This window comes from Scleropages formosus, chromosome 10, assembly GCF_900964775.1.
Source record: "Scleropages formosus chromosome 10, fSclFor1.1, whole genome shotgun sequence".
Taxonomy (NCBI): domain Eukaryota; kingdom Metazoa; phylum Chordata; class Actinopteri; order Osteoglossiformes; family Osteoglossidae; genus Scleropages; species Scleropages formosus.
In genome coordinates, this window is record NC_041815.1 from 5411799 (window position 1) to 5470728 (window position 58930).

Genomic DNA, 58930 nt, shown 5'->3' on the forward strand with positions numbered 1-58930 from the left:
GATAACTCTACATAGAGTTTGTTGGAAGTTGCTTTGGAGAAAAGTGTCTGCTAAATAAATAAATGTAAATAGTAGCTGGGTCCTGTGATTTACTGGGTTGTGTCAGTCACAATGCAATAGATGTTGGTATAGTGCAAAGTGTAATGTTAACCCTGAAATCAAGAGTTCATTGGTCAACAATAAAGATCCAGTATAAAACCAATGAAACATCAAATTATGTCCCTCTCAACTGCTAGTCAACACAGTGACAATAAAACTAATTTGATTAGAAATAATCACTAAAATGGCTATGGGACACCTGGTAGTGTAGTGGTTAGAGCTGCTGCCTTTGGATCCAAAGGTCAGTTCAAGCGGCAGTACTCTTGAGCAAGGTACACACATTTTCAGAACCGCTTGTCCCATACGGGGTCGCGGGGAACCGGAGCCTACCCGGTAACACAGGGCGTAAGGCCGGAGGGGGAGGGGACACACCCAGGACAGGACGCCAGTCCATCGCACTCTGAATTGCTCTAGTAAAAATTACTTAACTATATCTAATAATTGTAAGCTACTTTGGAGAAAAGCCTCAGCTAAATTAATAAATGTAAAATTAAATGCACACCACAGCTTTAATTGCAATATGAAAATAAGATTCCTGGCACTGATCATTGTCACCATAACAAAATGGTAATGGGACTGTGCTGGATTGGCTGAAGATACACCAACAGAGTTCAGGTTTTACAAGAAACCTTGTTCAGTAGTCAATTTTCTTCCAGTGTTTTCTATATATTTACACAGTTTAGAAAGAGGATATCCACGAAGGAGAAAAGCACACCTTATGAAGACGTTACCAGCTGACTGTGGAGCTCATGCTGATTTTGAAAATACTGGAGAGCAATCAAAGAGAGTTCTTGTCAGAGCTAAAGTTATTATTCTTCCGTTGCTTAGCCAGGTAAAGCAAATGACAACTTGATAAAAAATTAAAAAGTACCTTAATCAAGGGCACCATACAGCAACACCTCTCCCCTAGAATTTGAATTGGGAGCATTCATGGTACTAGTCTATGTTGCTACCCTCAGTGCTTTCCACAGTATTACTGACCTTTCATTGTTATAATGCAGTACATTTAATAATTAAATGGGCAGATATTTCTAATGCAGGGATTTTTGTTCAAAATATCGGGCAACAGAGAAATCACTGATTTCTGATAAGACTGTTGTGCAAGAGACAGTGAGTCATTCCTGAATAAGTATGGCTGAAAACAAACAGAAGGTAGAGTACTATGAATTAGTCTTCTTGTGTACAATGTCATTTTTTAGCACGTGCCCCACAATGTCATGAACACCTCAAGCATAAATAGAAGTGACAAAGGTACTCATTTGTTCATTGTGCTGGTGATGGACTGCCCCCACCTGGACATGTTTGGAGAGAGTGCATTGAGCTGATACTCTGATTCCAGTGGCCAAGAGCTGCTAAATGATTAACTTTGGTTATGGGTACATTATTATATAATATAATATTAGATCATAATTAACATCAATAATAAGAATAATTGATTAATGCAGTTTTGAGAAAACCTAAAACCTGGAAATCCATTTTTTTGTCATTAAGAAAAATAATTACCAGAAAACTCAGAAAAATTACTTTTGTGGTTTTTGAAAAAAATGAAACTGAAACTGTTTCAATTAACAAAGAAATGGAAACACTCACTTAATGAAAATATTCATTTTTAAAATTTTAAATATTGAAATGTATTTAAATATCATTAATATTAAATATAATTTCAGTATATATTAAAATATTATTAATGTTAAAATGTTTCGTGTGCTAGTATGGTAAAGCGGTATGCAGAAATACACGGATCTTGGAAATTAAATTTTATGCAATTCTCGCGAGACTGAACCACACAGCGTGCAGAACGAATCGGTTAGATTGAGTTCCATGTTAACATGTAGTTTCACCTGAAGGGGGCAGCCTCGACAAACTATGAAAAAGTGAAAAAAAAAGTTAATGGACATAACTTATAGTACTGTACGTGACAATAAAGACCGACGTATAATATATGTAACGCACGTTCCCGTTACATTTTGAGTACATTTTGGTAATTAGTTTGCCTCTTTCTCAGGCCAGAGACTGAAGTACTCAGTGCCGAGCAACCACATTTCCCAGAACATTCCCGTTCGTGTTCTGTTCTTCGTCTCCGCAGAATACGAAAAATACAGTTAACCTTGCAAAGTTCATATGTGGCTTATGGAAATTCATTTCAGTTGCTATTTGATAGCATCAAGCATTAAACTGATTAAAATCCCAAATAATCATTATAATGTTAGCATTTTGCCAGTACACCAATTTTCCGTGAAGCCACCGCTGTTGTGACGAGATCGAATTGTTTATTAAACAAACGTCTCCAAGAATTAAAATACTATTATAAAAGGTATTATTGTATTGGTATTTTTCAATACCAACATATTTTTGTGGTATTGGTAATAAAAAATATACACATCTTGTCTTTTGATGTTATATTTTCATGTAGCTTTACTCGGCTTATTCATGATTTAGCTGACGCTTAGTTTTCTCCAAAATGACTGACAGTGTTATTAATCTAACTGGGTAATTTTACTGAAGGAATTCAGGGTAAATACATTGCTCAATGATGCTACAAGCAGAATTGAGAGTCAAATCTGTGACCTTCAGGGCCAAAGGGAGCAGCTCTAACCACTACACTACCAGATGCCCCCATATATATTAATTATTAATAAGCACTTGTCGAATGCTGGGTCAGGGCTGGTCAGAATTTTTACTATGTTGTAAACATGGTTTGAACATCAAGATCAAGACTTCTCTGGCCCCTTTTGCTTCATGACGTCCCAGCTTGGTGTGCTTCAAGCCTTGAGCAGTGTTGTCCTCTAACGTGCAGAATAACAAGCTAAAGTTACGCTTTTGGAGCCTAGCGGTGGAGTGTCCTGCCTTCAGCACTGCATGGTGGTGGGCACAGTGGCTTCTAGTAGAGCAGGTTTTGGTGGTGTTTCATTACAGTGATACGGAAAGGAGAGGAGAGAGGAAACGTGTGCAACAATGGCAGAAGAATGGATGGCGAGGGTGGTTGGGTTGGAGCGGCAGGGAGTGTGGAGGAGGTGGGAACAAGTTCTGGAATGTTAGGTCTCATAGACAGAACTTTGGAGAGCAGAGACCCAACAGATTAAGCTCTTGATCGTGGCAGTCTAAGTAAAAGTTAACTAGTAAAAGCTTACTAGTCCATCTAGTTTGTACAGCTGAGCAACAGTTGGTTCTCCATCATGCCCATGTTTGAAGAGAGCAACGCTGGAGCTCAGCAATGTTCCAAATCTTCTCACGGTGGTTCAAGAATTTTGACTGAGGGCCACTCGCTGTTCCCACGATCTGGTGCTCAAGGCTGTGGCAGAGTCTGTCAGTGAAGTGAAAGCACCAAGCGGGAGGATCTGCTGGCCAAGAAAGGAGGGTGTAGTGTTTATCAATGAAGGTGAAGGAGAAAAATCAGCGCGCAGTGTCAGGTTTAGACTCTGGGCAACGTCATTAAACTGACATTTGATGGTTGACTTAGGAAGGCAACTTAAGTTTCCAGCTACCGTCAGTGAGATGTCCCTGAAGCCAGACACTGCGTTACTGTTGGAAACCTCTAGGGGAGTCATCTTGTTGGAGCGTACAGATCCTTGGGAAGAATGAATGGGAAGGGTTAATGAAAGATAGATAGCGAGGTATAAGAAATTTCGGGAGTTGTGGTGGTCAAAAAGGCTGGAGGGCAAGGTGTGTGCTCATCAAAGTATGTGACAGGAGCTTTGTTGGAAGTTGTATAAGTCCTGTAGTACACTGAGTATCATGGATGGATGGAGAAGTCAAGCTATGAATGTTAGTGGGGTTGCAGAGAGGACATTTACATTTATTCATTTAGCTGATGCTTCTCCCCAAAGTGACTTACAATGTTAAGATGCATGCAGTTAATTACTCATTTGTACACCTGGGTAATTTTTACTAGAACAATTTTTTTTAAAATAATTTTTATATTTATTTATACATATATTTACTATATATTTATTATTTTATAACAATCATTTTTACTGGAGTTCTAAGCTGCTAGTTGTCCCATATACAGTGCTGCAGTGTTACTGTATTTTAATTTCATTAAGTGCACGCACACCAAGTGTGTAATGACCAGTTCCATATGTTGGTTTAGTATAAATCATGTGCATAGGAGAAAAACAGAAGTAGTGCAGGTGCAAAAATAATTGAACCCCAAATTAAATAAAATGGGTACATGAATAATTATGCATTTTTCTGACACTTTTCTCCAAAGCAGCTTATAATAATTTACCCACTAAAAGAACCTGAACTTCCAAACCTTGGGTCCAAAGAGAGCAGATCTACCCACTATGCTACCAGCTGTCCCATAGTCATTTATCCATTTTACCAAAGTTTAATATTTTAGACAAGAATAATGACCATCCCTATAGGGTTCACATACTTCCAAGCAGCACTGATGGCTGTGGATTGGGAGAGGTGATCGGTGTATTCAAGGTCAGGTCAGCTCAGATGTATTCTCTCTATCCTCTGTAAGCCAGGAGATGCTATAGCACAACCAGCTTTTTCTCTGAAAATACCCTGTAATGGATGGAGAGATCGGGAAGGTTCAGCCCCACAGGGTGTAATGGGATGTAATGTAAAAGGGAAAGAGTGTTTGATTCTGAAAGATCTGAAACACTTAGTGAACCCGGTTCACATTGCTGATATATCCAGGTGCATCACAAGATGTACGATACAAATTCTTATTTTGGTTAAACTGTATGATTTTCGTTTTGAAAAGGTTTCATCTGCGGGTTTTCTGTTTTCCTCTTTTTGAATTAGAAGCACATTGGTTCCAAAAAGCTCCTTTTCTGCCACATGTGTGGAGAACAGTGTTTTATCTGTTTTAAATGCTCCATTTTATTCACCTGAAATTGAGTTTTTGGGGACGCAGTTACAGCAGCAGTATTTGTGAACAGTATTGCAAACACATATGCAAAAAGTGCACTGCGCTGCCTACGGAGTGACTCATCTCTAAAAACTGCTGCATGAAGTAACACAGCATGGACAACTGGCTTTTTTTATGAATCAGTTAATTGTTTTATCTTCACACACACACACTTTCAGAACCGCTCGTCCCATACAGGGTCGCGGGGGAACCAGAGCCTACCCGGCAACACAGGGCGTAAGGCCGGAGGGGGAGGGGACACACCCAGGACGGGACGCCAGTCCGTCACAAGGCACCCCAAGCGGGACTCGAACCCCAGACCCACCGGAGAGCAGGACTGTGGTCCAACCCACTGCACCACCGCACCCCCTTGTTTTAGCTTCATTGAACTGTTTTTCACTACTGTGCAGTATAACCTGAAAACTATGAAGACACTGCATTTCATTGGAACTGAATTGTTCCTTTTAAAACCCTGCCACTCGCCAAAACGAGAGCAAAGGTGACTTTCGTTATAGTGTCAGTTCTACCCTTTGTGGAAGGAAAATGACTGCGTAAAGGCCAAAAATGCTATTGTACTGAAAATTAAAACCCTTTGTATGAAAAGGGTTAAATATTTTCAAAAGCGATTGAAATGGTTTTTCTTTGTATAGAGCCCTATTTTATGAGGACTGAGTGAACCTGAATTATTTATACAGTTGGCCAGTTAATATTTTTAGATCAAATGCAATTTAAACTACTATTGCAAATAATGCTTTGTGAAATATATACAATTACAGGCATTTGTAAAGAAATTCAATTAACCACTCTCCTAGCATTAAATTAGTACATCAGTTAATTATAGGTCTGATTCTATAATTTACATTTATTTATTTAGCAGATGCTTTATAACTAGATTTAATGTTGTAACTAGGTATGTAATGTTTAGTAAGTCACCCACATATAGCCTTGTTGTGCTCACCCAAAACCGTAGGATTGCTTCCAGCCCATCCTTAATATCAGGTGTTCAGTTGTATGTCTATAGACATTTTGGGTTAATCAAGGTGTGCATTCATCATCATGTAACTCCAGTATACTCGGTATGGTACTGAGGAAGACCTCCAACTTTAAACCCCACTGGAGATTAACGGTATACAATTGCACACTAAGGCATGGCCAGAATATTATTGATTATATATTAACACTTACAGTACATTCAGAAAGTATTCTGACCCCTTCATATTTTTCACATTTTATGTTGCAGCCTTATGCTAAAATCATTTAAATTCATTTTTACAGCTTAGGGACAACTCTGAACATCCTTGAGTGGCCCAGCCAGAACCTGGACTCGAACCCAATCGAACAACTCTGGAGAGACCTGAAAAGAGCTGTCCACCAACAGGCCCCAGCTGGAGAGGATGTGCAGAAAATCCCCAAATCCAGGTGTACAAAGCTTGTCGCGTCATACCCAAGAACACTTGAGGCCGTAATCGCTGTCAAAAGGTGCTTCAACTAAGTATTAAGTGAAGTGTCTGAATACTTGTCAGTGATATTTCAGTTTTTTTTTTTTTTTTTTTTAATTTTTAATAAATTTGCAAAAATTTCTACAATCCTGCTTTTGCTTTGTCATTATGGGATATTGAGTATAGGTTGATAAGATAAAATTAAACAATTTTAGTATAACGTTGCAACATATAAAAAGGTCTGAATACTTTCTGAATACACAGTATATAATGGCCTACCTAAAATGACAGAAATGTGTAGAATTTAATTCAAATCAGTGAGAAGCAATAAAAGGCTGTGAATTTTTAGTACCCTAATGTTCAAGAGTTATGATTCCATAGTATTGTGAAACCATGTACTTCTGCCAACACTCCTTCAAAAATTCTTTTACACCCAACTTTTTCCTGTTCTTAACCTTCTCTTTGGAAGGGTTCACATAAGAAAAGGTTTTTTTTTTTTTTTTTTAAATCCTTTAATTTATGCAAAGGCTTTGTTAATGCCCACCATAGCTGTACTTAAACTTAATGCTCATCTAGTTTTGACAACCATCTGATGCAACCAAACTGCTGAAACTGACTTTTCAAAGAGGACCAGGAAAGATACACACTGCAATTGACCAATGAGACTGGCAAAAACCTGTCATCATGCAACCCAGGATGTCAGGTAAGTAAGAAGGGACATTCACAAATCATGTACTGCCTGATTTAGTTTTTTAATATTGTTCTAATACTTTTGTGCTGTTAATTTATTAAAGAGAGAAAAAAAAAAAAAAAAAAAAAAAAAAAAAAACAGTTGCTGATGGAATTTCGAAAGGTAACAAACTAGCCATGTTATTAGCTAAATTTATCCGTTAATGAAAAATTGACTTCTGGGCATCTTAACCAGGACCTGGCACAACCAGGGGATGAAAACATTATAAAACTTATTCCAAAAGTTTAGTTAAGATATTCAAGGAAGATCTGACACCAGTTCATTCTGTGAAATGTTGATCTAGGATAATCTGTTCTTTTGAAATTCCATCTGCACATTTGCACCTAAGTGATTCTTTCATGTTCACTTGTTCACCTGAATTAACTGACCTGAAGAAGAATATCTATGTCATTGTTCAGAAGCTTCATCTGTAACAGAAAACACATTCCAACAAAACAAGGCAGTTTTATACAATTCTAAAACTTAAGAAATACTATACAAATATTGATTTATATTGCACATACTCTATTGGGGCAGCAAATTAGCATGAGGATTCATGGAAATGAACTAGTAATCTACTGGTTACAGTTTCAAGTTAATGACTGAGAACTGCTGCTGTACCCTTCAGCAGATGTATTTATCCTGAACTGCTTCAGTATAACACCCAAGATGGAAAAAGTTTTCAGAATGCTCAACTCAAAGCAGCAGTTAGCAAAAAAGGTGAAGGGAACAATCTCACAATTTGCAGACTGTTGGTTTAATTGCTGGGGAGCACAATGTATTAACCCTGAATAAATTTACCCTAATTTGGTCTAGTGAAATATCCAGCTTTATAAATGGATAAGACCATAAACTGCTTAGGGGGAAAAAAAAGCATCAAGTAAAACAACAACAGAAAATTCTTTGTTTTATAAGCTTGCTGGGCCAATTTGTTCTCTGCTGCTTAAAGCTGCATGATTAGTACAGTACCTCAGAAAATCTACTCAATCTATTGCTGCTAAGAAATGATGATGATGATGCTGATCCTGAATGTGCAGAGGGCACAAACTACCACCTTCTGTAGAGTGCTGCTTTACTTGACAGTGGTTCTGTTGAGGAAAAGTTCTAGAGGGTACTGTTTTTTCCAGAATCTGAGAACAAGGCACATGGCTTCCGTATTTTTAAACTGAAAAAGTGTAGTAACAGTGAATGAAAAATAAAAAAGTCTTATACAAAAGATTGTTTAGTGTGACTATAACATCATTACAGTATATATACGAAAGTATACTACATAATCAATGCAATTTTATGTCTTGTAAACATATGCATGCAAAAATACTTGCACAAAACTTTACATTTTCAAATTGACTATGTATGATATAAAGATACAGTTAATCAGAACCATAAATGGTGCGCATTTGCAAATGGTACTTGTTAAAATTTTTTGCATGGCTGTCAGAATTGTGAAAATAAGTTGCTTTAAATGCATAATGCTAAAAGTAGGGGGGCAATACACAAATTATTAAAACTAAAATATGAAAAAGGAAAAAAAAAAAATCTTATACTACTGCCATTGGAAAATGACAAGCACATCAGGCTTTTAGGATTAATTAAGCCTTTTTACATCTAACAGATACAACTCCTAGCAGCTTAACTAGTTTACTTTTTTGACAATCATCTGATTCTGCTTAAGATGAGGATTGTGTTTAATTTTGTTTACAACAGGTGAGACTCTTTGGTTTATTTCTGTTTTTTTCTCCATTACTCAAATAATAAGACCAAACCAGCAAATCTTTCACCTAATCTTTGGTAATCCACACTCGTGTCCTGTGATGACAGCTTCGAATCTTGTGGGCAATGCGTAGTAGATATATATTCTTTTACTGTTCTTCTGAAATTGCTACAACGATCCTTGAATAAATCAGAGACACATGGTAAAGAAAATTTAAAAAAAAAAAAATTTGTAGAATCCCAGAGTCACTGGAAAAGTTGAGGATGAACTTTTTGAATACTATGTAGGTGAATCTTATTTAAACTGAGGAAAAAGTGGAGTGGGTATAAGAGTCACCCGTCACGCATGTACTGCTGCTGTCTAGGCAGATGTTTATGATGGAGATGGGGTCACACGTCTCCGCAACTGGGGTGCTGGCTGTCCTGGAGATGGGATCAGTTGATGGGGGGAGATGCTGGGGGGCTGCACTGCTTTCAGCTGTACCTGTGCCCTCTGGGCTGCAGGAGTCCCGGGCACAGCCATCAGAGGAAGTAAACGTGATACAGTCCAGAGGAGAACACTTCACCAGGGCCTGTAGCTGCTCAGGCGGTAGTGCTGCTTCATCGCACACCTTCTGGCACAGACTGGATAGATTGCGCATCGCTTGCTCCATGCTGAGACGCAGCTCCTCCTGTTCCTGCAGCAGCTTCTCCTTCTCATTATTCTGCAAGGTCAGAAAAAAGGGCACACCAGTTATGATAACACAGTGCTGTGTTCCTGAGGCAAAGAGACAGTACACTAGGGCACAGACTATAGCCATGGAATAGCACATGGTCTTGCACTAAAAAAAAAAAAAAGCTGGAGCTTGTTCACAGTTCTTATCGTTTAATTAAAATCAGAATTGAAATCCATTACAAACAGCAAGATCAGTCAAAAACAGAGAAATATCAACTTTAAGACCATGATTTGCCTTTCACTGGTTTAATCAGCTGGACGACTTTGGAAGTTGGACACAATGACAGGGAGGCAAACGCACCAGCTTGTCAATCTCACACTCCAGGTTGTGGATGCAATCCAGCTTGCGCTTCCGGCAGCGCTGTGCAGCCATACGGTTCTTGCTGCGGCGCCGCACATCGTGTACAAAGTCCAGCTGCTCTCGAGTCAGCGGCTGGACCTTGAGCAGCTGCTGGAAGTCATTGCGGCTCAGGGATGAGATCTTCTCCACTGGGAAAGGCAGTTGAACCTGAAATCAAGAGCACACAAGATCAGTTTTGCTTCTTCCTGCTTTCATGCACCTGTAGATACTAAGACACATGGTCATTATGAGCTTGCTTCATTAAAATAAATGCCACAAATAATAGGATGCACCCTGAAATGTCAAACATATGGGTAGCCCATCCCAGTAGTAAGGCAAAATTACAAGCCATACCAGTAAATAAAATATGTTTTGGCAAAAGAAAGCTCATCCTGTAAGAAATAACTATCAAGTATTTCTACTTGTTTTATGATTTATCAGAAATGCACTTTGTAGCACAAAAACTAAAGAAGGCTTCATGACTTTATGATGCCACACTTTATATCATAAACTTGTCAAGCGGGCTCCTCCTTGACTGCTCCTCTACATGGTCCTACTTTATGGTGCGCAGTACTCACCTCATGTGCCCTCTCGGCAGTGTATGACTCACTGTCCCCCTCTGTGTCACAGTCAGAATCTTCCCCTGAGTTGACAGAGGAGACGTATGGGCTCTTTTCTGGCTGTGACACCGGCTCACTATCAGGGAGGCGTGTCTCCTCTCCTCCCAGGTCCCGAAGGAAGGGACAGTCCCCTGTGCTGGAGGTCAGGTCCAGCTGCTTCAGCCAGTGGAAGTCTGAAGCCTTTTCTAGGCCAGCCTGGGCTGCTGGATCCAGTAGCAAGGGCTCCGGGGCCTGTGAGGGACACAGGTCAGGCCAGAATCCCTTGGCCAGGTGCTCAGCCACCTCCCGCTCAACAATACTCCGTTCAGGCTCATCCTTGCCTTGAACCACCCTGGCGAGAGCCGAGTTGGACGAGGGGCTGATATCTGCTGTCTCTTTGTTCCCATTGTGTCCCAAGGCGCTGCTTACTCCCACCGCTGCTACAGCAGCTTCAAGATCTCCAAAAGGGCCAGCTGGACAGCAGTCATTCCCAGCTGCTGTAGGCTGACAGGGTTGGCTGCAGTCCATTTCCAGGGTTGCCCCAAAGGCAACAGAGCTGGGGCTTTCTGGAAGCAGTGTCACACGAGGGAGGCACCCAGGGGTTACATCAACCCCAGCCAAACAAACATCACTTATTCTGGGTGTGATCCCACAGCTGGTACTCCCAGTTACTTCTTCCTGATTCTCCACTACGCAGGGTAAACAAGGGGGGCAAAAGTCTTCACTGGTCAGAGCCTCAGAGGGGAATGTCATCTGAGGGTCACAGCTCTCCAGACACAACCCCTGCTTCCCGCAGGCTGCCAGCAAAGCACAGCGACTCGGGCCTGGCGGCGCGCAGTCCATTTGGCCATCTGTCTCAGCACTGTCTCTGCTCTGGCTCTCTGGAGGGCATGAAGTTAATTCGGAGCCTGGGAAAGCTGCCTCCTTGCTCCTCAGGTTCATGAGCGGGAGCTGGGTTTCTGTGCCTGTGCAACCTTGCTCTCCGTTATCCTTACTTAAGTTAATGCTGAAGTCCGCCTGTGCAAGTCTCTGCCTACAGCATGCCTTTCTCCGCAATCCTTGTATGCCTTTGCTTTTGTCAAAAAACTTTGGAACGAGGAACTCGAAGCAAGCCTTGTCCAGGTTGTGAAACCCTAAAATGGTTGCACAACTGTGGATTTCAAGAATATTTTCTTTAGTGAAGAGGAGTTTGGCAGTATATGCAAACTGCAGCAATGGTTCAAAGCCTTTTACTGTAACCTAAAAAAGTAAAAGAACACATTCAGTAAAGCATTAAGTGAAAATCACCTTTGTTTAAATATCACATCTAACAGTCAATTGAAGATACATAAACTATTTACTATTTGCTGAATTATATCAAAGCAGCAAGACAGTGCAATTTTTGTAACATAATATTAAGCATAGCTTGTACATAAGTGTGAGGGAAGACATTCTCGATCACTACGGGACTCTTTACGTAATAAAGACTAGTAGAAAAACTAAAAACAAACCTTAGCAGTAAGCAGACCATTTGGGGTAAGTAATAAGATACAAATGAACGATTATAATTAAGATTTCTTAAATTTGACAACCAGAAAAACTGTGTTATTAACAAGATAAGGCAAGAGGCAGGTGCTCAGTTTGCTGGTGATCAAGTGTTCTTGAGCTGCAAGGCCGCTTCCTACCTCATCCGGAAGGGTGATGACCATGCCCTGTCCGGCGTGGCTGCCCACGCGAGCCTGGAAGTAGTCACTGCATGCAGCCAAGACGACCCGATGGGCCCGGAAGCTGCGGCCCTCAACAATCAGCGTCACATCGCATAAGAAATCATTCTGCCTCTGCTCGTCTAGGCGGCAAAGCACGTGTGAGCTGTGCACCGAGGACTGGAATGTGAAAACAGAAGTCCGTGGGACCTCCAGAGACAGGGTGTTGGACATCTTTAGCAGACTTCAGTGGAAAGGAACAGCTGATTCTACCTGCAAATACAACATAGTGGCAGTGAATTCCCCCCCACATACACACCACAAAGACCATTTTCCTTTCACCCCAAATATTTCATTAACAACCAAAGGAACAAAGAAATTAAAAGAATTATGATGTTACCTTACTAAGAACTGCTCACTAATTAAAGCGGATGTCATTATTTTGGAGCATGGGTGAAATACATTAATAAATATGCTTGAAAGTATGTGAACCCTTAGTGTGGCTAAGTTTTACCGCAAAACTGGTTTTTTAATCAGAACCAGTCTTCCTCATCTGACATAACAGGTGTGTAAAGACAAATTCCATATGCTGCTTTAGTGGAAATCATGTGTGTAGGAGGAAAAAAAAAAAACAGAAGTAGTGCACTTGCAAAAATAAGTGAACTCCAACTTAAACCATGTAGGTAAGCAGAATCAGGTGTGTAAATCAGTCATTTATTCATTTTATAAGCTTATTTTAACATTTGAGAATTAGATTTTATACATTTATTTTAATATTTTATACAAAAATAGCCATCCTTATAGCATTTCATATACAGTCATGTGCCACTTAATGACTGACTACATATATGAGGGTGGTTCCATAAGATTATAATAGAACTGAAAAATTATTGACTAGCGATGCTGTAGCGCAATGTGTTACTTGCATGTTTGTGATGCTGCTGGTGCAAACAAACCTGCTGCACTGCCAGTCATATGAAAGTACAGCACATATAATTATGTACAGTGATTATGATAAACATCTATGCTACTGGTTCATGTATTTACTATACTGTACTTTCTTCATTATTTAACAGTACACTACTCTTTCTACTTAAAAACAAAAGTTTCCTGTAAAACACTATGCTGTGTTACATTGGCAGCAGCGTCATAAATCTTGTGTTTACCGCCTCTCTTGACTGCATCAAGGCTATACCACCTAGGCTTGTATAAGTACACTATGATGTTCCCACGAGGAAATCACTTAACAACGCATTTCTCAGAATGTATCCCTGTCGATAAGCAATGCATGTCTGTACTTTCAAGCACTTATGTATATTGCTCACATAAGACCATTTCAGTAAATTTAAGCGTGCCTGTGTGATGTACTTTTTCATGAACAGATGGTCAGTTTAATTCTCCATTTCACGTGCTGAGCAGACACCCCACCAGACAAAGTAAATTTCAAATGTCTCTGTTACAGTCCTGAAACACTGGATTCACATTTTCATAGACTGACAAAAAGCAAAACTATTCAGTTATCTTTTGAAAACTTTTTGCCTTGCTCAGAAAGTTTGACTTATTTATTAGCTAATCACATAGTTTAGATCCATGCTGGGACTCCCAGCAAAACCTGACCTGCTGCATTTCAACCCATCTCAGAATTCTGCTCTCAGAGTCCCCACCTACTCCCTTAATCCCATCCCATCTCCTCCTCTACAGGACACTTCCCATTAACTGATTTCTTTTATCTCCATCACCGACTCCTCACTCTCCTCTGACAGCTTTCCAGCTGTCTTAAAAAAAAAAAAAGTCCCACCTCAAGCTAAATTCTCTCTTGACCCCAACTCACCCCAGAAATCACAAGCCAGTTCCTTCTAGTTGAACGTATCTGCATGGATCTACTGCAAGTCAACCTCTCCAAGACCGAGATCCTTCACCTCCCAGCTGGGTCATCTATCTGTTGAGAACTCTTATCAAACTGGTCAACTCGCTTATTTCATCTTCTAAGAGCCTAGAAGGAACAATCAACTCAAGTCTCAGTTTCTGAAGCCATAACTTGGTTCAGCAGATACGTCCTTCATAACATCCAGAACACCCACTCTTATCAAACTCTGCACAGCTTCCGGTCCAGGCTACTGTGATACCGTAACTGGAGAACTACAACTGTCTTCTGTCTGGTCTTCCAGCCTCTGCCATCAAGTGTCTCCAAGTCATACATAATGCTGCTGGATGAATTGTGTCTGACCTACCAAAACCACCGTAAGTATCTCACCTTCCATGTCTCACTCCTTTGGATTCCTGTAGTTTCCAGCATCGAGTTCAAGATTCTGGTTGAAGCCTAAAATACCATCAATAGATCCACACCACCCCCAATACCTGCATAACCTGATCACATACTACACCCTAACCAGACTGTTACGCTGCTCTACTTCTGGATGTTTGGTGGTCGCATGCACAAGTCCAAAATTAAGATCCTAAAGGTTCCTGGTTCTGGCTCTAATGCGGTGGAATGAGTTCCTTCTTTCACTCAGAGAATCCTTATCAGCATTATCGTATCCAAACAGATCTCTTTCCGACCCACGTCTATCCCGATCTCCTGTCTGCTCCCTAAACATTCATTAAATTATGTGCTTTTTTTTAAAAAAAAAAAAAAAAAAAAAAAAAATCTTGTGCACCATATGAATTCTACACAGTTACTCATAAAACACTGTTGGTTAGCAAGTGGTATTAAAAAAAAAAAAAAAAAAAAATTAATCGTGTGCCTGCATCTCTACCCCCATCGGTTAGCCCAATGCACTTTTGTCTAGTCAGCTTTGAAGAGAAGCATCTGCCAAAGGAATAAATATAAATGTACTATATTTCACCAGTGCGAAGAGCAAATATTTGCTTACGCAAATGACGTAAGTGCTGGTAAAACGTTGTTTATATTAGAAATGTTAACAACGGACTGGAGAGGAGAGGGTGGTGAACATGGTGTTGAGGTGGTGAAGTTGGTGAAGGTGAAGCCAGTGGGGGAGTGAGGTGAGGGGGGGGGCATGTCCGCGCGACTGACGGTCCGCCGCGCGCTTTGCTGAGTCACACTTCTTCAACACTATTTCTCCACGTTTCCCACATGCCTTATCGTTCTTTTTCGCTGACAGTAAACGGTCCATTTCGACAAAAATTAGAACTTTCACCACACATTATAAACGAACCATTTGAATAATAATATAGAGGTTTATTATTTCGGTACTGTCGCGGTCTGTGGTAGATTTCTATTCCACACGGCCCGGGCCGTGTCATCACACGGGTACGAATCAATATTATACAAATTACACTAATAGCTATATTTTGTGTGCGTCTTTTAAGCGACTTAGAACATAAAATTTTTGCAGATAAAGATCGAATTCCGTCCCGTTTCTGAAGTTGAAGGAGCGTCCCGTTGTCAAATCAATAGGTTAAATCATCAATATCGTCTCTCACGGGACACCATTTTGTGTCGTTACAAAAGTATAATTTACTATAACACGTAGAAAAAGCGCACATGCGCCCTTCGTAGCTCCGCGAACGGCCGCCACGGCAGCTCTCATTTAAAGTTGATGGTTATGGGGAGGGAGACTTGGTGCCTCGCGGCTCACGATTTGTAGCAGCTGTCTGAAGTTGGAGAAAAAGGGAAAGTGAACTGCGTGTAACAATAACGTTACTAATATCATGCAGTTATTAAAAATACTGTTATGTAGCACGTGATGATGTCATTGATGTGCACGACGGTCGGCAAGGGAAGTTTTCGATTCCGATAAACCCGGAGTTTACTGAAAGCTTAACACCGGACCACCACGACCAGAAAGACGTGCTCCATCAGCTGCGAGCACTACTATCAGCGATACACGCAAACCGACTCGAGTGACTCGAACAACCTTCACAAACATGTCCCAGGCTCAGGAGTGCTGCTGGCACCGCTGGCCGTAAATACACGGTGTCATGACATGATCATGAACTCATAGCTGAAATCACACCAGCATTCCTCGCTGCGCTCCGACAGTCACATCCACAAGGACCGAAAGACACCTCGTCCCACCGTCACGCGGCGATGTGGGTGTTTAATTAAAATAAATTAATCGGGAGCTCGTTGCCGAAGTCGCGGTTCGGCTGCTCAGTGCGGGAATACTCAATTACAAACCTATAGGCCGACCGTCTCCATCACAGCGGCTGCCCAGTCCGGACGTGTCCACAGCGATCCTCTGCTGCGGGCCGAGCAGGGTTCTCTCAGTCCCGACAGACGGGGCGCCGTTGCCTCCCGTACACCTGCGCGTCTACCTGTGCGTGCGCGCGCCTAAGAGCACTTCAGGAGGAACGTGTTTACGTGTTTGTGTGCGTTGGTGGGACTGAAGTCATGTGACCACGGCGCTCTGTTCCTGCGCTTTCGTTCTTCCGCCGGAGCACGGCTTCCGTTCGCGAGCTGGTGTCGCTGAGTGTGCACGCTCGCGCCTCGCCCGGGGTCTCTCGAGGTTGTTCGTTCGAATCCCTTAACACCTACAGTACTCGTCAAAGTCCGCACACTTGATCGAAACAGAAAGAATACCCCCCTGTATACTGTAGAAGGTATATATCATTGTCACATTGATTTGGGAAGTCGAAGGTGTCAGCAAGAATCGAGTAGCGCACACAGCAGTGACTGAGTGTCGTAAATTCAAATTTTATTTGTCACATACACACCCCCACAGTACGACGTGCAGAAAATGCTACGGCTGTCTAACATAACAGGTTTTTTAGTAAAATGTAAAAAATTTCTATAAAATCTATACATATAAAAAAGCAAAATATATAAATATCTATAAAAAGACGTGCAATGAATTATAAAAATTGTGCAGCATAAGATGCAGTGCAGTGTGGTGTGCAACAATGCAATGTAGTGTGCAAGATACAAACAAGAGTTTGTATAAATGGAATAGCAGAGGTGGGGTGGTTCCTGGAGGTGACTGGTTTTTAAGTCCTTGGTGTCGTATTGGTTGATGGCCCAAACAGCCTGAGGGAAGAAGCTCCTCTTCATCCTCTCTGTATCGGTCTTTAGGGAGTGGAAGCGCTTCCCTGACCGTAACAGAGAGGAAAGTCCGTTGCTCGGGTGGTTGAGGTATTCCACTATTTTCCTGGCCTTGTTTCAGCACCGCTTGCTGTAGACGGACTGCAGGTCAGGGAGCTCCATTCGGATGGTACGCTCAACTGAACTCACCACCCTCAGTAGAGCCCATCTGTCCTGCTGGGTGCTGTTCCCAAACCAGGCTGTGATGCTTCCTGTCATGATGCTCTGAATGGTGCAGGTGTAAAAGTTTCTTAGCACCTTACTACTAGTAGCTTACTTTAACATTGCATACTTTCTTAAGGAAATACAAACACACATCTTCTGAACCACTTGTCCCATATGGGGTCGCAGGGAACCGGAGCCTACCCAGCAACACAGGGCGTAAGGCTGGAGGGGGAGGGGACACACCCAGGAAGGGATGCCAGTCCACCGCAAGGCACTCCAAGTGGGACTCAAGCCCCAGACTCACCAGAGAGCAGGACCTGGTCCAACCCACTGCACCACCATGCCCCCCCTTAAGGAAATACACACTTTCCAAACCACTTGTCCCATTTGGGGTTGCAGGGAGCCAGAGCCTAATCTGGCAACACAGGGCATAAGGCCAGAGGGGGAGGGGACACACCCAGGACAGGACGCCAGTCTGTCACAAGGCACCCCAAGCAGGACTTGAACCCCAGACCCACCGGAGAGCAGGACCCGGTCCAACCCACTGCACCACCGCACCCCAATACACACTTGTCCCATACGGGGTCGTGGGGAACCGGAGCCTACCCGGCAACACAGGGCGTAAGGCCAGAGGGGGAGGGGACACACCCAGGACGGGACGCCAGTCCGTCGCAAGGCACCCCAAGTGGGACTCGAACCCCAGACCCACCAGAGAGCAGGACCTGGTCCAACCCACTGCGCCACCGTGCCCCCCCTTAAGGAAATAAGTAATGAAATAAATGTTATTTAAAAAATGACAATGTTTATTAATCTTTTTTTTTCCAAAACTTGTGGCAAAAAAAAAAAAAGCATGCATTGTTTTACCCCCTGGTACTGTAGGTGCCGATTTCATTTCTAATCTGTTCTTGGTATTTTTTTCTTCATCCTTTGCTTCAATTAAATGTCACGAACGCAACAAATGCGTCTCGCATCCGTGTGAGAAACGCCACCGAGCGGGAATATCCGCAGTGCGAACAGACATAATATTGAGGCTGATTTTTAAACTCGCATTGTTTGTTATTACATTGTAATTCGCGTCGCTCCTGCCCTGACCTCCTCTTTTGGCTTCAATAAGCTTAATAAAGTGCGTTCCCAGCTCATACTCACAGCACAAATATAGCTAGAGTTGAATGTGCCATCTCAGAAACAGTTTTGAGAGGCACACTGTACCCACTGGGTCCTCAGTAAAGGCACATGATGGGAAAGTGCAGGTCTTCTCAACCCAATGCAGTACAACCTGTCCACCTCCTCGTTTTCTGTAAATGCCCTTGTCAGCTACGCAAAAAGCATGTTTGATCATCATAAGAACAGCTGTAGAAAACAAGATCCACATTTTGGCTTTGTTTAAACCAAACATCTGCATGTGGACTTTGTGCACAGCGAAGGCCTGTGGCACCAGATGTGTCTTGACCAATCTGACCGTGACAGGAATGTGTCATTCAGATTGCGTAGGCACTTCCAGTTTTAAAAATGATTTACCAAAGAGTTACCTACTTTTTTTAAACTATGAGTCATCATGACGTGTACCTACTTATAACTAAACAAACCCCAGTTTTAAAAGTTGCATTCTCAGGAATGTTGTCAGCCTTTGTGCAGTAAGAGAACAGCACAGGCAGTTTAGACATAATTGTAATAAAACAAAGTATTAATTACTGTAGACTAATACTGATTTTCTTTGACACGTTTATACTTTTGTTTGTAGGAAGTGAAATAATAGGTCCGACTTCCTGGACGAACACTGGTCAGCTGATCGTGGTTTCGTAATAAGAGAACAAGTTGTACTGCGTGTTGTGAAATCCCTTCAGGTGTTGAGCTTACCATAAATACTACTGCGATGGAAAATTTTAACTAATTTTGTAAAGTCATGCAGAGTTGTGAATTTCTGTAAAATGCAAAGACAGCTCGCATGACTGTTGTGGTTTGGACAACAGTTTGCCACGGTTCAAAAGAAAACAGACCTTTACGGTCACGTAGGATCACATGGGGACACAATCTGTATTTTTTTTATCCGTTTTTGCTAGGCGTACACACCCTCAAATTATTTCATAACTGCTGTTAGCTGAGATATTTGCGTACAACATATATATCTTTTAATGAAATATTCTTGCAAGGGACATTTGATGGTATGTTCATTCACAAAGCAGTACCATTATGACAGCTATAGTGATCTTGAGCCTTTCACTTCTGCATTTTACAGAAATTCTGAATTACACGTCAGTTCCTGTGCCTTCCCACGGACTTCTACTTTGCAGACAGAAAAAGCATGAAAATAGTTTTCATTTCTGATTGCTGATCTTAACGCTAAATATGTTGAAGTATCTCCTAGAATACTGCTTTTTTACCAAAACTATTAGTTATGGCATCACTTCAAAATATGTAATTGTCAGAAATTTTAACACACATAGCTAGTAAACCAGACTCCAGATGGGCAGAATGAAAACTGCCTGGAAAACATATGGCAAAAACTGAACATTAAGTTCATCCATGTCTAAGATATTGAGGCTATACTGGGGTATTTCATTATGCATCAGTTAAAAATGAAAGTAACAATATATATTATTACTTATCTGACGCTGTAATCCAAAGCATATTATTATGGACTAATTTGTACAGCAATATGCTTACTGCATCAATATAAAGGTGTAACAGGAAGTGAAATTCAAATGAACAACCTTCAGATTACAGATGCTCCTCGACTAACGATGGGGTTACGTTCCGATAAACCCACCGTAAGTGGAAAAATCATAAGTCGAAAAAGAATACAATACCGCACCTACCGAACACTGCAGCCTAGGCTAGCCTACCTTAAATGTTCTCAGAAGACTTACTTACCATAGCCTACAGCTGGGCAAATTTAAGCAGGAGACACACATGGGCGTTTAGTAGACATGATGGATGCGAAAACACAAAATAAAAAAAACGCTTTCAACACAGTATCGGTTGTTTACACTCGTTCGCGTGATCACTACAGAGACTGTAAGCATGGTTGAGTGGAAGTTGGGGCTCGCCGCCTTTACCCCCCATCAGGAAAGAGTATCGCACCACATGTTGCAAGCGCGGAAACAGATCGGAATTCAAAATTCGAGTTACAAATTCTACCGAGAGCGCATCACTAACGTACCATCGTAACAAAATTGTATAAAAAAAAAATCGTAAGTCGAACCATCAGAAGTAGAGGAGCATCTATATAAGGCCACTTCTCTACTGAACTATCTGCTGTATGCTCTAGAATGTTCTTATCCCTTACCTTTTCAAAGAAACAAAGTGTTCTGATTGTCAGATGAATTCTCTGATTCTATACATCCCACAGAAAAAAACCAAAACACATTTCTTATTCATTGATTTTAATAATGGCGAAAAATTGATAATACAAATTATCTGTCACCGAGTGTCTTCACACTGAGCCTTTGTTATCCACGACCATGGGAAAAAATATCAGACTCATCAATTCCAAGATATGAGATCTTATAAAATCAACATGATTATGTGAACATGTTTAATACAGTACTTTTTCTTGACTGTTGGCATAGTCATCTAAAAAATTCAAGACATATTCAATAAAGCAAAATGTTATCCACTCCCAGCCCTAAAATTCCTTTATCCCATTTAAATGTTTTCCCAACAATTTCATGTTTTTTCAGGTTGTTGTACATACTGCTATAAAATGTAAATAAAATGGCCGCCTCCAAAGTGTGCTGTCCAGATCTGGGTTATAAACAGAACCGTTATGACCAGTATAACATCTAAGCAACTGAACACGTGAGCCTCCATCCAAATATATCTGTGCATATTTTTCAACTTCCACAGTAATGAAAAATACCTCTTAACGTTATGGCCTGGCAAAAATATATTCCAATTTCATTTGATTAACTCATATTACCATTCTGTGTTTCATAAATCTCTGACATTTCTCTCTGTAATTTCTATTTTGCTGACAAACAAACACGATTTGTCAGCCTGCACTTGATAAATAAGACAGATTTTTTTACAACACTGTTACAATCGCATTTACGGACTGTTTACACACAGCGGAGCGTGAGCTAGAGACTGTTTTCAAAGGCACCCGCTAGCCATTTCTGATGTCGCTGAAGCAACTGAAGGCATGTCCCTTGGTTGTTGAGGGTTCAACACATTTAGGAGACCCTCTCGTAGAACAGAAGGTAGGCTTGCGATGCAAGAACTTTGGACTCCGGAACAGCGTGAACACTGGTGTCACTGATGTGGAACCATAGTCCTTTCAGTGGTTCAGCTTCACCTGATGGGAGAAAGTCTGGCATTTGTCATTGTTACAGATTAACATTAATGATTTCCCTCCTCCTGCATACTGTGTGAAACCTTTTCCTTTCCTTCTTAAAACTATAGCAATACCAGTGAAGATGACTTTTCCCCAGATCACATGGGCTCTGTTGTTAAGTTTAATGGGAGAATTTGTTGGCTTCTCAATTTATGAACTCATTAAGACCCACGAGACTTTGTACCTTATCTTGTCCTTAATATTAAAAAAAAAAAAAAAAAAATTTACAACCAGGTCAAAATGAATAACATCAAAATGATACAGACCTCTTAACTTACTTGGTGGCGAGGTTTAAGAAAAAAAAAAAACTTGGATATAGCAATAAATAAAATAATCCAAATAATTCCCAGTTAAACTTAAAATATTTTTAATATCACACAATGAGCATAATTTGATCCTGAAAATCTGCTTGTAACGTGATTGTCATAAAACAACTCTGAAATTTTATGAGAAAAATTATGCATTCTTGAGCTAAAAATAAGGTTCACCCATTTTTTTTTTTACTGAAAACATGCAAATATATATTTTTTCCCATATTTACATGTATTCACTTAGTAGACACTTTTCTCCATACACTACTTACAATGGGTCACTCATCCATACACCAGTGGAACACACTCTCTCTGTCACTCACACACTATGGGTGAGCCTGAACAGCATGTCTTTGGCCTGTGGGAGGAAACCAGAGCACCCGGAGGAAACCCACGCAGACACAGGGAGAACCTGCAAACTCCACACAGACTGAGCAGGAATCGAACCCATGTTCTCTCACACCACCCAGGCACTGTGAGACAGCAGCGCTACTCGCTGTGCCACCGTGTAATGTAAATATTATAATTACTCGTAATACTTGTAAGCACTCTCACTTGAGTGATTTTTTTTTTGTACCATTCACGAGGAGTCCAACAGTGAAGGCCTGTAAGTTGTTTTAGCTCCAATGTAGTGGAATGAGCTCAATCACTCCCTCCAAAATTTCAGAACCGCTTGTCCCTCCAAAATCCTTACCATAATTCAAGAAGGGTCTCTAAACATATCTTACAGACCCCTTTCTCTTCTCATTTACTAACACCTATATAAATTTGCTCACCATTTGCTATGATTATCTACATATTTACTGTTTAAACTTCACTCTACAGGCACCTGAGTGATGAGTATCACAAAAATGTTCATGTCACACAAACAAAATGTGCCTGTATCTGTCTGATTCTCAAGTTTTTTGTGGGTTGTTGAATGTTTTTATATACTCTGCTTTATGCTGGTTTGGAGAAAATCTTTTTTTTTTTAAATTAACAAATGTAAATATATTTACATTTACCTATTTAGCAGACTTTTTTCTCCGAAGCGACTTCCGATAAAGTCTATGTAGTGTTATCAGCCCACACACCTTATTCACCGTGGTGACTTACACTGCTAGATACACTACTTACACTGGGTCACTCATCCATACATCAGTAGAACACACACACACACACACACACACACACACACACACACACTCTCTCTGTCACTCACACACTATGGGGGGAACCTGAACAGCATGTCTTTGGCCTGTGAGAGGAAATCAGAGCACTCGGAGGAAACCCACGCAGACACAGCGAGAACATGCAAACTCCACACAGACCCACGTTCTCTCGCACTACCCAGGTACTGTGAGACAGCAGTGCTACTTGCTGTGCCACCCACAAGGAGAAGGGCGTGGAGCATGTCATAGTGGAAGAGTTGGTCGCTGAAATCCCCTCAAATGGAAGATCGTTTGTACCAGACAAATCTAAATACTTGGAGGAACATTAGGGTGCTGGTAAACACAGGCAAATCCTGCATGAAAAAATTCCCACTGACCCAAAACTAAAAGTACTTTTTTTATGTATAACCTATGGCTTGAGCGCTCACCTGGTGTGGTGAGCCCATTTATCTGTGATGTTACATGGGACGGGCGAGCTTTGACGTAGGCGGTGTAGTGTCCGGACCGCATGGTGCCACTGTGCTCCACGAGGCCATAGAGACTATAGAGCACCTTTGTCTCTCCCTCTGCCACATTCTGAAAACAAAAGCAAAACCAGGTTAGAATACGTACACAACTGACTATAATTCAAAACTGATGGGTTTTCACAATGGTTCATACACCTTACAATGAAACACGCTCTGATGTATTTTTGTCAGTACTTAAATTTCCTTTACAGGCAGTCCCCGAGTTATGAACGTCCGACTTACATACAACCCATAGTTACGAACCACCCCTGTAAAGCCTATTATATTAAAAATTCAAGTTACATACAATGACTCGTAATGACAAACAGGTGTTACTTTGCAATGCCCATCAAAACATTGCGAGTCTGCAGCGGTTCGTAGGCTCGTGAAACCGAGATAGGACAAAGACTTCCTTCTTTTCAGTTGGACCACGTTGCTGTTAACAGTGTCTCGTGTGTGTTACTGTATTTGGCTTTAATTTTTTTGTTTTTACCCTCCTAATCATGGCACCAAAGTGTAGATGTCATGAAAGTGATGGTGATGCAAAGAAAAGGAAAATGATCACGATTGAAACTAAAGCGGAAATAATGATAATGCGAAAGGTGAAACCCCAATGAACACTGGAAAAGTTAACGATAAAGTTTCTTTAATGTTTTGCATGTGCACGCACATGCGCAAACATGTATGCGCGCGCGCGCACACACACACACACTCACTCACACTCTCTCTCTGAGAGAGCACTCAGCTATAAGAGACACTTCCCAACCTCTTCCCAATTGCAGAATCATACTCTAGAAAACCATCCCGTGTTCTCAAACCTACCTCATTCTGCTCTTCCAAGTCCTGTCCCTCATCGTTTCCCAGTCCCGTTCCACGTCTCTTTGATAACGACCACCCGCCTTGTCCCTCGACCACCATTTCAGACCCTCGCCACTGTTAGTTCGCTGATCGACCGACCATTTGCCCATCCCCGACCACGAGAACACGTCTAGTCCTTTGATTCTGAATAAACGATCCTGCATTTGGGTCCAGGCTCCTCCGTGTCCTCTGCTCTTCATGACAGTAGTAACATTTATTATAATCTATTTCTATGTCTTTCTCTATTATTAATACTGTAGTTACATTTATCATCATCATCATCACCTCATTACATTGTATTATTATTACTGTATTGTTATATTAAAGATATTTTAGTGTATCCGGAAGTGTTTCTTTAATGTTTGTTATGCATAGAAAGGTACACGAAATACGATGTACTAAGACAAACATTTGACAAACTAACGTTAAATCCCCACCATACCTAACTGTTCCAACTTACTTCAAAATCCGACAAACTGAGGAATAGAACTCCTTCGTAATCCAGGGACTGCCTGTATAGTTTTCTCATATCTCATCTGGTATATTGTCTATGGTCTGCCTTACACCTGCCCTACATGAGAACTTAGGTAATTCAACAAGGATTTCAATATATTAAATAAAAAACCTCAACGAGTTTACTTCATTACCTTACAGTTTACTGAGCAGAATGGAGCAAGGTCTAAAATTTGAGGGAACTCAACGTGTCTGTTCACCTTACAGGCACTGTACCCGACCTGTAGAAGAACATGAATGAGACAAAGAAGCAAGACATTGTGACTTCAGGTTCATGACAGGTGCTCCTTAATGTCCATGTTATACTTACTGCCAAGGACTGCAGCCTTACCTGATGAAACCTTTTCAGATGGAGCGTGAGCACAGGGGGTAGTGAGGAGATGAGCATCTGCTTCAGGCCATCTGTGTACACGCCCTTCTTTGTGCCTGAAGGCAGCAAGAGTAATGCTCTCCTCAGAATTATAGCATGCTATATAGGCTGTATGTTTACTTACTCTATAAATGGTACAAATATGTCAAGGGTAACCAAATGGCTTAAGCACTTGAAAGCTGGGTAATAACCCATGTAAAAACTGACATTACAAGTCTTGTAAAATGAAAAGCATATGTTCAAATATTCAAAGCTTTTTTTTAATACATTTCTTGAAGACGTATTTTTCTTTTAAAAGCAATAACTGATGCAGAGTGATTCAAGTCCACTATGTGGATTCATCATAATCTGCATAATAATACTACCGTCTGATGCTTTTGAGTTGGCCTGTCGCTTGGTGCACATGAGACACAGTAGACTGTTGCTCATGGTGAGGTCTTCCACTGCTGTGAACTGGTACAAGCAGGACTGTAAAGAGCACTCCTGCTTCTCTGGAGCTTCCCTGGTGGCCAGAGTGCGGAAGGCAAGCTCTGGGTCCTGACTGACTACGGTATACTCCTTGGTGCTGACGCTGGAATCCTCAACACCTATGTCCAAGTGGATGTCTTCAGGAGCGATGAAGGTCGTGTTTAGGGCCAAGTGGTTCAGATCCTCCACCAACTCGTCTTCCTCTTTGGCTTCTATGTTCTGTGCTATTACTTCTCCCTCATCCTCTTCCTCCTCACAAACCCGTTTTTCGTCCCCTGCCTTCTGGTCCTTGGAAAGGGCTGTGAAGCGGTTACTGACGAGTGGTTCACGATCTACAACAACATCCTCCATGTCTGCAGGGGTCTCTTCTATGTCCTGCTGCCCTCCACTGGGCACTGGACTCCTTTGCTGTAACTGCTCTACTCCGGAATGTGTCCTTGCTTCTCCTTGGGGCAGACAGCCTGTCTCAGACTCTTGCTCCACCTCTGCTTCGACTGAATCCTGACTGATGAGGCTGACCTTTCCTGCCAGTTTCTGCTGCCTTCTTTGGTTCTGTGAGCAAATGTAATGTAGGTCAATAGCTGGTCAAAATTCTGTCTTTTTCGGTCATATTTGCATCAATCATGCACACATAACAAGGTAATAGACACAAATAGAGAAAAGAGTGAACACACACACACACACACACACACACACACACACACACACACACACACACACACACACACACACTTTCTGAACCACTTGTCCCATACGGGGTCACGAAGAACTGGAGCCTAACTCGGCAACTCAGGGCGTAAGGCTGGAGGGGGAGGGGACACACCCAGGATGGGACACCAGTCCATCGCAAGGCACCCCAAGCGGGACTCGAATCCCAGACCCACTGGAGAGCAGGACCCGGTCCAACCCACTGCACCACCGCGCCCCCCTCGTAAGAGTGAACAGTTCAGTTTTAACTTAAAAAAAAAAAAAAAAAAAAAAAAAAAAAAAAAAAAAAAAGTTATTTATACAACAGCAAAAATACAAAAGCACTACACAAATAAGCAGCAGACCGCTGGTGCACTCAACACAGTGTCCAACCTTTGCTTGTTTCTTTGCCTGCTTCTTGGCCTTCTTCTGCTGGTAATTGATGCCCAAGCCAGAAGGAAGGTCCTCTTCTCCACTGGCCTGGTGGACAGGAGACTCTTGTCTACGATCGCCGACCTCACTGCTCTTCTGCCCACCCTTCTTCTGATTCTTCTTCCTGTAAGCCTGTGAATGATTTTCAGATAGGAAGTCAAAAGAATAAATCATCCTCAAAATGAATACCAAGGATAACTGTTCCCAGTATGACCGCTATGGACCAGCAACAAAAAATACACATTAAAGATAAATAAAATAAATTCAAATAACCATAGTGGGTGTCCACATATCACAGGATCCTACTGTTGACAAAAATCTGATGCGATACATAGTAGCCAAGCATAACATGTGCAGCTGTATTCAATGTCACGATGTCCTTACCTCGTCTGAAACAGACAGAGACAGGTCTAGAAACATCTCAGTAATGAGGGAAACCTGTGGAAATATTTGAGCAACTCTGATATTTTGCTTATAACTGTACAGTCTTAAAATATTACCCAATGAAAATACACTGGCTCCTCAGCTTACAATCGCAATTGGGACAGTTGTAAATTGATTTGTTTGTAACTCTAAAGTCACTTCTTAAGTCATAATCGAGAAAAGGTCATCTTCTCTCCTGTTCCAAATTTCTACATTATTCCCATGGGAACAGCATGGTTTCATCGCTAGTACCTCTGACACTCACAAACACCAGAAACAAGCCATAAAACACCGTGCATGTGAAATTAATTAGGCAGCCCCACACAATTTCATTTGCGTGTGCTTAACGCGATCTTGGTGCATGAATAAAGGAAACGTCCACTCTACTGCAAACAAAAATTTTAGAAAATACTGGAAAAAAATGCAAATTAAAATTACACGGGGGGAAAAAAAAAATGTTTCTGTCTTTGACAATTTGTAACTTAACTGTTCTTAACTTGAGGAACCAGTTCATTAACTGAAGAAACATTCAGAAATTGTATGGTACTTTGACGCATCCGAACAAAATGAACAATATATCCTGTTACAACAGTCAGCTGACAGGCACATGAAGATGGAAAGTTGTGGATCTCACATACAGTTCTACACTCTTTACACATGACAGTGCTGGTCAACTCTCCTCCAAAAACCTGGTCAACAAAGTTCTTTGGTGCTCCATTTTTTTCATATTCTGGAAATATACAAAAGAGGGTATCAGAGGTCACACAGCATAAAAAAGTGGGTTAAGTTGCATCAGAAGCAAATAAAAAATTTCTTAATTAAAAATTATTATTATTATTATTATTATTGTTATCATTATTAATGATAATAATCTTTATAAAACACAGTAAAAAAGCAGCTTCTCAAAAGCTTTCTTGCAGTAACAACATATATAAAGCACAACAATAAAAAAAAAAATAGTAAAACCGAGAACAATAAAAAGTTATACTAACAGATGGCAGCAGCAGCAATGGGAAGCTAGTATTGTAAATGTTAGAGAGAGCTGCTGCTTTTGGGTCCAAAGGTTGCAGGTTTGAAACTCACCTGATCCTGGTGTACCCTTGATCAAGGGACTTACCCTCAATTACTCCCCTGAAAATTACCCATAAAATGGGTAGGTAATTGTAGTTAGTTTAAGATTAAGAAAAACCTCAGCTAAAAGAATGAATGAAATATAAAACATTGCTGTGTTGAAAGCTGGTAGTGCAGTGGTTAGAGATGCTATCTTTGGACCCAAAGGCTGCAGGTTCAAATCCCACCTCCAACTGTAGCACCCTTGTACAAAGTACTTGTTGTACAAAGGTACCCTGTTGCATAAATGGGTAAAAATTGTATATAACTTATTATAAGTTTCTTTGAAGACAAGCATCAGCTAAATGAATAAATGTAAGGCATCAGCAGCAAAATACAAGAAAAAAATAGCAGAATAAAAAAAAGAACTTAAGTGTGTTATTTGAAGGCAGTTTGAAAAATAAAAGTCTTAAGCCTGGATTTAAAACTGGAGATCTGGAGAATCTCTCATGGTTTTGCAAAAGGGAATTCCACCCTTTGATTGTACAGAAAAAGAAACACCAACAGAATCTCTTGTAGAGGTTAGGCAACCTTGAAGGACATGTAACAGACAAGGAGTCAGTTGATCAAAGACTGTAAGGTTTGAAACAGACTGGTAGAGGTGCCAAGCAATATAAAGCTTTACTTGTAAGCATGAGGATTTTGTGGTACACTTAACACTTTACACCAAACCAGTGCAGATATGATGTGGCACATAATCAAAGTTGTTGTGCACATAAACAAAATCCTGTTCAAATTTACCCCTGAAAAAGAGTATGTTTGCGCCAAAGGTGAACTCAGAGTTGTTCTCTGAATTGGCAAATACTGTAATACATCTCCTCTAACAGAAAATAACTTCCAATACATTGAGTTTTGTAGAAAATGTTTGTATACAAACTGGTCATGTCGGTAGTGGACAGGTCTTTTACATCTGAGATCATCACATCACATCGCTTGTTCCCTACATATTCACACCTCAATGCTCTACATGTTGAAGAAGCCTTTGGATTTGTCCATGTTATAATCTCATCTTTCAAAAGAAATCCTACAGCTTTAAGTGTCATCATACTTACTCTTTATTATTGTTTTTAACATTCAACACTTGAAATCACAACGTAACCAGCTATGATTATAACTCAAGGAGTAAATGTAAGCAAGCAAGGTGTAAAGTGGATTACAAAAATTCTTACCTTTAATGAGCTTCTTTGATTCTTCAGTATCCATGTTTTTCCCAGAATTTTTCAATGCTTCAGAAATCCCAAAACTTACTCTCTGAGAGCAAAGTTATTGATCAGTGAAGAGTATAACTAAGGAAGTCCATGTCAAAAGGCCACAAATGCTGTTTACATTAGCATCTCATGACCTGTACACGTTGGACATTGCTTTTTCATTACAAGACTTTATGGATTACAGACACAGCTAACACTTATGATTCAAACACAATGTAATATAAATGTTTCAGTTTTGAACACTGCCCTTGCAGTGTCACTGCACTGTTTCCCATAATGCCTTGCTTTCTTGTACCTTTATCTCCTCAGCTCTCATGCCATCCAACAAGTAACGGAGCAGCTCTTGGCTATCCTGCTGCTGGAAGCCCTTGAACCTGGGTGCCCTGTAGAAGAGAAAGAAATGGCACAAGTGAGCAGCACTGATTTAACTAAGGGCAAGTTCATCATCATCAATCAAGATGAAAAGTCTACAGTGTAAAACAGTTTGTTATTTCATGCAGCCCTGCATCATCCGATTTCAGTATAATCTAGATGGACCCATCTCCATGTACTAACTTACTGAGATTGTACTTTGATAAGGCTTATGTACAAGGCACATGTCACTTTAAACAAATAACATTCTCAAAACAGTTATTTAACTTATTACTGATCCTGTAGCCACCTAGCTGTCTAGTGTCTCTAGTCCCCAGCATCTGTTTAATTGTTCTAGTTTACAGTTAAATTACATGTCCCGTATAGCTTTTTTGTATTTACATTATATTTACATTATACGTAAATCTTTCTATAGCATTGTGTACGTTATCCATGTATATTATATACCGTGTACGTTGTCGCCAGATTCTGGCCAGTGCACCGACTGTCCTGTCTTGTATCTGCACTTGTCTGTTTTATTTATCTTTTTGTTTACAAACTGCACTGTATGTTTTGTGTGGCACAGAGGTCCGGAGAGAAACAGAATTTCATTCTCCTGTATGTGCAACTCACCTATAGGCAGAATGAGAATAAAGCTGACTTTGACTTTTGACTTTGTAATGCGTACAGGGACATGCAAAGACTGTACTAGCAGGTCCAACAAACTCCACTGTCTCTCATAACATTCCAGCATATCTCGATACTTTGATGCGTTTAAGCACTCACTTTTTGCAGACTTGTGTGAACAGCTCCTTCGGAGTAACTACTCCCTTCTTGGTTTCTTGGATCTCACTCAGCAGGTTACACATGGCCATTGTAAGAGAGCCTGGCTGGTCCAAATGGATCGAAATGGGCTCCTGGAAAACCCACCAAAATATTGAAAGCCTGTGATTCACTGGCCAAAGTGATGTCACAATGGCAGAAGTTTACAACATTTAATTTCAAATGATAAAACTTCTATCAGGTATTCCTGCAACACAGCATTGTTTAAATCATTAGCAAAACTCATATTCTGTTGTACTCTTACAGGAAAATCTCAAGAATTTAAATGCAAATCTCAAGTCACTTAAACCCTAATCTAAGCAAATGTTCAAGACACTACTGTATGTATGTTTGAGTCTTTAGAAGTCTGGAGTAAAAAACACAAACAGCCTGTATTTGCTAAATTAAGTGAATGACTAAAGTAAGCACTGCAAAAAAGACTGAAAATACCATAAAAGCACCTTTACCAGACAATAACTTTTTTCTATTATTTTAAGAAAAAATAAAACAGAAGCATTCCAAATCTATCTCAGTGCATATGTAAAGTATCGGAGTGGAATGGCAACATACCAGCTCTGTGGCAAGATCTGGGGCTATGATAACATTAGAGGTACTGCCTAAAGTTTCTTTCAGAACTTTCCGGAAAAGCTGCGTCTGGGAGAGGTTCTGCATTTCAGAAACAGAACAAACAACCTTAATTTATCAAGTGACAATGTCAATGAAATTCACGTGCCCTCTCTCCAGTGCAGCTGATCAGTACCTGAACCACAGCATTGAAGAAGCATGTGTTCCCGAGGTTGCTGAGCCCTCTGACAGAAACTGCAGGCTCCACAGTCGAAGCAGCCGATTTCTGCATTTTCAGCTCTTCACCGTTTCTCTGTGCATCTCTATTCTGTGTATCTCTTATTTCCTCCAAGGGCAACTTTTCCACAGGATGAGGCTGCTTTTCCACAGCTACATCACACTCCTCCTCCTCCTCCTCTTCCTCCTCCTCCTCCTCCACCTCTGAGAAGACCAAGCAAAAGATTGCAGAAGTTGAATAGAAAAAGTACAGTGATGGGAGCATATTAAAGGACTGTGAGCCCTTTTTTGAGGCAGGAACATAAACATGAGAGTTGGGACTCACTCCTCTGAATGTTCTTCTTCTCAGGCTCTGAGAGGGCATGCTTCTTAATGGCGCTCACCAGTTGAGCAAGCTGTCCGGTGGTGGAATAATGGACATCATTTTCACAAAGGTAACACCTGCAATAAGCATTATAAAAGACAAGTGTCATTGGGCCAATCATCAAGAACAAAAATACCTCCTTGCTACATGGTTCAATCGTCATAACAGAGAATAAAAGAAACGTGTTATCAGCAGTAAAAAGAGATGTGAGCAAACAGATTTTTTTAAATGGATTCACATTTACATTCATTTATTTATCTATCAGGCGCTTTTCTCCAAAGCGACTTCCTTATTCACCAAAGTGACTTAAACTGCTAGATACACTACTTACAATGGGTCACTCACCCATACATTAGTGGAACACACTCTCTCTGTCACTCACACACTATGGGGGAACCTGAACAGCATGTCTTTGGAGTGTGGGAGGAAACTGGAGCACCCGGAGGAAACCCACGCAGACACGGGGAGAACATGCAAACTCGACACAGACTGAGCAGGGATCAAACCCATGTCTTCTCGCACCACCGAGGCGCTGTGAGACAACAGCGCTATTCGCTGTGCCACTGTGCCGCCCAGCGTGAAATTCTGAGAGACAAAAGTTTCTATATCAATGAGCAAAAGGCTTCACTTTCATCACGTCAGTAATGCACCAGCTGCATGCTTTTTGAGATTTTGAGTTTAGTGTTTTAACTTACCACACACTCCAGTTGTGCAGGCCAAGGGCCAGGCAGTGTGTATCTGAGTGGGGCGTCTCATAGTGCTTGAGAGCATGCTGATTCTCAGAGTCTCTCCCACATCCCTGTTGATAGCATACTGTCAATGACTGACGATAACAACCAATCCAAAGGCAATGTACTACGGTGGAATGTGGGTCTGAGGGCACATACCCGATGGCCACACCTCAAGCAGACCCAAATTGTGGGACCCTCCCCATTTTCATCAGCCTGGAGTCTCACTTCTCCCTCCTCCTTACAGTCTTGACAGGCATTCCAGTTCACATCCAGCGAAGCCTTCTTCAGCAAGCTTTTGTCTATTCCCTTGCGGATATGAGTGCAGGAAGGCCCTGGTGAAAGGACACTTTCAGTTTAGGAGTAAAAGGCAGGGAGAAAAGATCCACTTTGAAGAAAAGCTCTCCTTTAATTAATACTTAACTGGACCATACAAATATCACTGTCAACAGCACACTGAACAGATGATGTAACTTTCTTATAGAATCAGCCAAACCCAGCTGACTTAGACCGGACATATCAAGCTGTAGATCAACGTATTCATACAACAGATCAATATTAAAATGGTCAAGGTGGTATTTTAAGAATAGGCATTTGACAAATTAATTATCAACACCCTATGTGTCTTCTCAAGCATAAGCCCTTCTATTATCAAAAATATGCATTTTTGTCTGCATCATTTTTAAAACTCATACCTCTTACCTGTGAAGTCAAAATTTTCATCCTCCCTACAATTCTTATCCTTTGATCTTTTCTTCCCCATTCTCAGATTCTGGTCTAAAAAGGGAACAGAGTAAAATAAATGTTTCACTCAATGTAAAAGAAAAAAAAATACTAATTCATTTATCAACTCTCAGACTGTGTGGTGTTTGGACAGTGAAAGAACAAAGTAGTACTATTGTCACCACACTGACTGAGCAAGGAAGTGGACAAAAAAAAGAATGGAATTGTGAACAGCTGTGATTTAAGCCACGTGATTTAGGCAAGTAATCAACTATTTACAGTTTATACGAAACATTTTTTCTATGGTTGCTTATTTTTCGTTCTCCATTCTACCTGACAAAAGTGATTTAAGAATCTTTTTATTTTTTAATTAATCAGTTGACTGGGTAGGTTTAACGATACAGTCTTGACTTTCTCTTTACTTGTTCTTTAGTTATAAAACATAATTCCGTATGTCAAATAACAATAATAATAATAATAATGATGATGATGATGATGATGATGATAATAATATGTGCCTACCGCACAGAAGCTTTCTGCCTTCAACTGCACAGCATGCTGAAAAAAGCGTGTCACAAGTTTACTTCCGGATTGTGGAACACTTCCCATTAACCCGGAAGTATATTTTATAATCTCAGGGACCGGAAGTGCAGTGGTAAATAGGAAAGGCTGATGTTTTGGAGTTATCCGATATTGTAATTTAGTACCAAATAGACAAGGATAAAAGTCCGAAGGTTTAACAATAATATAGTTATCTTAGAGAAATTAAACCAGACAATGAAATTGTTTATTTACTAGTTAAATATGGTTCATCATGCATGCATGCAATGCATGCAAAGGTGACAGATTCAGTGCTGTGTTGTAATTGTTCCCGACCGTGACACCTTGCGGTTTTCACTTCTGAAGTCAGGCAACATTTGTCAGAGATAGTTTTTAATTGTTTTTTTAATTGTTTTTTTTTATTTTTATTTAAATCAGGAGTCAGTAGGATATGGCAGGTCTAGAAGAGGCTGAATGTCAACTGTCAGAGATTGAGCTGCTTACCAGTATGTTTCCTGGTCAGGAAGAGCTGGTCATGGTGGACCAGTTGGCTCTTGCAGAACTCAGGGAATATGTGGAAGGAACCTCTCAGTACCCTCCATCATCAAGGCCTGAATTCATCATACATCAGAAAGTGGGAGCGGTATGTGCATCGTCCTTTGATTTTGTGTTATGACCAGTTCTGTGATTTATTGTATTTGTAACATTTAGTAGTAATTGGAGGGTATTAATTTGCTTTTTATTTATCTATACCCTAGGTGCCTTTTGCAATTTCTTGTACGTATGTACCAAGTTACCCCAAAGTTTTGCCAGAAATTGTTGTCAGGTATGTAAGGACTGTTTCTGTTGTGTCATTTTATTTATTTATTATTTTTTTTTTGCTGTACCGTAAGCACTGTCACCATGATTAGTAGATTTTTTTTTTTTCTTCCCCTCACATTGTCACACCTTAAATTGTCCTCTGAGGACTTCTTCCCATATTCCACAATTTCTTTTGGCTGACTGAATATCTTACTCTGTAATGTTTTTTTTTTTTTTTTTTTCGTGTGTGTACTGATGCTTTACCGATTTCTTTCATCAGATGTACAAAGCTGACCCGAGCTCAACTCGCAGAGCTTCATAAAGATCTGATTACACACCTAGGCGAAACTTGCCAGGGTGAGATGTGTGTGTTAACTGCTTTGGAGTGGGTCCGAGACAATGCTCAACGATACATCTCTCAGAGTCCCTCATCTGCCACCATCCCAGAGGACCAGGCCCCGGGGCCACCAAGGGTGGTTTTTACCAGGCTCTGGATCTACAGCCATCACATTTACAACAAGAATAAAAGGAAGAATATTCTGGAATGGGCCAAGGAACTTGGCTTGTCTGGGTTCAGCATGCCTGGGAAGCCCGGTGTCGTGTGTGTCGAGGGACCTCAGCCAGCCTGTGAGGACTTCTGGGCCAGGTATGTCAGAAAACCCTTATTTTTTTATTACCATGCAAATATAATTTATTTTTGAGGTTAAAAAAAGAAGTCCAGCTGTTGAAGTCATTTGATCCAAACATCAGAGCTGAAGTCTGTAATGTGAGTATGAAGTTGGCATGCTCTTTTCAGTTACCCATCCTAAGTATGATGCACATCTCAGCTAATAACCTTTATTTATTTTTTTATTCTTTTGCCTGCTAGCTGATTTATTCCTCCTAGCATTTGAAATCACTGTCTGCTTGTTGGTAGTAGACAGTCCTTTTGGTCTGACTTTTAAGGCCCTGCTTTTCATCAGGGAGTACACTTTTCATAAGTACACTTTAATGCCTCTTTTTTGCCAGTAAATATTTGGAAAGACCTATTATGAATGTTAATAAAGCATATTTTTAAAAACAGGGGAAGCTGAATCACATAGAATTGTTTCACAACTCATAACTCAACTCTGCTTTGGATCAAAGTGAATTTAAGTACCTTTCATGGATATATGCTGAGATGTACGTCACTTTGGACAAAAGCATCTGCTAAATGAATAAATGTAAATGTAAATATATGATTACTCAGTAAATGTATAAATAACTTTGCTACTTTGTGTTGATGCAGGCTTGTACAAGGAAATTGGTATATCTGGCAATGTGGCAATGCTTGAGTCATTAACTATTCTGTGTTTGCCTATCATACTGTTTTTAGTAAAGTTTTGATTAAAGTATAATTCATAAAAACAGGCATCTTAAGCTTCCCGGGGACTGTTTTGTGAATAAACTCTGACCTTGTTTTGTTGGCATGAAATCCATATACAGCAATCCCCAGTGTGGCTTAAATACACAGGAAGAAGGTGCAGTACTCTGGAGATAAAGATATATAGTCGTATGATGAGATACACCCATTCAGGTTATGAGAATGCAGCGGTTCATTGTACACCTCTAGTTTACCTTACAAGATATTTCTTTATATTTACGAAAATTTAGATTTTTCCATGAATGCTGACAGCTGAGTGGTGCAGGACCAGAGACCCTATACGGTCTTCTTCCCAGTTATAGTTTTTGTTGTGCTCTGTGAAGTTTTCACCCTCCATTACCCCTTGTACCTGTTATAGTCTTGGTAATCAGGGCCACCATTTGGACCATCCAAATGATGCTAACTTGTGTGTCTATATGCCATGCAAACACATCATCCAATCATCATCCAATACTGTTGTTTATTCTAGACATTATCTAGTACATTTTTGCTTCTGTTTTATTTCTAGGGTTAAATGTTTAACATGGAAGAGGATAATGATCCGGCACAGAGAAGATGTGCTGCTAGACCCCCAGGAATCCCTCAGCTCCATGTGCCGGTTTACAGGCTTTGAGGAGGCAATTTTTGACCCCCGAGGGAGCAGGGGTAATCACATGGACCTTGGGCAGCTGTACCAGTTCCTTAGTGAAAGGGGCTGTGGGGATGTTTTCCAGCTGTACTTTGGGATTGAAGGGCGATGATGGCATTCAGTAGGTGCATGGAGCGAAGTTGCATTGCCCTGGGTCAGAAGTGTCGAAGGTGGTAGCAGGACACGTAACAGAGCATTGGATTAGCAGATTGAACGGAAGAAAATGGATGGAAAGGCACCATTTGGTCAGCCCCAGGAGTTTTTCCTAAAGGCTCCAATTCAGAATGTAATTCTGGGTTGTCATATCAAATTCAAAATGCAGAATTAATTTGATCACTTCCCAAATCAGTACAACTTTTGCAGTTTCTAACTTTTTTCTATGGAAAGTGCCTTTTTTTGGAAAATAAACATGTATACCAGATTAATGTTTCTTTCTTGTATGAGTAATACTATGAAATACAGAGATTTCAGTTAGGCAATTTTTGGAGGGTCTTGAACAGTTCTTAAATGTTACTCTAAAGGATTTTTAAAGCCCCAGCACTATTGTCTTATCACTTTTAAGATTTCACAACTTTTTTTTTTGTAATAAATATTGTATCGACAAACAAAATGCTGAAAGGGAATATGGTTTGTGTTACTTTAGTCTAAGTAAGATCTGCCAAAAAGTGGAAAACATGAGTTACAAACTCAACAAAAATCAGTGAGGACACATAATACACTTAACTTCTTGAATAAGTTAATGGGTGCTGCAGATGATCCCTTCAGGTAGATCTGCGTTCTAGACACAGATGTTATGTACTTATATAAGTATCTCTCCAAGGAATACATTTCACAAGATGAAACTGTATCTGATCAAAGCACAGATAACTAGGGTATCATTCTGACAACTGTAAATATTTAATAGCACTCTGCACTCAAGAACATACAGTAGCTGTAAGGTTGTTCAGAGTTTGTCAGAAGATTCATAGTTTGTTTTTAGGGATAAATGTGTTGCCCTAAAAATATGCTTCAAATTCCCTACATGAACAAAATACTACTGGATTTGTCAAAGTGTCCATTTGCAGTTGGTGTTTTTTTGTTTTTAGAATTTTTAGAGACCTTGTGATAGGGACGTGTTTTGAATGTTCCCTTTTTAAAACAATAAGATGACAAATTCTGTGTTTTAGTGCCAGAAACTGTAATGTAATGAATGTGTGGTATGAAAATTGTGCATTATTAAGGCTACACAAGGTTACACAGTGAAAATAGTTCTATCTGTGTATCATTTGGCTGGACTCACACAGAAGCTATGTGCACTCTATGTTATACCCACTGAGGATTGTGCATCAACTCCTGGAGCCTCACAGCCAAAGGCCTAAATCACAAGCTAGGCGTGGTGTTGAAAACCGAGCAAAGTTCTGATTTAAATTGTTGTAGCCACAATCTTTTTTGTGTCCAAGTTCCTTTGGGAGATCTCTCAATACAAGACATTTCATTGATGACCAATTCAAGGAGAAGAAGAAGTAGCACTGACTGCTGGAAGTAATCAAGCACTGATGGTGGTGATGATGGCTAAAAGGTTTCAGGAAAACAGTGAAAGGTCATTTGCCGTATACACTGGGGCTACTTTTCTCTGTCCACAATTATGTCCAGTGTACTGATAGATATGGTCCACTCATCTTAGATTACAGAGATCAATAATGGCAAAGACGGAGAGGGCAGTTGGATGTCAGCAGTCTGGAGAAATATTACTTCCTGGAAATGGTATTAATTCTAGAATGACATTGTCACCTTTACAGCGATGAGGCAATATTGGAACTGTCCACTAAAGTTTCATAGTGAACTGATTTTCTTGGGAAGGTCAGCTTTTTACCTTTACTATGAACCATTCCAAAGGTCAGGGATCAGAATCTCATTTTCTACTATAATCAAATTACAAGAAAGAATGGCTTTGTTATGGGAAGCTCTGTCAGGAATATTGGCTCCAAATGCATCTGGTGTCATTCTGAAGCACTGTGAAAACTAAACGCTGTTTGCCTTTACCAGCAATTCCTGTGTTTTATATAAAACAACAAACAATTGTTATGCAGCAAAGATTTCAATTTCCGTTTCCTCAATGCATAGATAAAGAACTGAGCATTGTTTGCTTTTGATTATTAACAGAAATCATTATGTTTTTGAGGGCTTGGCCTGTGCCCAGCCTCTGGTGGGTCTGGGGTTAAAGTCCCGCTTGGGATGCCTTGCGACGAACTGGCGTCCCGTCCTGGGTGTGTCCCCTCCCCCTCCAGCCTCACCCCCTGTGTTGCTGGGCTAGGATCTGGCTTGCCACGACCCCCCCCCTTGAACAAGCGGCTTCAGTCAGCGTTTGTGTGCAATATGTTCTCTAGATGCTTGTCAACATTTCAATGTAATACATTAGTTTCATCAATAGAGGGCAGTAGCTTTTTGAAAATTTCACATCACCACAAATGCATAATGTGAAACTTTTTTTTTTTTTTTTAAAAAATCCATTAGTTTTAAAGTTTAACATCCCTTTTTAAACCAGCTAAAAAGCTTGAATTATACCTAGCTGTACTGGGCTACTTGAGAAAAAAAAGTGAAAAACTCAAGAATTCGGTTGCTTCAAATCAGTGGAGGCTTAGCTGTAACTGGCCACGTAAGTGACCGTTTGACTTCTCAGAATTTACTAAAAGGAATTTGTGTGTATTAAATTACAGAGAAATTTCTTACTATTTGATATTAGTAACAAGAACGTGGTTAATGTCTTGATGTTTGGTTGCCTGTGACTCTTCGTGACTCCTGTCCCAGCGATGTGATCATCTGCCATCTGTGTCTGAAATCACGTGGGTGACTACAAGGAAAGTCAACCATATGGTTCTCCATGCTTGTGTTGTGGTGTCACCATTCCTGCCGTCGCTGTGAACCCGGCCTCCTCCAGTGTATTTGTGTAAGCGCTGCGGGATCGCTCGTCCGGCCCTGTGCCGTCCGGCAATCTTGTGTCTCGTTAATATTCAGGACATTCTGACCCATTTTTCTGAAACATCTTGTGGCTCAGGTACTCTGCACATCATGGACTGCCCTGTCCATCTTCTGCTGCAGCACCGATTTGGATGACAACATTTTCGTAGGAATCAAATGAAATGATTTTGATTCTAACAGTACCCCTTTGCTTCTTACTCTTAGTGTTCATTGTGAAAGCATTCTCTCTTTTACGTAACACAAGATATTACTGTGGTATCTGTTGTCTAACTGCACATTTTTACCATGATGTGCTAATATGCAGAATTAAAGAAATTATTTACATTTACATTTATTCATGCGGATGCTTTTGTCCGAAGTGATGTACATCTCATAGAAAATACAATACGTACGTTACATTAGCAGAAAGAGAGACTGAGATGGAGATGCTTGATTCTAAAGTACGGTTGGTTTGTTACTTTCCACCATATGAGCCAATGTTCATTACATGAGTAGCTGCATAAAACTTTATTCGAATATCGACAATTCCTAATCACATTCCTAATTATATAAATATATATATATAAAAAAAATAAACATTGATATTATACAGGAGTACCTGTGTGAAGGTTTATCTGTTATTTAACAGGTATGATCTCAAAGTTTTAGTGCATGAAGATTCACACATTATATAAACTTAAGATCATGGGAGTGAGTCCAGAAGAGGTGATAATGCATGTTTATTTATCAAAAACTGAAATCTAGAAAGAATACCCATCCATCCAGCCATCCATTGTCATTATTCATTTGTCCTGGTCAGTGTCCTACCCTAGAATGTCTAGATACAAGGCTGAGGGGAGGTACACCCTGGAAGGGATGCTACTCCATTGACGTAAAAAGGATATGTTAATATATTTATATACTTACATTAATTAATGGCTCTATTTCAATTGTACATCCCTTCAATTCTATTATATTGTATGTAGATTATTTTTTGCAGCTTCAAAATCTGAAGTTCGCATTCCTTGTATGTGCATATGAGCTTGGGCATTACTTTCTTGTGGGGTGCGGTGGCGCAGTGGGTTGGACCGGTTCCTGCTCTCCGGTGGGTCTGGGGTTTGAGTCCTGCTTGGGGTGCCTTGCGATGGAGTGGTGTCCTGTCCTGGGTGTGTCCCCTTCCCCTCCAGCCCTACGCCCTGTGTTGCCGGGTTAGGCTCCGGCTCCCCGCGACCCTGTTGGGACAAGTGGTTCAGACACTGTGTGTGTGTGTGTGTGTGTGTGTGTGTGTGCATTACTTTCTCGTAAACCTGTCTGTTTGTTTGCAATATGACAAGTTAATGTCATATTACCACTTTCTGTGAAAGTTTCTGAGATGTATTATTTGTGTCTCATCCTAAAGCAGTTGTCATGTTCACCCCATAAAGTTGGTGGTGACAGCACTACTTTGTTAAAAATGACTATTCAGGAGAAGAATTCATCCAGATGAGAGATTAGGCGCAAAGAGGCTGCTGCTTCCTGGCTCCTAATCGTTTGGGTGTTCCTGTTTGGATAACGGGGTTTAACGGGTAATTAAAACGCTGCTGTAAAGTGCTCCATGCCTGCTGGCTTTCATGGCGAGGGGCTCATCGCTCTGGCTGAGTCCTAACAAATGAATGGATGTCGGGTTGCAGACCTAGGGAAGATGAACGCGGGAGTTGGCGGACGAACGCAGTCGGATTTGACGAGAGACGGGCCAAAGCAATTAAAGGTGTAAATGCGTAAGGTGGTTCGAGGAAAAAGCCCTCGCTCATTATCAAAAGCTATTTCGTGACCTCTTGCCCTCTGAAAAAGCATAATGAAGCACCTAACCTAAGACAAAACAAGGCGAGTAATTTTCACTACTGATGTCTAATGTTTTTGTCCAAATCAGTTTCGCAGATTTCTTCACATTAATGTTTCGGCGACGATTCCGGTTAAGCGTCACACTTCCCCGAACTTGTACTGACGGCTTTCCGATCCCAAGGTCATCCTCTCTCCTCGCATGCTGTCCCCGCATTAATGTTTCCTCTAAGCGTTATGAACAACTGTTTATACAATCAGGGCTGCAGGTGAGGTCTGGAAAAGGAAAATAAAATTCTGTCAAGACGCAATATTTATGTCTATTTATAACGTGCGCACCTCCCCAGGCAACGCGGAAGTCCCAGTAATTGGGTTTGAGTAATTCCATGCATCTGCTTGGCTTTGAATTACAGTGACAGGCGTCATTATTGTTATTTTTAAAATTATTTTTCCGTACGAGCGTGGGCCCCGGTGTTCGGTGGGAGTCTGCAGTCCGTTTCTGGGAGCACGGATCTCATTACGTGCCGTAGAGCAGACTGTTTCATCTTCCAGGGCATTAATCTCCATCGCTATTTCCACCTGCGCGTGCGATTTAATGGCTTTGGATTTCATTGCCTCGAGTGAGTCGAGATGTGAAATGGGACCAAATGGCCCACAGTGGAGCAGCCCGACCGAGCCTGCCTTTTCATCTGGGTGTGGGGTGGTGATCTGTAATCTCCTCTATTTACGAACTGCATACATGTAAGCTAGTAAGACTGGGGTACAGTCCATATTTTCAACATCTTGTTTGTTCACTGGAGTCCTTGTAGCGAGTTATATAAACACAAATGCCCCCGGAGCGGCTTATCTGCAAACGTCTTTTTTTTTATTTTATTTTTTATTTTTTATTTTATTTAAGACGAGGTCCTTCAGAAGAGAAAAAGTGAAGCTGCCCTCACTTCAGCATTCGTCGCTGGAGTTTTGTGGATTTTAGACGTTGCTGAAGTGCCAGCAGGGATCTTGGTGACAAAAGGTTAAGTGTAACAATAACTTGAGAGGAATGTATCTTTTATCGGGTATATGTGTGTAAAATTGGAGAATTTCGTATTCATCTGACAATTTCGTCGGAAGATGGTTTTGGGGTATCTGTTGGTTAAAGAACTGGATTTGTGACCAGAAGGTTTCAAGGTCAAATCCTGTGGGAATTGCTATTGTACCCTTTGGAAAATGCATAACCAGAAGTGCTTTAGTACATATCCAGCAGTATAAATGGATAAAAGCAGTAAAATTATAAAAGGTAAAAAGGTAATCGAAGTCTCTTTGAATTTGCGAAGCGTGAAAATAACGTACTTTTTTATTCTTTTTTCATTTTTCCAGAAAAAAAGCAAATGTCCTAACAGCAAGATAAAATTTGATTAAAAAATACCAGTAATCACTTCAGGGCTTCTAAAGAAGTCTCTCATGCCATGCAAGGACGGACCTGATTATTTTTATTTTTTTTTTTGTTTTTGTTCACTTTCCTGCAGAAAGATGTTTTCTCCGAAGCGCGAAACAGCAATCCTGAGCACTCGATATCCTGGAAGCGTTAAACATTGTTCTTTACACTGAAAGTGGAAGTTACTTATTGTCTTTACATTTACGTGTATTCATTTAGCTGATGCTTTTCTTCAGAGCGACTTATAGCGTTTACCTTCCTACAATTATTTACCCATTTATACAGCCGGGTAATTTTTACTGGAGCAATTTAGAATAAGTACCTTGCTCAGGGGTACTACAGCTGGAGGTGGGAGTCAAAACTTCACCCTTTGAGATAAAGGTAGCAGCTGTAACCTCTACACTACCAACTGCCCCTCTACCCACACAGCCCTCTTTTAATACACATCGAAAGAGTGCAGGGAAAAAAACAATGTGGAAAACAGTGAGTGGATTTCTGTACAAATGTTGACTAAATATTGAAAATAATTTCAAATGAGAACATAGAGTTCTTATTAGTCCCTTTGCTGCTCTGGTTTCTTCAGCACTTCTACCTCTTCCAAGTTGCTGTATGTAGTAACCTCTGTTCGTACTTTGTCGCACAGTCTGTGACATGATGAAATATAAGGTTTAATAACCGTTAGAGACTAAAGGTGATAAGAAATCGTGTATTAATTAACATGGAGTGAAGTTTTAGAGCTCCAGATGCAAGTTAGATTGCTAATATAATGAAATTCATAACTGAAACATTACTGCCATCATTTTTGTCTGGGGGGGTGCAGTGGGTTTGGCCAGGGCCTGCTCTGTGGTGGGCTTGGGGTTTGAGTCCCGCTTTGGGCTACCTTGTGATGGACTGGCGTCCCGTCCAGGTTGTGTCCCCTCAGCCTTGCGGCCTGTGTTGCTGGGTTAGGCTCCGGCTCACCGTGATCCTGCTCAGGACGACCGGCTGTAGACTGTGTGTGTGAGTAAGTGATTTTTGTCCAGTCTATAATGAATTCTGTGGCTTCTGCAGAACAAACCCTTCAGAACTATCGTACCATCTTACAGACAGTAACACAATATGTCCTACAGTAAGTGTGTTGTTATATCAGTCACACACACACACACACACACACACACACATTTTCAGAACCGCTTGTCCCTTACGGGGTCACGGGGAACCGGAGCCTACCCGGCAACACAGGGCGTAAGGCCGGAGGGGGAAGGAGACACACCCAGGCCGGGACGCCAGTCCGCCGCAAGGCACCCCAAGCGGGATTTGAACCCCAGACCCACCGGAGAACAGGACTGCGGTCCAACCCACTGCGCCACCGCACCCCCCCTTACATATACATTGTACATTTATTTATTTAGCAAACACTTTTCTCCAATGTAACTTCCAATGAACTCTATGTAGTGTTATCAGCCCACACACCTTATTCACCGCAGTGACTTACACTGCTAGATACACTGCTTACAATGGGTCACTCATCCATACATCAGTGGAACACACTCTCACTGTCACTCACACACTATGGGTGAAACCTGGAAAGCATGTCTTCGGACTTGACCGTGTATCAATAAAGCAGTAGCGTAAAAAAATGGAAATAAAAATAGCGAGGGACAGATACCTGGTGCACATGGTTCACTGACAAAGCTTTCAAAAATGACACTGGAAACCTGGCAGTAGGGTGTAATATTCCCAACGTTATCCTTCAAGTTATAACAAATGACCATAGTAACAGAACTCTACCAGATGTGAGACAACCCAATTTTCGGACCCTTTTTTAAGGCATATAACTTATTCCTGTTACAGTTGCTAGGTACACACAAGGCAAAGGACAATGTTTGAGTCGCAAAAGTTCGTTGTCATATTTCATCAGAGCTGCATGTCCTCACATTTTACGGTATTGGACCGAACACATACAGGGTTTATCTTTATAGGTAACTGAATGTTCAATCATCAAGAATAAAACTGGAAAGGCATATAGTCGAGAAAAATGTTGGCAGCCTTATGAGTTGAGTTACTGCAGCTGTAATGACAAACTCTTCACTTATTTCTTTATTGATTCAGGGGCAATGTGGAAAGCACTTTAGAGCTTCAGAGGCCATGTTTTACTTTTATATTGTAACAAGGTCACAGATTCCATCATTTGCGAAGTCATCGGCGATACACTGAGTTTTGGATACCACGTTTCAGTCTTATGGAGTAAATGCTGGAATCAGAAGTCTGAAGGTATTCTGAAAAGATTGCACAGTGGCGCAACTCTGTGCTCATTTACTTTCGAACCTTCCAATGCGCCCTGCTCAGAGCTCTCATTATCACCCAATTACATTATAATTACAATTACAATTACAATGACGCTTCGAATCACGTGGTTTCGTCTCCACGCGCTACAATCGCACTGTCATGTTTTCGTCGTTGCTGCTGTTTTTACAATCGCTGATTTTGTCAGATTTTCTGGTGTTTTACCTGCAGTATTGTGGTAATTACCATTTGTGAACCTATATCAATAACATTAAAATAAACATAATTTTGACGTAGTTCTTACAGGCTTTTACTTCGAATTCTATTGTTTTCTCACCAAATTTTCACTTTAACCACATGAAACAATGTAAATGTAAATACATTTAGGCTGCCTGTATGATTTTGTAATTTAAAGGTATCATTTTAATTTTGCTAGTAGTTTATGTCACTACTATTGATTACATTCAGTGATACAGGGGAATTACGATTTACGAGTAACATTAGTATAAAAACATCACTAAGGATTCTGTATGGTCTGGTATGGGAGGAGGTCCGTGGGGAGGGTGACACCACTGACATTACAGTTTAAGATACCAGTAGTGGATGGATAAGGATATGCTGGAGGTACAGTACTGAAGTGATGAAGGATGCTGACCCGCACCACACATGTCCCAGGATGATGCCTTGAGAATTGTACTCGACCTGAAGTGCACCAGAACAATACAACACAGATGAGAAGGACAGGACCCATTCAGCTCTTCAGGTTTGCAATCATAGTTTTATGTTCGGCCATTGCAGGTAGAAGTTATATTTTATTTCTGAATTGTTCAAATGACTCTTCAGTCCACCAATGTGAGGGTTCCTAAGCAAGTTCTGCAACCACAACCCATCTGTCTGTAAAGAGGAACAAAAGATGTCTAACACATTAATATTTTGTTGAACAAAGAAATTGCAAAAGCCTTCAGGTTTCTTTCCGTTGATGTAATCCACTCATTGTATTTTTCTCTGAGATGTATATGAATATGCTATATGAGTAAATGTAAATGTTTCCCATGTCCAGACCATTTTTGCCACTCACTCATGATCAGTAAGCACCAAGGCAGAGTCATGGTGGTCAGGAGCCTATCCTACAAGTATAGGATACTAGGCTAGGCAGGGAAGACACAGGATGGGACACCAGTCAGTTTTAGGGTACCAACATACAGTCACTCACACATACTGTACACACAAAGGGAAATGTTCAGTTTAGTTAACAGTCCCTCTCATCTTCGTGTCTTTGGACAGTCGGAGGAAGGAATCTAAGTAAACACAGGGATGACATAAAAACTCCATCCAGACCGAAGGCTGATCGAACCTATGTCCATCACGAAGCACCCATACTACCTGCTGTGCCCCTATTTTCACATCTCTCAAAAGTATCAATCTGGATAAACGGTCCAGCTAAACACGTTATTAAATGCATCATATTTAATTATGCACAGTATAAATAAGGCAAAGCTTTTATACAAACCAGGGAGCGTTTTTTTATCAGGCCTTCAAAGTTTTACAGAACGTTTGAGCATCTATTTGGTAGTTAAAGGCAACATTACTTACCTGAATGTGACCATGAAAGCACTTAGCTTGAGAAAAGGAGGAGTACTAACTGGGCCAAACAGGTTGTTGATATCCCTTTATCTATGGGGTCCTGACGTCTTACCCAGAGGTCATTAAACGAAGTCGAAGTGTGTCAGCCAAGGCACAGCAACAAGATCTGCAGGAAGCCAGATAGGAGCGGGCGAGAGCTCTACCTTTGAGCACAGTATACCATAGTGTGTCCATGACTCAACACCCTTGGCTTCTTGGTGAGGAAATCCCTTGTGTCATGACACTTCTTGTAAAGACCCAGACATATTTTCGTGAGTGTTATTTCTCTAATCATCACTGTCATTTGACAATTTTCTTTTTTTTTTCCCACACTATCTTTCATTACATCCCTAAACTTTTTTTCTTTTTTAAGCACAATAGCATCTTTTACACCCAGTATAAATATGGCAGTCACACTACGATTCCTGCAGGATGTTTTTTGACAGCTATGTTGCCATAATGAATATTCCACCATAGATTTGTATTCTCTTTGGGGCTATGGATGCTGATTTACTCTTGTTTAATCTTCACAAATCGATTAATTGCAGAGTGGGTTTTCTTTTCTCTTTGTGAGCTTGATGTTTACATTATATAGGGAAGATGTCAGTGTTTAATTTACTCGTCTGGATTCCTTGCAATTTGGCTCCATCAAATTGACGGATTGTTGTGATGTTGTTTGTTTTCCTTGCCAGGAGTGCGACAGCAGCCTATGGACACCAGACTTAAGGCCTGTCTTTCCCTACCTCGTGTGACTATATCGGAGACTGTCTCGACAAAGCTGTCTTTTGGGGGGGTATTCCTACAGATGATGCAGTCATATTTTCCTTTTAATGACGTCCCGGCGGCAGAGAGGTGAGGGAGATTAAACTTACCACTCCAAACAGATGGTGCTTCATTTTTACATACACCTACTGTGATATGCCTTTGTCCTCCACTAAGACTGCAGAATCACATTTGGTGAGCTAGGGGTGGGTGGATGTTTGGGAGTGTTCTCCTGGGACCATGATTTTTCAGAGCAAACACCTGCTGGAAAAAAGGGGAAAAAAAAGTTATTAATTCAAAAAAAAGCACACAGCCCTCCACCCCCACCCCCCCCCCAAAAAAAGTCAGATTTACATGAAATGAAGAATGTCAACAGCCTTGGGTACTGTGTTTTGTTTGCTATGACTCCTGCTTGCACACCGTGAATCCATAGTATTTCTATGAAGGAACATTCTGGAAAAATCACTGCTTAGCATACTGTAGCCAGAGTCTATTTGCAGACGGTTTGACCGTGGCGAAATGATGATATCCTGTTAGCGTCTGTAATGTCACAAACCCATTTAATGTCCTCAGAACTGATTCAGCAAAACACTTCTCAGAATGCAATCACAGAACTCCTGGTGGCAGAAAGCACAAATAAACAGACCTATTTCAGATAAATTAGGTGTTCTATTATATTTATGAAATTGCTGAACATAATGAGTGGAAAGATATTACCACTCTGTTTTATTAACTATAAAAACTGTTCTTTATTCAATAAGATTTTGTTTAAAACATACACTTAAGAAATTATGAAGAAATGCGTGAACCTGGTACCATAACACGTTTTTAATGATTAATCATTCTTTGAACAATAATTATGTACATTGACTAAAGAGAATCAGGCAATTTGCAAATGAGTTCTACCGAAAACAAAATTAATTACTTCTGTTCAATTTAAAGCCAAATTCTATAACCTTGTGCATCATCTAAAACATGATTAAAAAGATTACAATTTCTTCCTTTGTTTATTGTTTTGATATCATTCAATATAATTTGACAGGGTCTACAGAAAGTCATCAAGCTGATTTTCTCTCTCTCTCTCTCGCTCTCACACACACACACACATTTATTTTCCTGTCACTGTGGGAATTTTGCATTGACTCTCACTATAATGCAGCACATGATTCTTAACTATACTCCAGCGAAAACAGAAGACACATTAAAGCAGGTGACAAACAAAATGTTTTCCATTTACAGTTTTTCTTAAACGCACACTAAACAACATTGGTATTAGTGAGGAGAATTCCATTAACACCTACTTTTCAGGGTTTACTATCATCTCTGAGGGTAAATTTTCTGCAGAAATGTGAGCAGAACAGCTCACACAGACACGCGCTAAATTAATATAAAGTTACCATTTCACAAGCAGACACTGCACTGTCTCAGACATGTCAAAACAATATTTTTAGTTTTTATTTATTTATTTTTTTTTGAACAGTGAACTGACAAGATAGTAACTCTCAAGAAGCACTACAAAGACCTAGACAATACCTGTCACTTCGTCCGTGGCCAAGGCTCAAGGCCCAGGAGATACCTCCAGACACTCTTCTTCATTATATAAGAAGAGGTGCACAGAAAGTGATTGCAATTTTCATTCAGCCCCTGTGAGAGAAAGGCCATCAGTCAGAGAGGGTGAGCTAGAGTATTAACAGATAAATTACATGCTCTCTTCAAAATTATGTGATGTTTGCTGACTGTCTTTTCCTGAATATACATGTGAAAATTTCATCCGTCCCTACTGTCCCTTTCAGGAATCACTGTCTCAGCCCTTGATCTGACTGCTGAGAGACAGATGCAAGAAGCCAAAGAGCAGTAGGTAAGGTACTGGATGTTCAAAGAGCATCAAAAGACATCAGGTACTGACTGGAAAATGACCTGGACTTAGAACAAGAGCCCTCTGATTTTACCTTTGAGAAAATTACTCTCAAATCCAACAGTATCCAGATCTGAGAGTAATTTATATTGTATGTTCTGCAAAATATACTATGTGAATAGGAAGGAAACAAATGAGAAAAGGAAAGACCTCTAATAATCAAGTGTTTTCATATTGCTTTCAAGTAGAGATTGCTTTTTTTCCTTCAAAACCTACATATTGACAAAGCTTTTTGAAAAATGTATATATTGTAGTACCATCACCCCACCCCCCAGGTAGAACTGCCAGAGACAAGGTTCTAGGAAAGTGCTCTTTATTGATCACATCCCTGTCTTTTCCATTGTCATTTTAACACAGACAGTACAAAGCAGTTCTTGAATACTGGAAAGTTCCCCCAGGTCACTCTAAGCCCCCCTACTCCACACAATGGTTAGGAGGTCACCCCTTTAACCCCCAGAATTCCCCTTTGGCAACTTAAGCATAAGCAACACAACAGCCAATCAGAAAGGACCACAAGACTATGTACAGGAATAGACACTAACTCCAAGTCTTTAAATTAATCTATATCAGCCCCCTCAGCACTGTTGCAATATATTTCTCATGTGGTATTTGCAACTGCCAGTGACTTCATGATGAAACTTTATATGTAATATAAAATCTTAATAAAAATACAGTACAGACATGTTCTGTATGTGTGCAATGCATTACATCTCAAACTTCTGTGAAATGCATAACTTACTTCAGAACAAAAATATGAGTCTTCTGTGTTTGACTATCCATGTTTTATCTGCATCTATCATTTTTCATGAATTAATCTTTGTTTTTTAAACTCCAAAAGAAGAAATACAGTAAAAACCATCTCCTCCTACTCTTCTTATAAAATGAAAGCTATCATCGTGGTATAGTTTGTTGAAAAGGGTTTCAAGCAAATTGGCCATTCAGTCATTAATCAGACCACTGTATTGAAAAGTTTGCCAAAACTAAACTCAGACCATCCATCACGCTGTCAAGATTTTTTAATTCAAAAAGACACACACATTTTTCATCTTCCCCTCTTGTCAGCGACTGACAGGATCTCACCATGTGGTTTGTTCTCGCTCCTACTTGACCAATGACCTGAGCGGAAAAGACAATGCAAACCGCCTCTGCATTTAGATACCATCGCTCTGTGACAGAAACTTCTGTCCTCATTGTTGGCCTTGCAGGGCAAAATCATACTGAAGTTGCTATAATAGACTGGCAAAATATAGAATCTTTAAATGGAATCTTGGGCCTGGTAGTGGAAATATAAATGTCTACATTTCCAAATCTCTATTTCATGAAGACCTGGGAAGCATGACAGTCACTGCTCTCCCCATTCATTATAAGGCTAAGGTGGGGAAATTTAAGCAATCCTTGCACTGTTTCTTGGTTCTCTGTGAGGTTTCTGACGTGACTGTGCATTCTTCAATGTCCATCCAGACTGCCATAGCCTTTCTGTTCTGCATTGAAACATTTTCAGAAGAAACAAGAACAAATGATTTAGATCAAACTGCATATTTATAAATTAGTCTTTTCCACAAATGCTTGAAAAAAGTCCCACCAATTTTTGTGTTATTTTGTAACATAGTAGTTTGTTCAATCTCATTCAACCACAACTTGAGCAATCCATCTAAATCTTGTACAGGTAAAACACGAAAAGATGACAGGTAAAATTATGAACATATTGATTACTTAGCTTTGGCCAAAAATGTCTGTAAGCAAAAAAAAAAAAAAAACACAATGAATGAACAGTTTAATGGTGTATTATAAAACGGACAGGCTTTTGACAGAGACTCATCCACTATGATACAATGACAATTTTCTGCAGTGACACTTTTAAACAGCATCATAACATTGTCACAAACATAACAGGCATGAGTTCTTACTGAAGGTACATTCTGTTACATACATAAACTGTTAGGTTGTAAAGAAGCATGAATACATCACATTGTTCTAACATATAATTTCTCATTTTATTGAACAAGTTAGTGTTAAACTATCATGAAGTGTCCCAACATGCTGTGATGTGATGTTGGGAGGGTGCAAGGATTAGTATTAGCAAAAAAAATTAAAGCAGGGCAATTCAAATTCTGCTGGATTATAATTAAAGAGAAAAAGGCAAAATTTTAAAATAGTAATTCCATAGTACAATTACACCACAAACTAACTGTATTATTTCAGTCTTCGCAACTCCCCATGTGCTGTATTTCTTAGGCTTACCATTTATTAATGAGCTCAGAAATTTTGTCACAGTATTGTTACAACCAACAACCTATTAATGTTTTGTACTGTTTTAGTTCTCTCATATGGTCATTTGCAGTATATGCAGTACCAGTTATTTATAAAGCTGTTTTTTATTCTTTTTGCACAGAGGAATTCAGTAAATGTTTTATTTATTAATTTTTCTGGAACACACATCATTCTTAATAAAAGTAAAGGCCAGGAATTTGGATTTTCTATATTAAACATGAAACCATAATCTAAAAGCATTACTTAGTGCTGAAGCAATAAAATTTCTGCTTTTGCAGCACATTAAGCAGCCCACAAATAAGGCAGTAACTCTTCCATTCTGTTTCACCAAAACTGCAAAGCACAAAAAAATCCTTCTTGCGCCAATTTAATGGATGATTATATTTCTCCAAGAGAGAAGTAGCTGTTAATAAAACATTATGTTCAAAACTCTGCAATAAGAGCGATGCAAACTAACAAGTTAAAAGGCAGCTAATGTAGGATGGGAGGAACTCTTATTAGTACTCGTAAATAAGAAAACAATATGAGAGAGAATGATGACCTACATTTGCTTGTTCTGATTCAAGGAGAAACATGTCAGAGCCTGTTTTGGAGGAGACATTTGGACCGTGGAGACAAATACCTGCTCTCATGGTCTGGAGAAAAAACATATCTCTTGTACCAATGGCAATATGAAAAACAAGGGGCTACTGGAGGTTCTTATACATATACTTGTATTAATTGGTCTGCATGCAAATTAAATTAAAAAAGGCTACTCTGTATTTATTATTTGATTATACATTAAAATAAATCATATTCATTAAATTTCTGGCAGAAAAGTATTGAGTGATTTCTACTCAACTGATGCTACATAGGTCCTGGGGGGCAGCTGTATCAGAAAGCTCCAGCACACGTTTCATTTTAACTTAAATTCAACAAAAATGTGTTTTTTTTTCCTTTAAGAAATGGTCACTCCTTTCACTGTAAGTGAAACTTTAGCTGGTTAGTTTTATTTATGGCTATAATATACACTGTTCATGCTGGGGTGAAGACACTGTTATGAGAAGGTCCCCAAAGAACCTGCAACTCTGGTTCCAGATTTGACCCAAATTGCTTGATTCCACTCTTTAGTCTTGAATCCATTTAATACTACTAGTGTGCTCTGGCAGATTCAGTAGTTCACCAACAGCTGGACTTTCCTTCTCAAGGCAGGAGCACAGCCATTATAAAACCCCTATTGCACAATCATATAAATACCTGCGCAAAGTCATGTGTTGTGATTTCCAGAGGAAACTCTCCTTATTGCCTATATAGGAGCCTCTCTCCATTGTCTATTATGACACCTACAATCCTGCTCCAGGTTCTGTGTGGGACCGTTTTGTTATATTCACCTACAGTAGCATTTATCAAGGCATCTTGAGACTAAAACATTAATTTCTCTCTATAGATGGCAGTAGCAAGCTGCTATAAAACAGCTTGGTAAAAATGCTCCCCATCTTTGCTCAGCATAGTTCTTTATCTTTGTGTGCAAAAAAATCCATGAGAAATTAATGTTTAAACATTAAAAAAATATATATATATATATACATATAATCAATACCTGCCCTGTGATAGACTGATGTCCCACCCAGGGTGAATCATGCAAGTTGCCTATGCAATGATTCCAGGATAACATCTGGACCTCTGTGACTCTACATAATACAAGAGGCTGATAAAAATGGGAAAAAGATAACTATTTCAGAAGTCCTTAGTGTCTTTTAGTATTTGTAGTCAATTTCAGGTTCATGTGAAATTCCAGCCCTTCCTCCTTTAGTGAAAGGGCTGTGTCTGGATAATGACCAACCACTACAGTAATCCTTATCAGTGGCAGCAGCAAGCTACAATTAAATTAATCTTTGTAAAAAATCTACTCCTTTCCTGGAAAGTAATTTTGATTTACGGTAGGTCCAAGAAATCCACAAGGAATTTACTATGTGTTCAAATATTAAAAAAAAATAGAAAAATATAAATAGTTGAGAAAAGGTGATGGCCCTTCATTGTCTGCTTCCTTTGTTTCCAGAGAGCAGATTTTTATGCTGGTTATTCCAGTCATTTAGTTTATTCAGTCTTGTGGATTTATGTTGTTCCACCTGTGTTTTACAGCAACAAATTGAGGTCATTAGAGCATCGACATCAAGCATAACAACAACACTGGTATGAACTTCCCTTTCCAGCTTCAGAATCACTGAAGTAAGGAAGGAATTAGCAATCATCAGGCTTACATGTCTTCAAAGGACATTGCTCATACCTCATTTGGAGCTGTATGCGTGAGATGTTCAGCAGGCCAGACGATTATGGGTTGGAAATTGCACAGACTTGTTGTTCCTTTGGGGAAATGATCCTGAAATCATTTGCACCTTTAACACATTAGAATGAATTGATGTTTCAGGATATATCACATATAAGTGTACTACATCCTGCTGCAAAATTATCCTCTGATTACTCCATGAAATGAATATATGTTTTCGTTTTTATACTTGCACTTGGAAGGCCTTCAGTGTGATTGGCTTTAGTTTAGTTCTTGTCACATGACTTTACATGCTTGTGTGCAATATGTTGTTTCATTAGATACTTTCCAGCTGGTCTATGAACAAGATAATGAAGGACTGATCACCAGCTGGGATATTTGAATGCCACAGAGGAAAAAAAAGTTCTGCAATTTAATATCTGCTCAGCGTGGCGGCGATTTACAAAAACAGGAAAAAGAAAGAAAACCTTTGATCTTGTTTGCTGATAAAGCGTGGCTGTGCTTAAGCACAAGGCCTTGAGTCTAATGCAGTGATTGTTTTTGTTGTTTGTTTTTCAAAGTTCAGATTTTATAGGTCAGCAGACTTAACAACATCCAGACCTATTTCAGTTTAATCCTTGTGTCTTTGTGGGTTACATTTAAAACACACTGCAATATTTTTTTGTTCTGTTTTGTCCTTGAATACACATTTCAACGAGTAAACTAATTCTACCACATATTTACAAGAGTTATATTAGTCTGATGGTGTCATTGGCAGGAAAATGGTGATCTGTAGCAATACTGAACATGAAGAGGAAACACTTTAGTTGAATGGCAGGTGAAGAGGAGTTGTGAGGGTACTGCTGGCTGTAGGGATGACCAGTGTGATTTGATCCAACTACAGATGCATGCAAGAACATTATTTGAGTAATGGAGTAGAGTTGATGAGAATGCACTTGTTGAGGACTATTATGATGGTGGGAATGGTTTTCACTAAAAGTTTGAGCGCATAAGAGTACCAGCCAGATGGCTGACAGGGTGAGCCCACTTGTGACCTTCTTTGGAGAAAGATATGTACTCAAGAGTGATGGCTCAGCTGAGAGCCTGAAGAACCTGCCACCAAAGAAAAAAACAATGGAGATGTTTTGGGAATGATTCACTCAGGGAGGATAATGTCCATCCTGATGAACAAAATGTACATCTTTTTAGATGCAAACAGAACACAATAATTAGCCTGTCACAACAGACAAGTCCATTACCGTACATTATTAACAAAATAAATCAATGACCCAAAACCTCAGAAGTTAAACAAAAGAAATCAAAACCACGTATTGTGTCATGCATGCATGCAAGGTTCCGAGTCAAACCTGACTCATAGCGACCACTTGGCAAGTCAAGAGAGGCACAGAGTGGGTTGCCAGGTCCTTCCTCTGCATGTTGGAGGGGGCAAAGAAAGATGGAGCTGATCTGAGATATTAAGTTAATAATAATTTTCAGGCCTAAGAATCCAAGGTAGAACATTCTGAAGGGGCAACATATATGTTGTCCCTAAGAGTCAAAACTAACTTAAAATCTATTAAATACAACAAATTTTCTTGAAATCCTTCCAGTTCAAATTTTCGAATGTAACAAATTAACGGTGCTTTAGAATGACATTCCTGCATCCATGTCACTCTTTCTGTTGATGCAATGCACTCATTGTATTTTTCTGTGAGATGTACGTCACTTTGGAGAAAACCGTCTGCTAAATGAATAAATGTAAATGTAAGAAACTAAGTGCCTTCAATGTATGGAAATAGTATAATAGCAGTATTTAGCCCCTTGAGGAACCACTTGAATTTTCCTCATCGCAACAATATAGGCACATATTAATTAATATGTGATACTTAAGAGAAGATTAGCGTGCACATGAATTCACATTAAACCTTTACACGATCTCCAACCTACAGTTTATTTTTATTTACACTTGGATATCCTTTAAAGCAGCACATTTCTCTGAAAAGAGAGTTTTAAAGAAGCATTTTGCACTTTGACATTGCTGTGGTTTAAGTATTTGACTATCTAGATTGGATCTACAAAAAGATGAAGAGTTTATTCCTGAAAACAGATACTGACACTGTGGGGGCCAGCATACCAAGTGAGGAGCATCGTTCAGAGATGGGTCTGTATGTCACAGTAAATGTTCTCAAACGCTGACCCATGTCTTTTTAACTAACCTTTTTACCTTTCAGAGCTTTCAGAAACAGACCATCTTTTTTATTCTTCCACACATGACACAGCCTTTGCTGTTCTGTCAAGGGTATTTCAAAGTTAAGATTATATTGAGCCAGCGTTACATATATGGTCTATGTGAAAAGTTAGAGAATCTTCCACGTAATATAAGTAGCTGCCAGGTGCCATTGTTCTGTGTGGTAAATGCCGCATCACTGTTTTTCATGCAGCAATGATTATACAAAAACATGGTGCAGTAAGTTGTAAACTGGTGTGAATAAAGGCTTCAAGTAAATAATAAGCAGCAATATTAACAATGTTGTTTACATTTAACTGATGCTTTTCTCTAAAGCAACTTACAATGTTAATGTCACAATTATTCACCCATTTATACAGTTGGGTAATTCTGTCAGAACAATTTAGGGTAAGTACCTTGCTCAAGGGTACTACAGCCAGAAGGGGGTATTGAACCTGCCACCTTTAGAGCCAAAGGAAATAAAAGGAACCACTGTACTACTAGCTGTCCCTGGTAATTATGGGTTCACTTGGTCAGCTCTGTTATTGAAAGATACACAAACTGTCCAGATAGCTAGCAAGGGAACTTATGGTAAGCTTTGAAAATGTTCTAATGAAATTTCTCAGTGGACAGATACAGGTCTTTCAGTCATGTGCATGAGGCTTAGTGTAAGGGCCTTGGTAGGGTAAGCTGGGGCATACCTTGGAATTCTGGCCCCCTTGAAAGAATATTGCTCTGTCCGTCTCATCGAATAAAATAAATCTGTGGGCTTTCTCAGGGGGGTGTGGTGGCACAGTGGGTTTGGCCTGTGCCTGCTTTCTGGTGGGTCTGGGGTTTGAGTCCTGCCTGGGGTGCCCTGCGGTGGACTGGTGACCCATCCTGGTTGTGTCCCTTCCCTCTCCAGCCTTGCGTGCTGTGGTGCTTGGTTAGGCTCTGGCTTACTGTAACCCCACTCAGGACAAGTGGCTTCAGTGTGGGGGGGGGGGCTCTCTCCAAGTGTGGTCCCCTAGAATCACTACTGCTGTTAAGTAATCTAGCCATGGTTCTGATGGCAAACACCATTGTATCAAATATGTTACATGGTGACCTCTTGCATGGTTTTGCCTTCTGTACATGTCTTTGGACTGTGGGAGGAACCCCACACAAATGGCATGCAGACTTCTCAATGACTGAGCCATGTGTCAGTCCGGTGAGAACAGCACGCTATTATAATATATATGAAGGTGAATTTAACCTACATCCTTACAATCCAGGCCCTGTGAGGTACTACTTTTCAGTTTAAAGGCTTGGAAACAGCTATTAAATTGCTACTGATTCTTGACTAGACATGTCTGCTGCGTCCACTTCTAGGACCTGCTTCCCTCTACTATGGCAAAATGACTGAAATGGTTGCAAGAGTGTTGTTTGCATGATCATATTTGACTAGTCAGTCTACTGCAGGTTTTTAACGTCAGGTAGCCAGACAAACAGACCTGGCCAATCTGGCCTAATTTCCTAGGCAGGCCAGGCATCAACAGTTTGCCCCTTTATACAGGATGGAAATGCAGTAAAACTTTTTTGATGAGTTGACTGAAGTTCTCCAGATGGAAAGTGGACATCCATTCGCGTCATGTTGGAGGTACAATTAGCCATGCACCAACATGGTCCTTTTGTTTTCCCCCCTCCAACCCACCAGCAGAGACAGTTTCGGGAAGCTCTACACGGGGATTCGTGGATTTAGTCACAGCTTCTCTTTACTTTATCACATCATTTTCAGTCGGGATGCAAGCTGTGCATGGCTGAGGCATGTTCCCACCTCTGTCCCTTCTGTTTGCAAGCTGATAAGTGTGAGATCCCCCCCGGAAGACCAGAAGCCCACGCGTACCTCATTGTTGTACATGAAAGGGTACACTTGGGAGGATTCAAGTGAGGACACAGGTACCTCAAGCGCTGAGCCAGTGGGAGGCGTCATCTTTCATCTTTTGTGAGTTTGAAAAATTGGATCGTTAAGCTCGTTTGGTCAACATACCGAGAACACGGCAGAGAAGGGAAACAAACAAAAAGAAACAACATTTAGATCAACAAGACAAAAGTCACATGAAGACAGTTGGATGAAATTAATTTTGCTCAGACTTTGCAGGAAGTAGTGAAGAACAAGTGATTTGATATAAAAAGGGTTATGAGCTGTTTTGGTAACAAATTCCTAACTATGTGTCGTAATATTTGCTGAATACTCAAACTTCTTGCTTTCTTGCACCTTGACTGATGATGAAACATGGCATCTGGATGAGGAGCGGAAATGAGCTGAAGCTGTTGACAAATCTAAATACATTTAAAAAAAGAGCTGTGACAAGGCCATAACCATAAACAAATCAAAGTACTATTCACATGCTAACACCTTATTACCATATGGTTTATGGTTTACAGAAATACCAATAAACAAAGCAAACAGGACCTACACATGTGAATCCTGTTGTCAGGTCTCCTTATGGACACGCACACCAATCACTGTCCAAAGCTGGGACAGTTAACTAGATCTCCAGATAACTGACAAACACTC

The 58930-nt window shown here is 40.3% G+C and overlaps 3 protein-coding genes across 4 annotated transcripts; 1 reads left to right on the plus strand and 2 right to left on the minus strand.

Annotated features, from left to right (window-relative positions):
* Positions 1-8579: 8579 nt before the first annotated feature.
* Positions 8580-17551, minus strand: LOC108942036 (transcription regulator protein BACH1-like). Of its 2 annotated transcripts, none has more exons than XM_018765072.2 (5): positions 16320-17551; positions 12161-12451; positions 10476-11735; positions 9859-10065; positions 8580-9546 (listed from the first exon to the last, which is right to left on the minus strand). In XM_018765072.2, the coding sequence occupies exons 2-5, from the start codon at positions 12410-12412 to the stop codon at positions 9142-9144; spliced, it is 2124 nt and encodes a 707-aa protein (XP_018620588.2). In that variant the 5' UTR covers positions 12413-12451; positions 16320-17551; the 3' UTR covers positions 8580-9141. The 2 variants fall into 2 exon arrangements, with proteins under 2 accessions (XP_018620588.2, XP_018620597.2); XM_018765081.2 differs by lacking the exon at positions 16320-17551 and adding an exon at positions 14433-14792.
* Positions 17552-20782: 3231 nt separating this feature from the next.
* usp16 (ubiquitin specific peptidase 16) lies at positions 20783-34122 on the minus strand. The gene is made up of 18 exons (XM_018763448.1): positions 34066-34122; positions 33523-33597; positions 32980-33155; positions 32788-32891; positions 32054-32169; positions 31688-31932; positions 31498-31593; positions 30892-31022; positions 30050-30137; positions 29716-29797; positions 28075-28166; positions 27398-27451; positions 26975-27145; positions 25792-26446; positions 25388-25482; positions 25191-25277; positions 23608-23755; positions 20783-21678 (listed from the first exon to the last, which is right to left on the minus strand). Exons 2-18 carry the CDS (start codon positions 33581-33583, stop codon positions 21557-21559), a joined length of 2523 nt encoding a protein of 840 aa, XP_018618964.1. The 5' UTR covers positions 33584-33597; positions 34066-34122; the 3' UTR covers positions 20783-21556.
* A 62-nt stretch (positions 34123-34184) lies between these two features.
* On the plus strand, positions 34185-37371 carry rwdd2b (RWD domain containing 2B). Its single transcript, XM_018764206.1, has 5 exons — positions 34185-34198; positions 34522-34726; positions 34842-34909; positions 35165-35530; positions 36795-37371. The coding sequence occupies exons 2-5, from the start codon at positions 34535-34537 to the stop codon at positions 37024-37026; spliced, it is 858 nt and encodes a 285-aa protein (XP_018619722.1). The 5' UTR covers positions 34185-34198; positions 34522-34534; the 3' UTR covers positions 37027-37371.
* The last annotated feature ends 21559 nt before the right edge of the window (positions 37372-58930 follow it).

Bases quoted from the DNA above. Each gene is read 5' to 3' on its own strand.
- LOC108942036 (XM_018765072.2), bottom strand. From the start codon at position 12,412: ATGTCCAACACCCTGTCTCTGGAGGTCCCACGGACTTCTGTTTTCACA. The intron at 11,736-12,160 runs GTAGGAAGCGGC...TTACTTTTTTAG, and splicing joins TCATCACCCTTCCGGATGAG to GTTACAGTAAAAGGCTTTGA. The intron at 10,066-10,475 runs GTGAGTACTGCG...TCTTGATTTCAG, and splicing joins CTGCCGAGAGGGCACATGAG to GTTCAACTGCCTTTCCCAGT.
- usp16 (XM_018763448.1), bottom strand. From the start codon at position 33,583: ATGGGGAAGAAAAGATCAAAGGATAAGAATTGTAGGGAGGATGAAAAT. The intron at 27,146-27,397 runs GTAAGGACATCG...AATCATTCACAG, and splicing joins CTCTGTCTGTTTCAGACGAG to GCTTACAGGAAGAAGAATCA. The intron at 25,278-25,387 runs GTAAGGCTGCAG...GTTCTTCTACAG, and splicing joins ATCTGAAAAGGTTTCATCAG to GTCGGGTACAGTGCCTGTAA.
- rwdd2b (XM_018764206.1), top strand. From the start codon at position 34,535: ATGGCAGGTCTAGAAGAGGCTGAATGTCAACTGTCAGAGATTGAGCTG. The intron at 34,727-34,841 runs GTATGTGCATCG...TCTATACCCTAG, and splicing joins TACATCAGAAAGTGGGAGCG to GTGCCTTTTGCAATTTCTTG. The intron at 35,531-36,794 runs GTATGTCAGAAA...TTTTATTTCTAG, and splicing joins TGTGAGGACTTCTGGGCCAG to GGTTAAATGTTTAACATGGA.